At 41.0% G+C, this 64,017-nt stretch overlaps 3 protein-coding genes across 7 annotated transcripts in view; 1 reads left to right on the plus strand and 2 right to left on the minus strand.

Annotated features, from left to right (window-relative positions):
• LOC143287762 (translocation protein SEC62-like) overlaps window positions 1–3,074 on the minus strand; it is a 12,808-nt gene extending 9,734 nt beyond the window's left edge. For 2 of the 3 annotated variants that reach the window (XM_076596038.1, XM_076596037.1), the window contains exons 1-2: window positions 2,944–3,074; window positions 805–910 (exon numbers count right to left, since the gene is read on the minus strand). In XM_076596038.1, the coding sequence (XP_076452153.1) occupies window positions 805–910; window positions 2,944–2,979 (142 nt within the window). In that variant the 5' untranslated portion in view covers window positions 2,980–3,074. Of the gene's footprint in view, window positions 1–804; window positions 911–2,871 lie in introns of all 3 variants that reach the window. The other variant, XM_076596039.1, reaches the window with a different exon arrangement.
• A 7,453-nt stretch (window positions 3,075–10,527) lies between these two features.
• LOC143287763 (putative transporter slc-17.2) lies at window positions 10,528–29,168 on the minus strand. Of its 3 annotated transcripts, XM_076596041.1 has the most exons (13): window positions 29,010–29,168; window positions 28,188–28,513; window positions 26,214–26,453; window positions 24,311–24,398; window positions 23,558–23,653; window positions 23,118–23,248; window positions 22,484–22,636; window positions 20,986–21,118; window positions 19,534–19,678; window positions 18,177–18,267; window positions 17,358–17,456; window positions 14,980–15,101; window positions 10,529–12,972 (listed from the first exon to the last, which is right to left on the minus strand). In XM_076596041.1, exons 1-13 carry the CDS (start codon window positions 29,083–29,085, stop codon window positions 12,729–12,731), a joined length of 1,944 nt encoding a protein of 647 aa, XP_076452156.1. In that variant the 5' UTR covers window positions 29,086–29,168; the 3' UTR covers window positions 10,529–12,728. The 3 variants fall into 3 exon arrangements, 2 of the variants coding, with proteins under 2 accessions (XP_076452157.1, XP_076452156.1); XM_076596042.1 differs by lacking the exon at window positions 23,558–23,653 and having other exon boundaries at window positions 10,528–12,972; XR_013055995.1 differs by lacking the exon at window positions 18,177–18,267 and having other exon boundaries at window positions 12,835–12,972.
• A 10,078-nt stretch (window positions 29,169–39,246) lies between these two features.
• Window positions 39,247–60,464, plus strand: LOC143287424 (putative transporter slc-17.2). The gene is made up of 13 exons (XM_076595411.1): window positions 39,247–39,348; window positions 43,018–43,343; window positions 45,328–45,567; window positions 46,492–46,579; window positions 47,876–47,971; window positions 48,168–48,298; window positions 49,073–49,225; window positions 52,511–52,643; window positions 53,509–53,653; window positions 55,941–56,031; window positions 56,669–56,767; window positions 57,795–57,916; window positions 59,076–60,464. Exons 1-13 carry the CDS (start codon window positions 39,273–39,275, stop codon window positions 59,317–59,319), a joined length of 1,944 nt encoding a protein of 647 aa, XP_076451526.1. The 5' UTR covers window positions 39,247–39,272; the 3' UTR covers window positions 59,320–60,464.
• Window positions 60,465–64,017: the final 3,553 nt, after the last annotated feature.

Raw genomic sequence — 64,017 nt, forward strand, 5'->3', positions numbered from 1 at the left:
GTATTGTTACAATTAACACCACAGTACTATTTTCATACTTTGATATTCTAACCATCATCTATCACCCTTTTCAATGGTTCTTTGGAATATATGAAATCTTTAAATTTCATTGATAAAATAATTTCAAAACATTTGCTTGGTTTATAAACTCTCTCTGAAAATATGTAGAAATTAAAATATCTACAGATCTGTGGGTTAGATAATCTGATTAGGGTGTACCGACACACATGATCAAACCACATATATACACAACATATATTCAACATCATAGTAACTTTTACTGTTACAAGTAACATTATATATGATGTATTATTCATATTATGAAAATTACAACAAAGTGAAATCAAATTAAGTATTTCTGTGCCAAAAAGATTGTGTTCAATAAGTGCCATCTGGAAACTGCACTTAAACATATATATATGACATGAAAGACTAGAAATGTTGCAAAGGCTTCTGATAATAACCTAAACTACACTTAAATGTGTATATGACATGAAAGACTATAATTGTTGCATAGGTTTCTGATAATAACCTATGATGCAACACGATAATCTTTATGATCGAATGTGATATGATACCTTTTCAAAAGAATATGTGATAAGACTACAAAAGAGCAATAGATATAAAACAACACATACGCCCCAGCGATGTAAAGTCGTCAAGCTTTTTTTTTTTTTTTTTTTTTTTTACCTTTACTCATATATAAGACATTTAAAACTTTAACGGTGCAGCTTAATCATAGAATAGTTTAGACTAACATGAACTAATATGAAGCTCAATACTGTTCAAAAAGAAAGCCCTCACCAAAGAAGCACTGGACTTTCATGCCATGCAGCTTGGCTTCCTTTACAGGAACATTAAAGCGGAGAAATTTGGCAACAGCACATTCCTCCTTAGTTGGTTTTCCATCCTGAAAAGTAACAACAACAACAACAATAATAATAATAATAATAATAATAATAACAATGATAATAAATAATGGATACTTATATAGCACACTATCCAGAAATCTGCTCTAGGTACTTTACAAAAACACTTTTGTTTACATAATGCATTACATCAATGTTACATACACACACCAAAATGTGACTAAAAAACTACACACACACACACACTGCATTCATACATTTTAACAAATATATATGCACATAGCAGCTATGGCAAAAGTATGGTAAAACAGAATGAATATGATAAACAAAACAACTAAAGATATGTATCTGCATGTCTGCTAAATTGTAAACTTCATTATGTAAACATACAGTGCATACCTCAATTACTTAACCAATTAACAACAAGCAACTGTTAAAATTACACAGTTTTATTTCATTTATAATCTATAATTATCAAAGCAACTGGATTACACAAAAATTACAAGACTTTTTCTCATTTTCTTTCTTTGCTCTTTTGTTAAAGCACAGCTGAGTATATAATAGGGCCTTATCGGGGCAGAAAGTTTCTCCAAGATAATGCATTATCTTTTCATAAAAAAGACAAGAAAAAAAAAAGAATTACAATTTATATGATCAGCTCAACAGCTAATAAGCATTACTGTGCACCAGTACATCAGAAAAGAGAGGAAAGATGTCTGGTCTCATAAACAGCATTAGCAATGGCAGAAACCATAAGGTTTCAATGATGAATTCATGTTGTGTGTATAAATTTTGTGTGTGCATACAAAACATAAATCATTTTGTGTTTTGTTGAATGCCTGTGCAGGGCTATGTATGGAAAATTTCATTTTAGTGTGTAGAAATATTATTAAATATATTTTAGTAATTCACATAATGAATAAATAATAATGGATTCTACATGTGTCTATGGCACTAACGGAAATATTTTACATGCAAAGGTGCTAAATGAATTACTATATAGTATAATCTTAAATATTATTACATTTTAATGGTGTGGGTGCACTTTCAAACTGACACTGTAATATCTACATCTTAAAAGAGTGGAGTACAGGGAAGAGAGAAGCAACATTGATATAACATTTTTTTTGTAATCTATCATGATTCTAATCTAAGTATCCAAATTATCAAAAGAAAAGAAATGATCAGACATATTCTGATACATGTAGTTGTAAAAAAAATTTAAGAAGGTACATGAATTTGAACATACTGAGGTTTGGTATGATTTGAAAGTGCCATCAAAAATGAAAAATCTGACATTGTGCCACATGTATATAAATACAATAATACCAGTGAGAAAAATAATTTCTGAATCTTGTGAATGTTAATTGTTAAAAATATTGTATTAAATGAAAAACTTTAGTATATATTATTTCCAATTTGTGACATGTAGTTTTTCATCTGTATATATTGGTGCTTATAAATTATAAGCACCAATATAATATTAAGTATTCTTTCTCTACTGGTATAAGTATTATCAAATGTATATCTTGCTTCAAAACAAATTGGTATAACAGCTGTCAGTGCCTTTTTTTTCCCTTCTAAATGTTTATGTGGATCGTGGTTTTCTTCATGCATAAACGTGACTTTATTATTCATCAACTGACTTTTCTTTGCAGAAAGACTAAGAAAACTTTTACATCAACTTAATCTTTTTCTGCAACTTTCAGTTTCATCCACCAGCACATTTCGCCGCAAATAGTAAACTTGTTTGATTTACATGATTTAACTGAAGACTGAAGAAGGAAAATATATTATGCCGACCTCTCTTGACCCTGCTAGCTTTACTTCAACAACTTTTTGTCTCCGTCCCTGTGGAACCAAACCACCTGAAATGTAGCAGCTGTTCAGTGCAGACGACATGCATCGTGACACCACGCAACGGTCACAACTGTGACAGAAGTTGTCATTTTTCTTGCACTCTAAAAACGGTGAATGACAAAGAAATACTTCAATCGCTCACCAACACAGGAGGCATGATTCTGCTCAAATGAGTCTAGTCTGAGGCGGCCAAATTCACGCAAACATTACTTACTTCTTCAACTTCTCTTCTGTTCTTACTATCTGCCATGACAGCTGATGTTTAGCATCGGCCTCGCTGTCGGGAGTTTTATTTAGCTTACGACTTTTTGCCGAAATTTTCACTTTACACTGAATGAAATCTCTCTCTCGTTGGGTTACGCTGCTGGTCAGGCAGCTGCTTGGCAGATGTGGTGTGGCGTACATGGATATGTCCGAACGCAGTGACGCCTCCTTGAGCTACTCATACTGATACTGATACTAAATCTCTCTCTGCCCGCTCTCTCGACACAAAACGATCACTTATCGCTGCTTCACCAGGTTCGTGATGAAAATACTTTTTTTTAAAACAGATCTGAGCAATTCCAGTCCGTCAGTCGTGGGTCTATAACATCACCGACCCTTATCAAGCTATCGAATACTGGTTAAATACTTTCACTGAAATATACAACAAACATGCTCCACTCAAAACAAAGAGAGTAAAACATACCCGGCACGAACTTGAACAACCATGGTATCAGTATCAGTAGCTCAACGGAGGCGTCACTGCGTTCGGCGGACATAATTATACTCTGAACCACATCTGCCAAGCAGATGCCGTAGTGCCTGACCAGCAGCGTAACCCAACGCGCTTAGTCAGGCCTTGAGAAAAAGTGAAATAAAATAAAATAAATAAATAAATAAATGAATTTTAAAAAAAGAAAAGAAAAGAAAAAACAAAACAAAACAAAAACAACAACAACAAAAACACACACACACAAACAAAAAAGTAATAAAAGAAAAGAGTATAAAGAAATAAGTTAAAAAAAGAAAAGAAAATATAAATACATAAAAAAAACTACTACTACTAATAATAATATTTATAACGGGCGCAAAAACTTGATGAAGTCAACTATAAGCGTACGAAAAAAAAAGACAAAAAAAAGACAACAGTGATGATAAATAAGCAAATAAATGTAAAACATGCAGACACACATTCACACACACATGCATAACAGATATGCACCAAACATGCAGTTTCACAGATGTGAAAGCACAATCAAATACACATAAACGTACATGAGCCCCAAGATGAACACACTGACACACACACTGCCCCGTGCACCCCTCTACCCTCCCTCCTCCACATACTCATTTCTAGGCTACGTATCGCAGCTTCCACGGCACACACACACACACACACACTCACACACACACACACACACACACACACACACACACACTGTGACACACACACACACACACACACACACACACACACACTGTGACACACACACATACACACACACATAGGCACTCTTACTTGTACAAGCACACACACATACGCCCATATCCCCCACCCCCCCACACACATATATATGCACACCCGCACGTTCCAATATTCCGTTGCTCCAACAGTGTAGGCATGCATACACACACATACCTCATCCTCTACCGCTCCGCATCCCTGCCCCCCCCCCCCCCCCCCCCGCCCACCCCCACACACACGCACGTGCACAGAACTCTCCTGACACTTGTGTACACTTACACCCTCGCGCACGCACACACGCACACAAACACACACTGAGACCCACACAGACACACAAACACACACATACACACACGCACAGAGACTGCCGCTGATTGGCCGCAAGAGGGGTGGGAAAAGATCTCTGATACCAAGAACGTGGCGTCTAGTGTGTTGCTCAGTCTATTGTATTTGGAAAAGCCCACACAGAGACTCTGTTTCGTTTTGAATAAATTTGCGCAATGTTGGTTTGGAAATGATGCCGATATTTGTTTGATTTGCAAAGCATCGTGCTCTTCCTGTCTTGCTTGACTTACGGCCGCTCCCTCCGAGTCTTTCTACCTTTATTTCTTTGAGGCGATCGATGGTGTGATGGCCTTGTACCTGTTCTCAGTTTTTGATATTCTTTGACTTTTCTGAGGATTTCCGATTTTCCTAGATGTAGGCCGCTCGTTGTTATTGCGTTACCAGCAAGTCTGTCAGCTCGCTCATTTCCCTTATTAACACCTGCATGTCCCGGGCAGTATGACCATGTAAGTTTTTTTAATCTGAAAGTTGCGCATTGCCTTATGCCACTCTGGGCTTCCTATTCCATTTTCAATTTTCTGTATGAGGTTCATTGAGTCGGTGAGAATCATGGCATGTTGGTTTCCAAGCATATGGATAGACGATAGCCACTCGAGGGCATGTGTCACAGCTTCAACTTCCATCGTTAGGCTGGAGGTTGTGACTTTGTAGGCAACATTCTCTTCCCTAATTGTTTTTCCATTTTGTTTCGCAGTGAATCCCCAACCGGACTGGTCTTTGGTGACTGAGCCATCTGTGTATATGATGATGTCCTCTTCTTTACTGTTTTCTTCTGTGAGTAACTTCACTTCCGCATCAGTTTTGCCCTCTGGCCATTCCCGACAATGTCTTCTTAGAGTGGGTGAAATGGCTGTGTTGAATAGATGGTTGAGGTTTTCGGGGTTTTTCTCCCATTCTTTTGTTTCTTTCAGGTCTTGTAGTCGGCATACTAGCTGGATTGTGTCTTCTGCTTGCCCCATCCATGATCTTCCTCGTCCTAGACGGCTGCCATTTGGTTCTATGACTGCATCATGCAGTGGGTTTTGAGGGTTTTCTAATGATCTGAAGTAGGTCTTAACCTGTTCTAACTTGTTTCTGGCCTGCACTGAAGGAAGGTCAAGCAGGTATCGCATGGTTTCCGTGGGCGTGTCTTTTGTGGATAACGGCAAAAGAATTAAACTCGGGAAGCTGTGGTGTGTGCCGTGTGTGTGTGTGTGTGTGTGTGTGTGTGTGAGAGCGAGAGACAGAGAGCGAGAGAGCGAGAGAGAGGGTGCGCTGTTCCGGTACGTGTGAGTAAGTGTACATGCATGTTAGTATGTGCGAACAGAATTCTATGTTAGAAATATTTTAATGCCTATGCAATTCTGTTTTAAGTGCAGCTGATATTTAATGTTAGCGTGCGCGCACGTGCGTGTGTGTGTGTGTGTGTGTGTGTGTGTGTGTGTGTGTGTGTGTGTGTGTGTGTGTGTGTGTGTGTGTTCTTTTTGTATCATTATCTTGACCTATGTTAATTTTCTTTTTTTTTCTTTTTTTAAAACTTTCTCTCTCTGTCCCCATATATCCATCTCCTCTTATTCTCCTCTATTTAGAGTTGTAAATGTCAAATTATCATTCATGTATCCATGACTATAATATACATGCTGTACTGATATAATGATTCCTCCCTTTGTCTGTGTTACTGTTTCCTCTTCGAGGGCTGGATGGGCAAAAACACACATTATTTTGCCAACTCTGTTACCCTCAGAAAATAAAATTTATTCAATTCAGTTTGGTTCTCGAGCACATCACTGCTTATCCATTATTCTCCAAAAAAAGGAAAATTAATTTTCTCGTCTCAGTTTTCTCAACACACGGAATGATAACAATACTAATGATGATAATAATGATAAAAAAGAAAATAGATAGCACTTGTGGCACAAACTAGTTCTATAATGGGCTATAAGCGCCTCACATGAAACAATACATATACGACAGTGCATGATAACGTACCTCTGCACATAAAGAGCAACAATATATATACGTGCATTCATACACCAAGACAATACAACATATTGCAGATTATGAACAATGCACTGTATTTGAATGCATCAGTGGTATAATAAATTATATATGTAGTACTGTATGTAATCAGTCTCATTATTATGGTTATGTACCAGCCGACAGAAAGGTGTTTTTTTTTTTTTTTTTTTTCTCCAATGCACTCTTATGACATAGATCACTTTGAGTATGACTGGAGTTTGTTTTTTGTTTTGTTTGTTTAAATGCATGGGGAGTATATATAAAGGTCACTTTTCCTTCCTTAAACTATATAGATGAAATATGCGGTATAACTGGTTGCAACGCGACTGTACCCACATAATGAACTTACTGACATTAATTTTCTTTGTGTTAAACAGAAAAGGTAGGAACGTGGACAAACAAATTCTGCATCATTCACAACAAAAGCAACTTCGAGACTTACATAAGATTAGTGACCGAATAAAGAATGGCTCAGATTCAGAAATGTGAAATTTGATATTTTGGCAAAGCCTATACATTTTTTTTCCAGGTTAAACAAATTAAGATTGCAAAGACTAGATGATACATTGGACATATTCAGAAACTTTACAAATGTCAAACATGTTCCTAAATGCAAACAGTGAAACAGTGACAAAGGGACAGAAAACCGAAGAGCATGATGATACCACAGCTCGACAATCAACTTCCAGGAAATACGACAACTTTCACTGTAAGCTTCAAATGTTTTATTTCCAAAAGATTGCTGCATCATGTGTGACAAAGCGAAGAAATGGAACTCTGTTTCAAAGGACCAGAGTTGTCAAATGGGGAAAAGTGTGGCAAAATTGCTGAAGACTCGATCAAAGAGGCTGCTACTTTAACCGAGGGAATTTTTGCGATCATCTAAACACATGACAGATCTTGTGGCACGGAAAGCTCGCTACCACAAGATCTTTCGGAAGGTACTTTATTCTGAGGCATGTGGACAGACATGAAAGAAGAGACAAAATATGTACAGAGCAAAATTCAGCCCACATGGACCATTCTATGTGTGCGAGTAAATGGAAAAGACCATTACTTGCGAAGACGAAGTAGAGCGTGTATCAATATTAAGGGACGTATCATGCATGCAAGAGAAACACCCCTAGTTTCACAATCCAGACTACAGGACTGCACATTTTTTGACAAAATAGCTCCAAATAACGGAGTGAGTTACTATACTCATCAGACATACACACAGGCCGAGCCATTAAAAGTGCTTTTGTTGCTTCTGCATGAGAGGATAGCAGACTGGAAGCGGCAGCCACCACTCTCCGCTGTCTCATGCACAGTTACAGAGAAGCTCAAGTGAGTCCTTGGCCACCAGCAAAGGCGTCGTTTTTGACTGAATAACACAAGGCCTGTGATTCTGCTAATGGCTCTGGAGAGTGATCTGACTGGAAAGAATGATGCTCATAAAACGAAATGCACAACCACTGCCTCTGTTTCGCAATACACGTGTTATGCTTTCACAAGCTTAAAGTGGTAAAGCCAAACCAATCGTTCTGGGCATTGCAATCCGCCATCTAAAGGACAGCGCTAAACTTGTCAGCATACACAACTATTTTGAACCACTTTGGCCACCGTATTCTTTGATACAGTTCAGTTATTAGTTATTTTTCATGTTTATTTTATTGTTTTGTTCGTGATCTCCCACTCCCTAAAAGTGGTGAAAGGAAATTAAATCTTTAATCTTGAGAAAAAGTGTGTTTGATAAAGTTATTTCAAAATTCACATCATTTCATGAACCACAACTTCCATAGGTCCTGATGCATGATACAGCTTTTGTAGATGTGTTCCTTCTGATAACTTATACCATGCATCATGGTCAGTAGGATTTTAATGAAAATGTCGGGGAAAAGTCTGTTGAAAAATGGTATCAACTGACTGTTGACTTATATCTATCTATATAAATATATATCTTTTTTTTTTATAAGGCCAGATGTAGTCCATATACCGAGGACAATGTACACTTTTGTAGCTTCTCCATTTGTGGGAATTTTATGCATTAAATTAAACCGAGTGATGCATAATAAGTTCTACTTTCACAAGGGGAAAAGGGAAAAGGATTCAGTGTGTGATCTGATGAGCATTTATTGAAATTATCACATGTGTATAAAACTTTGCTATGGAATGAGGATATTGCAAAAGAATGTGTTCATTAACTCACATACACACTCATACATACATTTTATTTATGAATTTATTTACTTTAATGTTGCATATGTGTTAAAAAAAATGTATGTCACACATGGAACAAGGATATCGGAAAAGAATGTGTAAACACCCACAAACCCACATTTTCTTTAATACATTTTTCTTTGTAAAAAAAAATTGAGAGAGGATCTAGCAAAATAATGTGTTTATTCACCCTTGCGCATACACACACACACGCGCGCGCGCGCGCACACACACACACACACACACATGGATGTTAACAGAATTATACCCAAAGCATGCAAGATTATGCACCAATTTGCTCATCCATCGTGCACACTCATCGAAATCAGTTTGCCCAATAGCATACTGTGACAGGAAAAGTGTTGAAATGTGACGACCATTTAAGTATTTAACCAGTGCAAAAGTATTTACCTCCAAAAACATGACATGTTAAACATCACACTCAGGTGTGGTTAAGTCTGGCAAAAAACATTTTAGATTCTGACATTCGAATATCATATGGTTGCTAGATATATGTTCTCCACATATGCATCTGACATCTTTGCTGAACTTAGTTATAAAAGCGTTCAGTTTTATCCTGTTTGATAATGTATGAATCTGCCTTAATCTTATTGAATTACTGTATGTATTTGACTGATTGATAGTTCCCGGTTGTTGAATGCTCTTTTGAATGTGTTAACATTTCCAATGTTATTTGTTGTTGCAGAAGGTTTGCTGCGTAGTCCAATAGGACATTTGTTATAGTTGTTTGAAGCTGGCGTTTATAACGTTTCCATTTTCCCTAGCGTTGTCTCTCCCTATTCACCCTCCACACATACACACACTTTTACCCCCCCCCCCCTTCCCACAACCCCTACCCCCACGTTTTTTTGTTTGTTTTTTTCCCCCGTCTAATATCACTTCAAGTGGAAAGACGTTAAACTGAAGACGACTCAGGTGTGGAATCTCACGGTAGTAGAGGGGAAGATATTGTTACTTCTGACAACCTGGAAACCTCTTGCTGATTTCTTTTCTAAGTGTTCTCCTGCAGAAGAAGTTCGTATCTCATACATGTTTCAGTGCAGGCCATCTCGATATTCACAAAACAGGAAGTCACTTCTGAGATGGCCACAGCTGGGAGTCTTTCAGAGTCTATAACATACGAAACCCTTGAAATGCACTTTTTAATTGTCTATAATTATGTATTTATTTATGAATAGATTTTTTGGTCTTTACTGTTTGTCAGAGCAAATATGTTTTACAGAACATGCCTGTCTGCGACTGATTCATTGCTGTTGAATGAACAATAAACTATACTTTATGATGACAGCGTATGAGGCGTCATTGATGTTTGTATAACGCTATCCTCTATTATTATTTTGTTCATTTTTATTTCTTACATTGATGAAATTTCCTTCTTCTAATGTCGGTCATTTCACATATATACACAGCAGCAACATCAGTAGAAATAATGTAGGAACACCAATACCCTGTGATAATACACTGGACTTCTTTTTTTATGAGGAAGCTGCTTGATCAGAAACTACATACCTTTTATCATCTTGTTGAAAGAAGATGGGAAGCGATATTTGTTGGCAATATTTCACCACTGAGAGAACTGCCATGTCATCATTTCCATTCATGAAACTGCTCTGATTTCCTTTCTTTCAGTGAAACTTTTTTCTTATTGATAAAAAAAGAACAAAAAAAGAACACAAAACTGAAATGTATAAGAAGGAGAAAACGCAAATAGAGACTTCTTTCACACAAGGATGCAAAATAACACTCGCACGCATAGTTTTCAAGAATCTGATTTATTTCAAACATGGGCACAGTGTATTGATTTTGTATGCACGGTTGTGTGTGTGTGTGTGTGTGTGTGTGTGTGTGTGTGTGTGTGTGTGAACACTTGCGCATGCTGTATTCATGTATGTAGATATATGTGTTATTTCTTTGTGAGAAAACTATCCTCTGACACTGAAAACAACAACAACAACAACAACAAAGTTTTGTGTGATCTGTTTTCCCCAGACAAACAATTTTTGGGACACATTTTGTTGAAAACAGTCCATCTTATACTGTGTACGAGTCATCAGCAGCCTATACTGGCACAGTGGAAAATATATGTGTATTCTTGTATGTACATGCGTGTTTCTGCATGTTGCGAGTGCTCACACGCACGTTTGTGTGGGTGAAGGAGGAGGGGGAAATGCCTTTTTGTACCAACGTATATAACGATATCAACGCATAACAGGATTTATGCCAGCAATCACAGACAGCCACTGGCTGATCAGCCAGCAGCAGCACTTAAACCTTGCACTGTGGCACGGGTTATGCACCCATCAAATATCCGGCGCCACACCCCCTCCCTTGGGCATGTACCTTTCCGCAGGAAGCCTACCCACACCTCCCCTCCTCATGCCTCAGCCGTCAAGCCAGTACAATCCACCCACCCCCTCATCCCTCCCCCACCAGGACAACACATAGTTTATGTACACCCCCTTGGGCCTCAGCAGCCGGATTTTCGCGCAGAGTGTCCCCTCTCAAGCACCTGCCCAGACCGATCACCATACAGATGACACATCCAGAGGGTGACTCCCTCTGTTGCATTCTCCGAAAGTTCTCATTATGGTCCTCGCCCTGCCTTTATCCAGTCTTCCCTGATGACACGCCCTTCATCACGAGCAAGCACACGTCAGGTGCCAACCCTACCAGGAAATCCCCGCCGGTTCAGTCCCATCTGCATGAGGGGGAGGCAAACTCTTCAAAAGAGATAGACGTCCTTTCCACAGGAGAACCCACCACTAGCCCCTTGTCCACACCAGCAAGAGTCCCTCCTAATCACTCTGAAGGAACCCCTGCTGTTCTCTCAGTACCACTGTTCCACACAAGATCACAGGCCCATGTCGGGCAGACACTGCACGGAGGCAGAGGAGATGGTCAGGACTTTGGATTCCACCTGGCTGCCCTAACCATGTCACTCTTGGCACCCTCTTCCATGAGACCAGCCGTCTGGCCCTGACCTTGCAGTCCTTGTGCCCTTCATTAAAGTCAATGAGCAGAATCTGAGATATACAACCTGTTTACAGTCACAGGCTTACATAAACGGCTTCATGGCCAGGAGAGACTCCATCCTCAATAGCTCCCCCGTCCAACTACCCTGTCCGACAAGGCTTCCTTCTGGGCACTACCTCAAACAGAGGGCTCTCTGTTCGGGTATGGTGTCCCGCTCTCTAGCATAAGATGTCGGGCCAACTTGTGCACTCGAGGCACTTGTACCTGAAAGACAACTCACACTGAATTGACGGACGTCAGTCAAGGGGCATTGCTTCAGCCGTGGTTTCCCTGCGGGCCATCCTTTATTCATAAAAACAGAAAAAGTTACTTTCCGCCTGGTCGTGCAGTTCTAGTGGGTCATGGCATAGTATGTGCATATTTTTCTTCTAAAATCGCCTTTGATCTAGCATACTTACTGTCATCCACTGTTACTATCCTCCCATCCTTTCAAGTTATGCTTTCTGTATGCATGACTGATCACGTTTCAAATGCCGTCAAAAGAGGAAAATGCAGAGCCAGACACGCAGAAGGATACTTAGGGAAATCACCAGCTGCTCAGACTCTTTATTTCTCCACATGACCTGGGTGGTAGTTTGCACTGGACAAGAATCAGACCCCTGCCGGAGTCTGCACCAGTGGGTCACGGTAAGTACATTAGGTGGAACGTAATTTTATAGAAAAAAAAATCATTTATCACTCATCTCACTAAATCATCACCAGCTTCTGTAAAAACAATACTTCCATAATTCCGAAAACAATCGTCTCAAACAGTATTGACAGTCTTTCTTAATGAATAATCACCATCCTATTTCCCCGAAAACAAAGGTAAAAAGTCATACACGTAAAATCCCACTTGTATATTCGAGTGAACGTGGGAGTTACAGCTCACCAACAGAGAAGAAGGAGATCACCAGCCTGTGTCACACACTTCCACAATGCCGAAAAAACAGTCTCAAAATGAACAGCACTAACAGTTAGGATTCCGATTTATCATCGAAGGCGGGGTTGGTATGACTTCCATCCGTATTGTCGGGATGACTGGACAAACTGTTGTCTTTGGCTGATTCCTGTGAACCTCTTCCAGATGTCTTTACAACAGGGCTGATTGCGGAAGCTGTGCTGTTCGTTTCTGAAGTGATGACAACATCAACATTTCTGCTTTCCCACTTGGCTTCACTGTAGTTTTCTGGTGGCTTTATGGTGAGAGAGAACTCAAAACTGGAAGAAAAAAACGAAGAAATAAATTATCATCACGATTATGTTAAAAAGAAAAATTCATACTTGATGCAGAAACTCATTACCAAACTTTCGAAGGCAACAAAGAAAAGAAAAAGACATTTCTTGCATGCTTCCCCACGATAGCAGAGAATACCGACAGGAAACCAGAAAGACATGTGAACTGATTGAGACGTGGGTGGCGGTAATCTGTCCAAACACACACACACACACACACACACACACACACACATCTATCTATCTATCTATATATATCTATATCTATATCTATATATATAGGGAGGGTGTGCAGCCCGCTTTCGTCGTGGACTTTTCGTTGCTCGTAGAACGAGAAGTAGGTCATATGACGACACACGCAGCCCTCCACAGGAACCGACTTCTCTGGGTGTGCACTGCTTTTGTTCGAACAACGTTTCGGCAGAGTTTATAAATGGATCAGTTTGAATACGTAATGGCAGCTATATGGCAAGAAACACGTTCAAAGTAAACATAGAAGACTAAAGCAAATAATGGGTGTAATTACAGAATCAAACATATATTGTAAACTTGCAAAAATAGTCACCGAAAATGTTCAAAATCCTTTCTTCAGAACGGCGATTTCAACGACGAAATTTAAACCTTTCGGCGACCTGGACAAAAATGAAATGGAGACGCGCATGCGTACGCGGTTTTCGCTAAAAAATTGCCAGGGAACCCCGACGAAAATGTGACGAAAGCGAGTCTACACCCTCCCTATTATTAACAAAACATTCGCTGAAGCTGGAATGCGCTGGAGGCGCGGGTGAAGTGGGGGGGGGGGGGGGGGGGGGGGGGGGGGGGGGGGGGGAGGCACAGGTATGTGAATATTTGAACCATATAATTATCATTCTTATTCTGGGGGCCAGACTATCTATTAAGACTGCGGAGAACGATTCTGTACAATATATTTTTTTTTACATCACCAAATCGGACCGCATGCAGAGTGTCATTGAAATCTTTCGCTTTATTTTGAAATACGTGCAGCACATGACACTGTGATCTTTTCGGTTGAAGATTAGGAGGGGAAACAGTGGGTGTTGAAGATTAGGAGGGAAACAGTGGGTGTTGAAGATTAGGAGGGGAAACAGTGGGTGCTGAAGATTAGGAGGGGAAACAGTGGGTGTTGAAGATTAGGAGGGGAAACAGTGGGTGTTGAAGAGGGCCTGGCTTTGCCTGAAATGTAGATTTCTTTCCATGTGTTTTCAATGGCACTTTTTTCTTCAACACAGACGACACCCTCACCCCCCCTCCTCTCTCTCTCATTGTTTGTGAAAAATGAATTTTTTTCATGCACAGAAATTAGGAAAAATAGGATTATTGATTCCAACTTCAACAAAATCTGCATTTTACAATAACAAACTTCGAAGTGTAGAACAAAAAAATAATACGCCAAGCCCTGTCAATCAGTTTGAACAATGCATGCCATCGCTATATTACAAAGTTGCTGCAGATCATTATTCATGCACACAGGTCAATAATAGTCCTAGACTTCATGTTTAGTAATTGCTGAATTCTACAAAGAACTTAAAAAAACCCAACCCAACAAGCAATGGAGACATAACAAAACTATTTCACCTGGCATTACTCTCGAGTTTTGATGAGACACATCACTTTGTTTCATCAACATTGGGGCTACTACTTAACATTAATACAATCCGTTCGCGAAAGATACTCAGCAAAAGTTAATTTTCACGAGACAATTCAAACTATAGAGTTCATAACAAACAGACTTGATTAAAAGAATTAGTCATTTAAAATTAATTTTAAAACGTTTTGCATAAACACATAAGTCCATGTCTCACCAAATTACTAATGAACAAAATTGATATGTGAGTACGTGCATATAATTTAGTGAAACAAAAATGTACTGTAATCCATTTTCAGCAAAACCTGAATTTTACGACAAACTCAAATCACTGAATCACAGCACAGAATTAACCACGCATTACTCTCCATGTTTAACCGACATACCGTTTTCGTGTCATCGACGGGGAGCTCGGAAGTCCTTCAGACACGACGGACACCCTTCGTTCCTTCATGTCAATTGATGCAGTGTGCGGGTTACCTTCCTTCTTGACTGGCTTGGCCCAGCTCTGTGAAGAACGAACCAACAAATTTAATTTCTCTCACAAGTGTTAAAACGAGTTCAAACTGCTTTTTTTTAGCTGAAAATGAACGTTCCTCTAATGTGCGAAAATAGCAGATTAAAAAAAGGTGACGATTACTATCAAACTATGAACAAGACCATGACACCATCCGAACAACTGCTTTGAATTCGTTTTTTTCTTTTTAACATATATCAGTGAATGCGAAAATACGTAAAAGTTGTGTATTGCATGTTTGTGATGAGTAGCTGTCTGAAAACATGTGACATATTCATGTCAATCATCTGTAGCGAGATCCTTTCAGCGAAATAAATTATACGAGCTGCAAATGTGACAAGAGAGCAGTGTACAAAATCACAGACACTCACAGGAAGGGTCACAAGCAAGATAACAGGAGTCAAGGATAGGCATGGGAAGGTGCTGATGAAAGAAGAACATCTCAATAGATGGACGGAAAATACACCAAAGAGGCTTTGAGCAGACCAGACCTACAGGGAGAGGCGGTGATAATGATAGAAAACACACGTTTCCACGCAGAAATGAAGTGCGGGCACATTACACAAAAACCGATACAAGAAGTCACCAGACAAACGAAATGAAACTGGGCACTTGGCGAAGATGGACTTAGTGCAAACATGCTGAAGGCAGACCCTGTTGTGAGGGGCCTATTGTTTGTGGAGAAGTTTTCGTACCCTTGATTTGAAGGACGCCAATGAATCGCACGTCTTGATGAACGTAGGAAGAGAGTTCCAAACAGATGGTCCAAAAATGCAAAGCTAGATTTGTGCAAGTCAATGCACACACGAGGCAGAATATAATTATATAAATTGTAACGCTCTGAACAAATTCATTGAGAGACAGAGAGAGAGAGAGACAGAGAGAGAGACAGAGAGAGAGACAGAGAGAGAGACAGAGACAGAGACAGACAGACAGAGACAGAGAGATGAAGATGACTCAAGTTGATGACAAGAATTTCTCACCATGACTTTTTTTTTTTTTTTTTTTTTTGCGAGGACATTGTGAAAAGTAACTTGTAGCTTAGCATTTAACCTTCATTAACAATTCGATTTCCAGTTCTCTCTGTACTCTGTCTCTGTCCAATGAAAATTTCATAACTGTGCTGTATACCCATCGTTATCTACAATACTTTTGATCGGTAATATGTTTATTCCACTCTCCTCCTCTGCCAGTTTCTTTCAATGTATGTCCCCTCTGTCAGTCTCTCTCTATGGAGGAGGAAGAGGAGGAGGAGGAGGAGGAATTTTGTTTATTGTCCCGTCACACATATCGGTGATTGAAGACATTTTGTTAATGTATTTATGAATACATTTGAGTATTATCGGTTAGAAGGGGTGGGAGATGTGAATGAAGGGAGGGTTGGGGGAAACTGGGCAAATGAGGGTGAAATGAGGGTGGAATTTGAAACAAATTTCTAAATACAATTACAGGAAATTACTTAAAAGATTTCGTAAAAGAGAAGTCGTTAAACTGACAATCGAAACAACTGATAATAAATGCAAAAAGTCAAACACATCAACGTTCTCAGTCACTTGTGAAGATACACTTTCGTGCACATAAGGCTTCATCAAGCTACAGTCAAAAATTATATGCTTAAATGTCAGGTTACTAAAGCATATGCACTTGACATTAGAACAATACTTAGTCCGTAATGAAATTGATAATAGTTACTTTTCACCTCTCTCTCAAAATCAATCAGTCAGTCTGTCTCTTTCGTTCTCCCTTTCCCTCTTTACCAGTCCATCATCTTGCCTTCTCCCCATCTCATCTCTCGTTCCTATTCTTTGATGTTTATTCAGGGCTTTATTGTATTGCACACCAATATCTGTACTTACGTTTTGTGCATGCGTATGCAGTTTTGAGAATGTTGCTGTTGTGAAAATTTTGGTTTTTTTTTCAGTTTTCTTTGACAAGAGGGCCGGATGTAAACAAGCAGATAATGCTTATTCAATTAACCTCTTGAAATAAAATTTCGTTCTGTTGTTCTGTCGTTCGTTCGTTCGTTTGTCCTGTATGTCTGTCTGTCTGTCTGTCTGTCCCTCCCTCTCTTTCCTTCTCTCATTCTCTCCCCCTCTCTCTCCCCTTCTCTCCCTCCCTCTCTCTCCCCTATCTCTCTCTCCCTCTCTCTCCCCCATCTCTCTCCATCTCTCTCTCCCTCTCTCTCTCCCATCTCTCTCTCCATCTCTCTCCCTCTTTCTCCCCCCCCCCTCTCTCTAACTTACACACCTGAAGTTTGGAACTTGCCATGAGGAGGAAGCAGGTGGTACCGACAAAGACGATGGCCGCCAGAAGGATGAACACGTTGCGCCATCCCTCCATTGTTCCCTGAAAAAAATAAAAGATAGTGCACAAAGCACCGTAATCTTATGTGTGTGCACGCCCACAAACATACCCACACACACACGCACGCACATAAACACGCATAAACACACACACACACACAGATAATGCACCTGAGGATGGTACTGATTGTGTGTGGTCAATAAGGCAACAAAAAAGACAACATCAACAAAGAGAAAATATAATAAAAAATAAAATGAAACAAAATAACAAGACGAAACAGAAGAAGCGCTGCAGTTTGGGTGACGACTGATGACAGTCAGTATCAAAATGACACGAAGAAACATTACCTGAAGAATCATCATCTAACTTCAAGACGATGGGTGACGTTAATGAAAATAAAGACAATGTCGGTGATTGATTGTATGGCTGCCTACATGGCGGGGGTAAAAACGGTCATACACGTAAAAACCCACTCGTGTACATACGAGCGACGTGGGAGTTGCAGCTCACGAACAAAGAAGAAGAAGAAGAAGAAGGAGAAGAAGATGTCGGTGATGATAATGTGGATGGAGCATGGAGCATGATGAAGTAAAAATATAGTGTACCTTGTGACCTCACATGAGAAATTACATTGTCGCCTCATTCAAAAATAGTGAACAGAAACATTTATCACATTTAACACGAAAACGTCAAATAGAATGCTACATGCAATTTACAAGAATAGAACATAAACAGAAAGAAAAGATAACGAAGTTTACTCACGTCCCGAATCAAATAGGAGGTCAAAAGTGGTCCAGGTATGGTGACAATTGTGGAGACGGTGACCATGAACCCGGTCAGAAATCCCGCATACCTACAGTACGACAGACAGACTCACTGAGGTCAGAAATCCCGCATACCTACAGTACGACAGACAGACTCACTGAGGTCAGAAATCCCGCATACCTACAGTACGACAGACAGACTCACTGAGGTCAGAAATCCCGCATACCTACAGTACGACAGACAGACTCACTGAGGTCAGAAATCCCGCATACCTACAGTACGACAGACAGACTCACTGAGGTCAGAAATCCCGCATACCTACAGTACGAGGGACAGACTCACTGAGGTCAGAAATCCCGCATACCTACAGTACGACAGACAGACTCACTGAGGTCAGAAATCCCGCATACCTACAGTACGAGGGACAGACTCACTGAGGTCAGAAATCCCGCATACCTACAGTACGAGGGACAGACTCACTGAGGTCAGAAATCCCGCATACCTACAGTACGACAGACAGACTCACTGAGGTCAGAAATCCCGCATACCTACAGTACGAGGGACAGACTCACTGAGGTCAGAAATCCCGCATACCTACAGTACGAGGGACAGACTCACTGAGGTCAGAAATCCCGCATACCTACAGTACGAGGGACAGACTCACTGAGGTCAGAAATCCCGCATACCTACAGTACGACAGACAGACTCACTGAGGTCAGAAATCCCGCATACCTACAGTACGAGGGACAGACTCACTGAGGTCAGAAATCCCGCATACCTACAGTACGACAGACAGACTCACTGAGGTCAGAAATCCCGCATACCTACAGTACGAGGGACAGACTCACTGAGGTCAGAAATCCCGCATACCTACAGTACGACAGACAGACTCACTGAGGTCAGAAATCCCGCATACCTACAGTACGACAGACAGACTCACTGAGGTCAGAAATCCCGCATACCTACAGTACGACAGACAGACTCACTGAGGTCAGAAATCCCGCATACCTACAGTACGACAGACAGACTCACTGGAACTGTCACAGTGTTCACATGTAAAAGTTTGCATGGCCTGTGTCCAGACTTTACATCTGACGTTTTTCGTTTTTTGTTGTTTGTTTGGTTGATTGGTTGGTTGGTTGTTTTTTTTTTTATATTTGCGTGATATTACAAGCAATGTGGTTTTATGTCTTTCCACATCAGTCTTTCAGTCTGTCCCTGTCACGTGCACATTTACACAACTTATGCACGTACACACACACACACACACACACACACACACACACATCCACATCCTACACAATCACCATCACTGCAAACAGAAAAATAAGAAAAAAACCCAACAACAACTGACCGTGGTGCCATGTCGAGAGGCACGATGACACCTGAGGCAGATGTACAGCTCTGCAGCACCAGCACCACACAGATGAGGATAGAGGCGGACACCTGGTCCCTCACGAACGCCAAGACTAGTAGACCTACCCCGCTCAGATAGTAACCTGACAGGCAGGCAGAGGAGAAAACACACACACACACACACACACACACACACACACACACACACACACACCAGCTCAGCACAAAAAAGATAAAAAAAAGGGATGTTCTCATTCATAAACGCACTGAGTCAGTTTCGTCAAGAAGGGACTATTGACTTAGAGAAAGCCTGTGATTCCATTGAGAGAAAATTACCGTGTCCAATACTTATCAGAAATGACAAAGGTAAACTATTTCGATGCATTTGTAGAATGTTTGTAAAGGTCAGGGCTAATGTTCGCTCCAGTGCATCGCAGACAGATTATATTATCTGTACTCATGGAGTAAACCATGGTGATCTCACCAGTCCAAACTTTTCTTTTCTTTCTTTATAAATGACTCAGCCTTACAAGTAGTCAGAAACTTAAGTCATGATGCAATGTTTACGCATCGATATTTGGAATTGCTTTTATCACTTCTAGCAGACGATGTTGCTTCAGTATTTGAAACAGTAGTTGGGTTGCAAACACAACAGTCTGCACCTTACATACATCGTTCGGTTTTCATCTTTAAACACGAGTAAAAGCAATATCGTTGTATTTAGAAAAGGTAGATACGTAGCAGCCAGAGAACGTTGGATTTGTGGTGGAGTCGCTATTCTCATAGCAAGCACTTTAACAAATTATTTCTTTACCGGACTGAGTATTATTCCAGAGCGTCAGAATCTCAACAGCAGAAAAAAGCTCAGTTGTGTCAATTGAAAAACAAAACAAAACCCTATTCACGTTGAAACGCTACTCTCTCTCTCTCTCTCTAATATTGTTTGACACACAGACACACCCAGAATGCTGCTGAGTTATGGGGTCCAGGCAACGCGGCGATTACTGAGAAAAGATGCATCTTTTTGCGCTTAAAAAAAAAAAAAAAATCTAAGGCAAAATGCTGTTATATATGGGGAAGGCCCAAGCGCGTTGGGTTATGCTGCTGGGCAGGCATCTGCTTAGCATATGTGGTGTAGTGTGTATGAATTTGTCCGAACGCTGTGACGCCTCCTTGTGTAACTGAACTGAACTGTTTTAAACTGTTTAACACCTCAACATATACCATTAAAGTATTATGAATATCCAAGACTTTTTGGATTACATGTCTGTTTCTGGTGTCTGACTAAGCTAATCGTATGTATATATATATATATATATACAGAGAGAGAGAGAGAGAGAGAGATTGAGAGATTATTATGTGCGTGGGGGGGGGGAGGGGTTGGGGGTGGGGGGGTGGGGGGGGCGGGGGGCGTGAAGGGGTGGGGTGTGTGTGGGTGTGTATATCACACCTGAGCACTGGACAATTTTACGGCAGGCAGTGGTGTGCAGACGAGTCCTACTCAACAGCAGGTTGGAGATCTGACCCCAGCTCAACACTCCCACAAACCTCAGCACGTAGCTCACGGAGGAAATGAGGCCCACCTGGAGACACACACACACACACACACACACACACACACACACACACACACATACACACTGTTTCGTCATGCTAAAGACCGCACCAGTCATCCAATGTATGTATGATAGATATTCGTGTCCGTCAATGAGCATCAGAACAGCTGAAGAGGCAACTGCGTTCCCGACTGTCTGGGCTTGACTTTGGCTTTCGCCGAGAGTGTCTTGCCCAAGTTACACCCCACTCGCTCGGCCAAAATAACTTCGGACAGTTGGTGCTGGGATGGTCCCCGAATGCCAGCTTGCCCTCAAGGCTGCAGCACTAAGAGCTTGTGCCTCCCAGTTTAAATTATAGTCCTTCATAAAAGACAAAGGTGTCAAGGAATTCTCACTGCAGTTGAAAAACCATTGATCATTCAGGAGTCTCGCTTTGCTGTTGTTCCAACTGAGTTCATGTCAATCTGTGATATAACCGGAGCAATGAACCTCAGTCACCATACAGGCAACATAATGTCTTGATCAAGATTCCAGCACGCTGAAGTGGGTTCAATGGTATCACAGACTGCAGACACAAGCGTTGTTGTTGTTGCAAATATATAAATTGTTCATAGAAACTTTAACTGTTTACTGATCTTAGATGCTCTTAGATATACTAGTATAGTTTTATTTGTTCTCTTTCGAAGTGAATGTCTCTTAATTGAGTTCATATTTTATGTTTGTATATAAACAGACTTGATCTTACTTGACAAGAGGAAAATTCTTAAACGAGTATTAATTAAAGGCCGTCTAATATTCATTAGATGCCGTCGATTCCTCTGGTCTGGAGGCAGGTTTTCGCCTACATCTTATTTTATCTTGTGCTTCTACATTTTTTATCTATAGAATGTTGCTGCTGTGGTATAGTTTATGTATGCGGGTTCTCAGTGTTACCGATCTCTCGTTGTCAGCATATAGACTTCAACTTCAGAGAGACAACACAATTTAGTATCTCTAATGAGACAAATTACATTCTTGTGGTTGCTGTGTAAATGTATGATAAATATACCATAAACGGTGAACATTTACGCCTGTCACATAATTCATGCAAGCACCAAACACAAACGACATGCAATACTAACAACGCTATGCTCCATGAGCCCTGAACACACGCACACACACATACACACACACGCGCGCGCGCACTCGCTCATTTTCAAATTTTTGCATGCGCAGACACACACAAAATTATTAAGTTCATGGCACTGGCAGGTCTGCAATCTGTTGACCTGGGTGTTCAAAAAAAAAAAAAAAAAAAAAAATCTTCCACCCTTATCCCTCAGGACCTTTATATTCGATCGATCTCTCGCCTGTTGGGTCTGTCTGTGGCGGATGCATTATGCGCTGACTGACCTGTTCCACAGTGAAGCCCAAGGCACCGTTGAGATACATGGGAGTGTAGGAAGCCAGGATGATGATAGTGAAAGTATGCACCATCACAACGATCAAACAACCCCACACCGGCACGCTCGTCAGAATCTGTCTGTAGGGAGGACTGGTACGTTTCTGGCACGAAAAGAAGAGAAAAAAAAGAATATAAAAGAGATCAAATGTGAATTGTCTGAAGTGAAAAAAAGAAAAACAAAGAAAGTCAAATGTGAAATGTCTGAAGTGAAAAATCACATGAAGATGTGGGAGAGAGAGAGAGATTGGAGTGTGGTGAGAGAGAGACAGACACACAGAAAGGAAGAAACACTCTTGTATTCTCCAGGCCTCTGGCCACATGCACTATGCAAACACAAGCAAAAGATAATACACACTGTGATTACAAAATTATAAACTGCTAAATGTTTTAACATAGTACTAAGGTACTATCCAAATACATTTACACACACACACGCACACACACACATCACGTAACATAAATCAGACGAAACTTCTCAATCTACATCAGCAGCAACTGCTACCACTACTGCTGCTGCTGCTGTTGCTACTACTACTACTACAACTACTATAAACTATACCTATTCAGTGCACATGTTCTTACCTGATTCTTGTCCATGGCATGTCTTGTATTTATAATGTACTGCTTTTCGTCCTCCGATATAAAAGGGTGGTCCTCGGGTTTGACACTACCGGTAAATGCCCATAAAATACACCAAATGAGAGTCAGGCCACCTGTTGTGAAAAAAAGACACGATATATTTTTTTCTTCATTACATCAACTTTTCTCTTTTTAGGAAATAAATAATACAAACCACATAAATTCTACAATTTCATCTTTTTAATTCACATACGCAGAAAACTTTTTAAAAAAATCACACAGGCATGCATCCTTTCTAACCCCTGAGAGAATCGTGCAAATATCAAGCGTTTATTATCATTATGGTGAGGCAGAGAAGTTATTAGACTGATTTACATGGACAGAAAATATCAACAATCCATGTGTCCCCTTCCACCCCCCCCCCCTCCACTCCCTCAACTTACCTTGCACATAGAAGATAAAGGGCCATCCATTGTCAAGAGGAATGGAGCAAAGGTACCCGGATGTAAGGGACACCACTATACTAGCTGTGTTCGACCCTGCAATATCACAGTTATTAAAATGTCATGAATCGCTTTGACAGATTAATGTATCGTGCATCACTGTGACAGGTTAACGTGTTGTGCATCACTGTGATAGACTGATACATTGATGCGTTGTAGATAACTGAGATAAAGTCATAGATTAACTAACGTGTTGTGATGCATAACTAACGTGTTGTGCATCACTGTGACACATTAACGTGTCGTGCATAATTTTCTCTTGCTGTGATTAGCTGTTACATATTTGAAAAGAAAAAAAAGGAAAAAAAATGCTAGCGGGCATGCAGGCTTCAATTTATTGTAATAAGTATGTCTCTCTGTCTGTCTCTCTCTCACACACACAACCCTGATAAAAATACTGAAAATTATAAGACCAATGAAAGAAAGAAACTGAAAAACAAACAAATAAATACTATGTCAACAGATACCTTAAGTAGAACTATGTAGATACAATTTTTAACTGTGACAAAAGTCAAATTCCATATAAAAACCATTAAGACACACACACACACACACACACACACACACACACACACACACACACATATATATATATATATATATATACATATACATATATGTAGACACACACACACTCAGATATATATATATATATATATATTACAGCAACAACAACAATAACTACGAACCCACCTGCATAGGCAAATGAAAGGAGGGTGACTTTCTCACTGCTGGGTGCCCACCAAGAAAATATCTCGTTTACCAAAGGGAACTTGATGCCCTGAAAACACACGTACCCAGTAAAAAAAAAAAGCACATAAGAAAACAAAACAAGGTGAAGTGAGTGCCTCAAAGTAAGACCTTTTCAAAAAAACAAATCAACAACCTTGTCTTCGCAGGGGGTCATGCACGCTTATTTATTTCATTTTATTTTTTTCTAATTGAAAAATTCTAACAAGTCATTCCAGTTTATGCATTATAGAAAGACAAGATGACAACTAGAGATAAAAACAAAGAAAAATCAACTTAGTAAAGATAACATTAAGTAAACAGACATTATGATTCAACGGTTACCTGACGTAAGTCGATTACTTATAATTAATATGGAGAGTTGTCGTTCTTTTAACGGATGTAACTTCCAGAAGAAAAAGTTACTAAATTTTGTTAAATTCATTAAAGAAGGTTTTAATGGGTTTCGTTAGGAGCCAGTTTCACTCTGGATTCTTTGCCACTTATGCCTTAACTGTACTTGTTGAACAGGAATTAGAACAATGACTTGTGTTTATCTTGACACTGCATCCCGTACATATCCATTTGTAATTGCATGATCATATTTTTTAATATGTCTTTTTCTCTCCTGTATATATCAGACCAATCCCAGTATTACTGGCAAATGGGTGCTAAAATAACAAGCAAATTATTGTGTATTTTATTTTGTTACACCATGTCATTGTTATCGCTATGCTCCAACTAACCCCCCAGTTCCTAGTTCAGGCTCAACTAATCAGATACAGAGCCGTATTGTAAATCTAAGTTGTGGTTTGTGCATTTGTCTATTTCTGTTGCATTGTACCAGACTGATGATTACATTTGGACTTTTATTTCATTTTATTTCCCCCATTTGTATTATTCCCCCGTTTGTTTGTTCTTTTTAAATTATCTTCGCTCTTCCCCTGTGGGCCGCCATCCTGTTATTGTCATGCTTCCTTGTTTCTCTAGGACTCAAAAGAGTTAATGGGAATAAACAAACTCTGAACTGTGAACTCTGGAGAAGGCGTTGTTGTTCTGTTGTCTGTTGAGCGAGGAAGACTTCCTGGTTTTTATCAAGTTGGCTTTGGACTCCTAAGGAGTCCGATGCTGTAAACTAAGCTTTATGTGTGAGGAATAAGTTGTGTCGATTCACCCCTTAGTTCCTCAATGGCGTTTATGTGACGAAAGTATTAGGATTAGGTTAAGTCATCCAACGTTAACATTTCATCTGAACTAAAATAAAAAGAGCCAATGTAATAGAAGACAGAAATAACTATTGTTGTTATTATTCGAGGAAGAATTCTTGTATAAGTAAATCATGTGTTATATCCTTACTGTTTATGAACAGACTTTAAATACCAGTTATAGGTTCTACGAACATTTGCGGTCTTCGATCACATGTGTTGATTATAATAGCCTTTAATCACCGATTGGTGGTTTTGCGAACATTCTGTTGCGGTCGTCAATTATTTGTGTTCATTTTAATAGACTTTGAACATCGGTTCTACAGAAACAGCTGGAACCTGTGTGACATTCTTTCGAGTGCCTTCATCAGTGTTGTTGACTAAACAGTGGCATTTTATAATTTATTTAATCTTGTGTGTGAATATTGCTGAGGTGTTCATCATATTAGAGGAGTGGTTAAATATTGATGTAAATTAGTTAAAAGTTACAGGGCTGGGGGGTCGGGGGTGGGGTAAATAGAAATGACAAAATGTAATCATATTGGGTGACCCAACTCGCTAGTTTTCTCCTGTTCCACGTCCTGTGTGCTTGGGAGTGAGAGATCACACGCACTTTCGCTGACATTCTCGCACAGTTCGTGGACAAAGACACATCCACTCACCCCGACAAACCCAATGACCAGTCTCAGAGCCATCAGCACGAAGGGCGACAGTCTGGCTGCCAAGGGGTTCAGCATCGTCACACAGGCTGCACACAGCATGCTGCAGAACAGCAGCAACTTGCCCCCCACCTTCCGACTGAGCAAGTCCACCATCAGAGGCATCACGAAGGCTAGCATGGACGATGAAGACAGCAGCAGACCCTGTGTGGAGCTGTCCCAGTCGAACTCTCCATCGCCGGTCTGCCAAACAGACAACGACGACGATGCGATGATGATGTTGTTGTTGATGATGATGACGATGAAAAAAAAGTAAAAATTATAAGGATCGTTTATTTTGTTTCGTTCATTCATTTATGATATGTTCATCTAAGATGATGATATATTATTAGACTGAAAATCAATTATATTATTACTATAATTATTATTTGTATTATTTTTTTTTCTGTCACTGATGATTTTTATTATCATTAATTAGAAATCATCATGTGTGAAAATCAATGGCAGGGGAAGAAATATCCAACTGAAAATGGGGTGGTTAAGGTGGAGGGGTGGGGGGTTGGGGGGGGGGGGGCGCGGGGGGGAGGGGATTGAGGAAGGAAAAGAGAGAGAGAGAACAGAATGTGGAAAAGATAGAGTACAAAATGTAAAATGGAGAGGGTGAGTGCCAGTGATTGGAGAAAGAAAAACATAATATTGGAAGAGTGTGAGATGGGGGATGTGGGAAGCGGGATTAGGACAGAAAATTAATCAATAATCAAATATTACAAACAATACTTCTATAGATTATTATTTGAGAAGAGGATGATGTGGCGACCTACAATAAATATCCAGCTGGACTATTTAACACACAACTAGCTAACTTTAATAAAGAACATTTTAAAATATATAACTTTTCCAAAACAAACAAAACAACAACAACAACAACAAAAAAAAGGAAACACAACAAAACAAAACAAAAAAAACGCAGAACCCCCCCCCCCCCCCCCCCCCCCCCCCGAAAACAACAACAAAAAACCCAACAACATTTGAAACTGGTAATACGTGTTTAGTAATTTCTGGAGGCAAAAAAGGTTTCATTTCTAAACAGCGGGTTAAAACGTGCTCTACCGTTAAACGACCCTTGCAAATGCATTCAATATTTTCACAATATTTTGTATATAGGGCATTTAGTAATAACCTACATGCCATGCTCTTGACAGCTCTGCCAGTTCTTTTAGTATTTAATAAAGAAATAAATGTTAACTTCTAAAGACAGAAAGGAATTTTGCATATTTCTTTCAAAAATATTACACATTTCAGATGATGATAAGCGATGAGGAAGTTCAATTGCATTTGAAGCGTTTTTAGCTCCACGTTTTGCAAGATGATGTGCACGTTCATTAGAAAAAACCCACAGTGTGAGGGAATCCAACACATTTCAATATTAGTTCCTCTCATTTGAACACTGAATAAAAAATGATGTAAAAATTAATGTTTGTACAATTTGATTTGATAGACTGCAAAATAAAACATTAATCAAGTTTAGGGGCAAATCAATTAGATATGGTAATGCCATAAGAAAGAAATTACCTTGTGCGTGCTCGCGCACCCGCCCATACACACACACACACACACACACACACACACACACACACACCATCACCACCACCACCACCACCAACAGCAACAACAACAACTATACACCATACCATCCCGCACAACACAACACCTCACCACACCCATGTTGGGAAAACGTGAGAGGAACAAATGAAGAGCTTTACTCACACACTACAAAAATTAATACTTTTTTCTACATTTGTGTCAAATAAACTTCATGTTTCGTGATAATAACATAATATTCTAGTCTATTCCAGTATGATCTAGTCCATAATTATTATTTTATTCACCTTTTTAAATCCAGTATCACCGATGGTGAATTAACTTAAAAGCAAACTATTATGATCAAATCAAATCAATATTCTATTCAACACTCACATCAACGTAGTTTGTCCCATTCGTCCCCATGCTGTCCGCCTCTTCCAGAAAAGAACTATTTCCGGTGTCATTCCCTCCAAGAACGCCTGCTGATAGCTCCCCACCAAGAAGAGAAGTGGCATTGCCCATCAGGGAGGAGTTTGTGCCAGCAGACGACTTGAGCATGCACACCAAGGCGAAGGGCATGTTCTGTACCAGCATGAGGATGAGCACCAGGGAGAGGTGCATGTGAAGAGCCATCGCCATCCGCCATGAGAAGATCTTCGGGAAGGATGGTGAGTGCGTTTTGGAGTGTGCGGACTGCGTTGAGATTTGTCTGGATACATCTGTTGGAACATATCACACGCATAACAGGCACACGCAAACGCGGCGCACGAGCGAGTTCCACACACACACACACACACACACACACACACACACACACACACACACACACACACACGCAAGCACGTGCACAGGCAAACACGTACCAGTTGATTAAGTAGTTGATCATCTACTTTATATTGCTACTGAAATGAAACATCTCTTTTGCTCGAAAAACAAAAACAACTAATATCCTCTTTCTTTTGCGTGAAAAAGCATGTGATAAAGTGTGGCATCCACGGTTACTCTATAAAATCAGATTGATCAGTTCATCGGGTTACATCAAAGACAAACAAAACACATCAGAAGCATGACTAAATAGATCCACATTTGATAATCGCTTAATGCAGTGTACAGTGTAATACTTCCTGAGTATCATTCTCAGTGAATTGAAATCATTGTGACAACACACACACACACACACACACACACACACAGGTGGAACAGAGCCATAATTACCTGGACGAAGACCATTTGCTGTTGAGCCATTTACATGAACGACAGAGGCGGAATCTTTCTGCTTTGATGAAGTCATTGTGACTGACTGACAGTTCTGATACTCGTCCTCAAACCGTCCTTTCAATTTATATAGACTCGCGGGGTGCGGATTGCCACACCATAGCATAATATTGATTCACACTGGGCCTGCCTGCCTGCTGTTCTACACGAAGTTTGTGGAACGTTCTTCCCCCCACACCTCCTACCCTTCTCCCGCCACCCTTCCAAACTCTCCACTCGCATTATCCACAACGCCTTCCCCCCCCTCCCCCTCCCCCAGACACACATACACCCACCTCCCATTCATCCAGACCCCGTCTTGGACCTCATTTCTCCCATCAGCTCTTTCTCCTGGCCTCTTAAAATCTTCACACGTCTTTCGTCCATGCAAAGAAGGACAAGAAGTCAAAAGAACAAAAGAGGAGTGAGTCGTCTTTTTGAACTGACACTAATCAGGACGTGAGATTTCGTAGTGCTGGCAACTTTAGTGAACACCCTGACCCTCACGTTCCATCTTCCCATGTACCCCTGGACCTCTTTTTCTTTTCCTGACAAACACGCATGAAAGAAAGAAAGGGAAGGGCTTGTTGTTGGTGGTGGGTGATGATCATGGTAGGGACTGAGGTCGTGGAGATGGTTAAGATGTACTATTACAACTACTACTACTACGACTACAACTCAGCAGCAGTGAAACTGACCTCGAACTGACTTTTCATTGCTCCTGGTGTGTTACCGTTAAAGGTGTGCTGCATTCGGTACTTATGTACCGTTAACTTTGCACCGTCTTAGTACTTAAGTACCATTGTGTACCGCCCGCCTTCACCTCTTTCCCGCCTCAGTTAGCGAGGATTTTACTTACATTCTATTACTTTCGGAATAATTTATCAGGTATGTCATACCTATGCATTGTAACTAGTGTCCTCCAAACTGAACTCTTTATCTCTCTGTCTCTCTCTCTCTCTAATATAAACAGAGAGAGAGATAGAGAGAGAGAGAGAGCGCGCGCGCACAACACACACACGCGTATATATATATATATATATATATATATATACGCACACACACACACACACACACACACACACACACACACACACACACACACACACACATATATATATATATATATATATATATAGAGAGAGAGAGAGAGAGAGAGAGTTAGTCTATCACTTAGTCAGTCAGTAAGTCATTCAATCAGTTAATTAGTAAATCAGTTTCTAAGATAGTTAGGACGATAGATACAGACTTACGAAGTCAGATGATCATTTGCTAGGCAGCTTGTTTGACTCGTTAGTCGGTGGAACAATGCTGAATCTTTGTCTGACCGGGGTTTAAATTCATATGATCCCTGTGATGTGTCGATTATTCTTCTTTTATCATGCATGATAGTCGTGTCTGACAATGACCATCGGAAGACAACTGCTGTTCCGACTATCTGGGCTAGAAATTGATTGTAGTGGAGAGAGTCTTGCCCAAGTCACACCCCCACTCTCTCGGCCAAGAGGGTTTTAGGACAGTCGGCGTTGGGATGGTTCACAAAGGCCATCTAGCCCCCAAAGCAGCAGCACTAAGAGCCAGTACAATCTTGCCTCCTAGTTTGAGAGTCATGGTCCTTCACAAACGAATAAGCAGTAAATGACTTCCCACTGCAATGAAAAAACCATTGATCATACAGCTCTCAACTTTCTGTTGGTTTTTATCATACCATGATGTTCATAGCCCTGATGACAGCAAAGCGGCCGTCTTTGGGCTGAAAGCCCGCCACTTCTAAAAGCCATCCAAACAGAAACCAAAACGATGTCAAAAGGTCTGCTGGAACAAAGTTTAAAAGACCAAATCAATCAAGTCTCGTTCTGTCCATGCACAGTTTAAATCAAGTTAAAACGTTTCTTTCTTTTCTTTCGAGCACTGAAAAAAACAAGAGCCCAGAGGAACATCCCTGAACAGCGTCTTTGAACGGGCTGTAAAATGTTTGTGCCTTCTGTTTCAGTTTCAATTTCAGTTTCGCAAGGAGGCGTCACTGCTTTCGGACAAATCCATATATGCTACACCACATCTGTCAGGCAGACGCCTGACCAGCAGCATAACCCAACGCGCTTCGTCAGGCCTTGAGTGCATGCATGTACATTTGTGTGCCAATCAGAGTGGATTTCTTCTACAAAATTTTGCCAGGGGACAACACTCTCATTGCTGTGGGTTCTTTTTCAGTGCACCAAGTCCGTGCTGCACACGGGACATCGGTTTATCGTCTCACCCGAATGACCATAGGCGCTCAGTTTGATTTTCCAGTCAAACTTGGGAGGAAGGGCGAGACCAAGATTCGAACCCCGATCCTCATGGACTGTATTCGCAGATGAACGTCTTAACAATTCTGCCACCTTCCTCTTTAGTTTGTGCTTGATGTCATGCAGATTCCGTAAGTCGATCTGCAAATGTTTGATCTGAGAAGCTGGTTGCGAGGCACCCGCCATGGAGTTTCTTCACATTTCAAGGCGTACGACTGTGTCGAATAAGAATTATATAAGATTCTTCTTCCTCTTCTTCATTTCATGTAATTCATGGAACCATGTCGCCATCGTACAATCATATGTGTCTGCGAAATGATGGGATCGGTACAGCGTATGATGTTTATACAAAAAAGAAGACCAAAAACTGCTTCTCCCATTTTACAGGTACAGTGTTAGTCTTCATTGTCGTTGATCAGTCATCTTGTCGTATGCAAAACATGTCTGATATGTCACGTAAGTGTTTGATGAACACTGTTCAAACGTTTTGATAACATGTCTATCTATCTGTCTTTCTGTCCCTGTTTCTGCTTTTCTGTGCGTCTGTCTATGTGTCTGTCTTTATGTCACTGTTTCTGCCTTTCTGTGCTTCTGTCTGTCTCTCTTTGAAAGTCTATCTGTCTGTCTCTCTGCCCCCATCTCTCTCTCTCTGCTTCTCTCTCCCCCTCCCTGCCTTCCTCTCTCCCTCCATGTTAAAAAAAAAAGAAAAGAAAAAGAAAAGAAAAGAAAAGCAACCAGCACCTACGGCACTCCAGCTGAAATCCAAAAATACATCACTGGAATGCTTTCATGAGGTTCTGCAGCTGTGGTATGAAAACAAAGGTTTACTGTTCATCTGTGCTTATAATACAGCTTTCATGGATGAGTTTACTTTGACCCAGAGAATCCCGGACAGATATTTGCGATTCATTTGTACCCACAAAACGTAACAAAGCCAGTGTAAGAATTTGTTGTATTCCGAGAGGACAAAGGTTTGCTTATGTTGTTCTCAAAAACGTTGACGATGTGAGTGAAAGAGCACGAAGCCTTGGCTGCCACAGTCTTCTGGCCTCCTGTTAGAGTGCATGAAATTCAGAGGACATTAGATATTCATGAGTGCAACGGTCAGTTACCCCCACAGTCTTCTGGCCTCCTGTTACAGTACAAGAAATTCAGAGGACATTAGATATTCGTGAGTGCAATGGTCAGTTACCCCCACAGTCTTCTGGCCTCCTGTTAGAGTGCAAGAAATTCAGAGGACATTAGATATTCATGAGTGCAACGGTCAGTTACCCCCACAGTCTTCTGGCCTCCTGTTACAGTACAAGAAATTCAGAGGACATTAGATATTCGTGAGTGCAATGGTCAGTTACCCCCACAGTCTTCTGGCCTCCTGTTACAGTACAAGAAATTCAGAGGACATTAGATATTCGTGAGTGCAATGGTCAGTTACCCCCACAGTCTTCTGGCCTCCTGTCAGAGTGCAAGAAATTCAGAGGACATTAGATATTCGTGAGTGCAATGGTCAGTTACCCCCACAGTCTTCTGGCCTCCTGTTAGAGTGCAAGAAATTCAGAGGACATTAGATATTCATGAGTGCAACGGTCAGTTACCCCCACAGTCTTCTGGCCTCCTGTTACAGTACAAGAAATTCAGAGGACATTAGATATTCGTGAGTGCAATGGTCAGTTACCCCCACAGTCTTCTGGCCTCCTGTTACAGTACAAGAAATTCAGAGGACATTAGATATTCGTGAGTGCAATGGTCAGTTACCCCCACAGTCTTCTGGCCTCCTGTTAGAGTGCAAGAAATTCAGAGGACATTAGATATTCGTGAGTGCAATGGTCAGTTACCCCCACAGTCTTCTGGCCTCCTGTTAGAGTGCAAGAAATTCAGAGGACATTAGATATTCGTGAGTGCAATGGTCAGTTACCCCCACAGTCTTCTGGCCTCCTGTTACAGTACAAGAAATTCAGAGGACATTAGATATTCGTGAGTGCAATGGTCAGTTACCTCAAGACGTCTGTTTTGCCTCTGATTAAAAACAAATCATGCTGCTTCATCCATATTACAGGTATTGTTGTTGGATCTTGTCTTTGGTGCTGGCGAGGCCAATTTCATTCATCATGCCGCATGCAAAACATGCCTGCTATATCTCAGAAAACGGAGTATGGCTGCCTACATGGCGGGGTATAAACGGTCATACACGTAGAAGCCCACTCGTGTTCATACGAGTGAACGTGAGAGTTGCAGCTCACGAACGAAGAAGAAGAAGAATGCTTGATATGCACTTTACTGTTTGATAAACAATGTTCTACTTTTTATATAACACGTGTATTGGTCTACTTTTCTCTCTTTATCTCTGTATGGCTGTCTGTCTCTGCCTCTCTGCTTCTCTCTGTTTCTCTCTGTCACTTTCTCTGTCTCTCTGTCTCTGTTTCTATCTATCTGTCTGTCTGCCTGTCTGTGTCTCTCCTTCTTATTTGACGAAATCAGCAACAACCACCAATGACGCTCCAGCTAAAATCCCAAGACACAGTACTGGAACACTTTCTTGAGGCTCTGCACCTGTGGTAGGAAGACTAGTTGTACTGTTCGTCGTGTCACTATAATGTAGCAACATCAATGGAAGAGCCTACTTTGACTCATAGAGGACAGAGGTTTGCGGTTCATTATGTCCTCAAAATAGAACAATGTCAGTGTAAGAATTTGATGAACTCAAAGAGGACAGAGGTTTGCGTTTCATTATGTCCTCAAAATAGAACAATGTCAGTGTAAGAATTTGATGAACTCAAAGAAGACAGAGGTTTGTGGTTCATTATGTCCTCAAAATAGAACAATGTCAGTGTAAGAATTTGATGGACTAAGAGAGGACAGAGGTTTGCTTGTCTCGTTCTCAAAACATTAACAATGTGAGTGGAAGAGCACGAAACAACGACTCACCTACATAAACTTCTCACTCTCCAGTCACAGTTCAAGAAATTCAGAGGTCGTTCGAAATCCGTAAGTGTAACGGTCGTTTACCTCACAACGTCCTGGTCTTGCATCTGGAGAGGGGATGATGTGTTAATTTCTTCACGCAAAACGTCGGATCCATCTCATCCCTTACATCTCACCCATCGTCACCCAAATAGGACGCTTCCATCTCAGCCAGTGGCAATATAAGACCGTCACCAGAGATCTTGGAGTGTCTCAGCTAGCTTCCTCGTGTATCGCCATTCTCCTTCATTCAGTTCGTTTTCAATCGGTCTTGCGCCATGTGTTCCTTAGGTCTTTATTGCAAGGTTTTGTCCACCTGGTGTCCAGTGAAGGGCCACTCTTGGAAGTGCACTGGGTGGCAGTCTAAAGACGGTGACTTATCCAGTGCCACTTTCTTTGTTAGATCTTTTTATTTTTCTAACATCTTATTTATTTATTTATTTATTTATTTATTCATTGTTCAATGTCCAGAAGAATCAATACAGCCAGGAATCACACATCGCCAAAGATTTATAACAACGATAGTAACAATGACAAAGTGCATCTATGTCTGAAACACTAAACACATGTCGTTTAATTAGCCAGCTAGCCTTCCAGGGTCGTAAAAAAATAAAATAGAATAATAATTAAAAAAAAACAAACCCACGAAATAAGGACAGAAGGTATGGCCATGCTCTATATTTTTCTTTGATAGGTATATTGAATCTACAGGCATGTAGCCTCACACACATAAAATGTTCCGACTTGTAAAAAAACAAGACAAAACAAAAAACCTAGTCAAAAAACAACAACAACAACAAAAATATCCAACAAATGCATTTAACAAGACAGACAACCGTCAAACAAATAGCAACAAGAAGAAAAAAAGGGAAAAAAACCCCAACAACAATAACAAAAAAACAAAAACAAAAACAACAACCCCCCCAAAAAAAACAACAACAACAAAAAAACCAACAACAAACAAACAAAAAACAAAAACAAACAAACAAAAAAAAAACCCCAAACAAACACACAATTAAAAATGAAATGTCCCGGTCTTTATTGTCGGTTGGGTTGGATTACGCGCGTTGGGTTATGCTGCTGGTCAGGCATCTGCTTGGCAGATGTGGTGTAGCGTATATGGATTTGACCGAACGCAGTGACGCCTCCTTGAGCTACTGATACTGATACTGATATTGTCAGTTAAGACTGGCGGAACGGCAAGGCTGACTTCTTTGCACTGAAAGAAGTGCCGGAACGAAGAAGCCTTGATTGATTCAATTTGTTTACTCGCTGTTTCATACTCCCCGAGGGTTCTTAAGAGGTTTCGTCAAGCTCATAATTCGTCCTGCCTTTGCATGAGCAGGTAAAGTCTTTCTTTTGACGTGTCTGATGAAATTAATGTCAGTGATGAAGAAATTTGCTGTTTCACTGGTTGAAGACTGTACAGATTTTGTTCTCCGTACATGTCGTTCTGCTTTTGTCTATTTGTCTGTCTCCTTAATCCCTTTGCCAACTGCCAGCTCCACTCTGGTCGACGGTACAGAAGTATAAGGACGAAAACCGATCGCTTCGCCACTAGCTTTTTCCCCAAAGCAGTCAATGCTCTGTCTCTCGAACAAATCCAGTGTGATAAATAGTGCAACCAACAACCATCTACCGAAAGATCTAGCCATCAGCCCCATCCACATGTAATATGCAGCTTTTGTTCAAACGTGTGTGTGTGTGTGTGTGTGTGTGTGTGTGTGTGTGTGTGTGTGTGCGCGCGCGCGCGCGCGCGCGCGTGCGTGCATGTGTGTGTGTGTGTGTGTGTGTGTGTGTGTGTGTGTGTGTGCGCGCGCGTGCGTGCATGTGTGTGTGTGTGTGTGTGTGTGTGTGTGTAGTGCGTTCATGTGTGAGTATGCACAAGTTTTTATATTGATATGCACTTGTATGTATCCTAATTTCTACTGTATCTGTGTTTATGTATGATTTTCGATTTATGTTCGTATCTTGTTATGTACTACCCCCCCCCACCCCCAATATTCCTTGTGACCCCGGTACACTTGGTAATGAAGACATATTCTATTCTATTCTATCTAGGATTCTCTGAATTATTACATCCTAAAACCACCCCAAAATAAGTCTTCAGGTGTATTGCTATACAATTAGTAATTTTAACTATTCAGCTTTATCACTTTATGATTACACAGAACTTGTCACACGCAATTAAGCCGTTGTACGTATTCAAAATGTGTTCACATTGTACCCTGGCCTTACTGAAGAGTAAAAAGAAGAAAACCAACATCTTTGTCTCTGCCATGATCACCTGTCTCTCTCTCTCTCTAATGATGTGCATAGTCATGCTTGAGATTCGTTTTGCCATTACATAAATCAGTGAAACCTCGTTTCTGATGAAATCACAGCCACAAAGAAATAATCTTCGTCATCTGGTCTCTGTTCTGTACCCCTTTCTTGCTCATCCCCCCCCCCCCCTCGGACCTCCCTCTATCTCTTTCGACAAAGCCTTTAAGCGGCATACCATAATGCCAAGCTGAAATAACTGTTTCATAGTGCTTTTCAATCAGTACAGTACTATTTAAATGAGCTGCTCTGCAAATTTCGTGTGAACTGATCATATTTTGTGTATCCCCTTCAAAACGGGCCATGATCTGTACTGAATAAACTGTTCGGCTTCAGCTTCGACCCCCCCTCTCTCTCCTTGTGTGTGTGTGTGTGTGTGTGTGTGTGTGTGTGTGTGTGTGTGTGTGTGTGTATGTGTGTGTGTGTGTGTGTGTGTGTGTGTGTGTGTGTGTGTGTGTGTGTGTGTGTGTGTGTGTGTGTGCCTCCACTCCCGTTTCTCTCTCCCTGTCTCATTGTCCTCATAACCCTTTCTCTTTCTCACACTCTCGCACACTGTCTGTCTTTTTAAGCCGCACCACTTACACCCTCCCTTCGCTCTCCTGCAGTGGCAACGGTGGTTCTTTTCTTGGAAATATTTACACTACATCATACTTAACCCAAGATGGGACCTACAAAGAAAAAGCAAATTACGTGTAGGCCTAAATTTGGTTGTTGTTTTTTACTTCTTGATAAGCAACCAATCCCTCTTTGTAACTCTCTCTGTGCTCCCCTCTGCCTCCCTTCTCACTACCACCCCACCCCACACCCCCCTTTCTCTCTGTTGATATGCATTGTCACTCTCAGAATTCGTCATGCTATTGCATGACCCGGTGAAATATTTTGAACGTGTCTTGTGAAATCTCTGTCACAGACATTTGTGGCTGTCTATAATTTGTGCTCAGTATTGCTTATTTTTTCTGTTTTTATTTATAAAATTCCGTTTCCTGCATCTGTCTGTTTCTGTATATGTGCTCTCTGTCTCTCTGTCTCTCTCTCTCTCTCTCTCTCTCTCTCTCTCTCTCTCCCTGTATTTGTCTCAGTTTCTCTGCCTCTCTCTTTTCTCGCCTCTCTGTCTCTTTCTCAGTGAGAAGACTGCAAAACAAACTGCATGTTTTGAAACAAGTAGCCGATGAACTGCAATTAACTGTCAGCTTAGACAAACCAATATTACCAGCAGAAATGTGGAGGTTAGAAGATAACATTGAAATGGAAAGGATATGTATATTCGATATCAAACGTTTCCTGGTCATTCCAGTACACTCTTCAAGGCCTGACAAAGCGCGTTGGGTTACGCTGCTGGTCAGGCATCTGCTTGGCAGATGTGGTGTAGCGTATATGGATTTGACCGAACGCAGTGACGCCTCCTTGAGCTACTGATACTTCAAATAGCATGACATAAAATATAGTAAAACTGCAAGATGGTCAGGGTGAAGGTAGGAAGGCCGTGGTATGGGGGCCAGGGGGCGGGAGTGGGGGGGAGGGCAGACAGTCGTTCTTAGGTGTCATGGGTGGTACCAAGATAATGGTATTTAAGTTGTTCACATAGAAGTGTACCTCAGTATCAGGAGCAGTGGAAAGTTTATTTGTTGCTGGGTAGTAGTAGTAGTAGTAGTAGTAGCAGTAGTAGTAGAAGAAGTAGTAGTAGAAGTAGTAATAGTAGTAGTAGTAGTAGGCCAACAGCAAAGTGAGAGCTGTGTTATCAATGGTTTCTCCAGTCAATGGGAAATCATTTACAGCTTAGTCTTTTGTGAAGGACTATGACTCTCAAACTAGGAGGCAAAATTGCACTGGCTCTTAGTGCTGCAGCCTTGTGGGCTAGTTGGCCTTTGGGAACCATCCCAGCGCCGACTGCCCTCAAACCCTCTTGGCCGAGAGAGTGGGGATGTAACTTGGGCAAGACTCTCTCCACTATAATCAAATTCTAGCCCAGATAGTCGGAACAGCAGTTGCCTCCTCTGCTGTTCTGATGGTCATAGTCGGACACGACTGACTATCATATATATATAAGTAGGAGGAGGAGGAAGAGGAGAAAATAGTCATCTCATCCCGACCACCAATCCTTTCCATTTCTTTCATTCATACATGTTGGTAAGAAAAGAGTTCAGGAGATGGGAACGAGGCAGAGAATGGGGTGTGGTCGGGTGGGGATGTGTTCTCTAAAACTTCCTGTCCTGTCCCACAAAACCTCACGTCCTGATTAATGTCAGTACGTTAAAACGCATAGTTCCTCTTCCGTTCCCGTTCCTGTCCCCCCACCCCACCCCCTTGTCTTTGCATGGACAACAGATACATGAAGACCAAAACTTCTTCGAGAGGACAGGAGAAAGAGTACAGAAGAGAAATGAGATCCAAAGAAGGGGAAAGGGCGGAGCAGAGGGAAAAGGTGGGAGCGGAGAATTGGGGACGGGTTTATTCGGGGTCGGGGAGTGAGGAGGTAGCAGAGCTCCACAAACTGCGCATGTAACACCAGACAGGCCCAGCGTGACTTGAGTGCTCTGCTTTGATTTGACCATGCAATGATTTGGCAATCTGCACACCGCCTTGAATTATATAAAATGCGAAGACGCTCCGAGAACTAGGAACAGAATACGTGAATCGTCTTCGGCAGTCACTTACAATGACTTCATCAAAGCAGAAAGATTCAGCCTCCGTGGTTCAGGTCAACGGCTCAACAGGAAATGATCTTCGCCCAGGTCTGTCTGTCCATCCTGTCTTGTATGTGGTAACAGTGAGTGCAGTACACTGAAAATGATACTCAAAACGTTTCTGAGTGAAAGGGGCCGGGGGTGGGGGTGGGGTGGGGGAGGGAAGTATCATGTACTTTGCATCATTAGTGGAGTGATGGCCTAGAGGTAACGCGAATGCCTAGGAAGCGAGAGAATCTGAGCGCACTGATTCGAATCACGGCTCAGACGCCGATATTTTCTCCCCCTCCACTAGACCCTGAGTGGTGGTCTGGACGCTAGTCATTCGGATGAGACGATAAACCGAGGTCCCGTGTGCAACATGCACTTAGCGCACGTAAAAGAACCCACGTCAACAAAAGGGTTGTTCCTGGCAAAAAAGTATGTAGAAAAATCCACTTCGATAGGAAAAACAAATAAAACTACACGCAAGAAAAAATACAAAAAAATGGGTGGCGCTGTAGTGTAGCAACGAGCTCTCCCTGGGGAGAGCAGCCCGAATTTCACACAGAGAAATCTGTTGTGATAAAAAAGAAATACAAAGTATGTATATATGAAATATGTTTCTGTTAAGTCTTGTTTTTATGTTTCTTTCCTTTTTTTTCAGAGCATTTTTGCTGGCAGATACCTTTTCTGTTTTTCTTAATTAATATCAAAATGCATGAACGGATGAAAGAAAATCCACAGGAATCTCAGTAACAGAGAGAATGCACGCACTGAAAACGAACTCGTTGTTTTAGAATATAGGACCGCCTGTCATTCCGGTTATGATTCATTCATGAAGGAAAATTCCCATGAAGGTACAATCTTCGCGAGCTACGATAGTACGCAGTCATACGGTTTTAAAATCAGGAAGACCGCTTCGACAGAAATGATGATAACGATGGATAGAATATTCGATTTTCTTTACATGAGCACTTGCAAATGTTCAGTGATTAGAAAAAAAACCCGCTACTTTATTTAACAATAATATTAATAATAATGATGATGATACTGATGAATGATGATGAATCAAAATTGTTGATTTATTGAGTATTTATCTTATCAGGAAAAAGTTAATCCAAGAAAAGCCCCCCCCCCCCCCCCCCAACTCCCCCACCAAAAAAACTACAACACACACACACACACACACACAAAAAAAACAAACACAAAAAAACCCAACAGCAACGAAAAACCAAAACAACCCTCCATCCACACACCCTTCAAAACAAACAACAACAACAACAACGACAACAACAACAACCAGATCCGGTGTTTCTAAAAATCAATAGAAACGAAGTGATGATAGCGACAGTAAAAAAAGCAAATTTGTGGCACAGAATATATAGCGTTCCTATGTAAACAAAAGGTTGCATGAAAAATATGCAGAACAAAGGTGTACGCATTATCTAATTCACAAAAGCAATAGAAATAAAGAGAAAAAAGTAATGCATGTTGATTTGAAAAAAACAAAACAAAAACAAAAAAAACAACAACAACAAAAAACAAACAAACAAACAAACAAAAAACAACAACAACAACAACAAACAAACAAAAAATGGCGTAGAAAAAATTCCCAAAGTGTGCTTTATTTAGTTCCCTCAGCCACGAATAAAACAAAATGTGTGTAAATCCTCCATCCCTCAAAGATGGTTATCTAGCCATGAGTGTATGTGAAGAAGAACATAAAAATAATTCTTTAATTGTGTGCTGTTCCGTGATAATTTTTTTCTGTGTTAGCTCTACCTATTCCTCAAATAGAACCTTGAAACATTTTCTCGGTGTAAACCTGGGTAACATGTATGAATCTGACATGATACATACAAAATGTTATCAAGGGAGCATTTACTTTCAGTGTCAGTTCTCAAGGAGGCGTCACTGCGTTCGAACAAATCCATATATGCTACACCACATCTTTTAGGCAGATGCCCGACCAGCAGCATAACCCGACGCGCTTAGTCAGGCCTCGAGTGCATGTTAATATATTTGTGTGCCTATCAGGGTGGATTTTTGTCTGTAGGATTTTGCCAGAGGACAACAATCCCGTTGCCATGGGGTTTTTTTTCAGTGCGCCAAACGCGTGCTGCACACTGGGAGCATTTAATGAACTGTTTTTGACACCGTCAGCTTTGTTAAACGATATTTAAGAACACTAGACTATGATTGCCAAGCACATGTTGCCAGACATCAAGCAAACTGAGAGTAATATGCTCTAGAGACTGTCTGACACGCAACTGAGCAAAAATAGAACAATGCATGTGACAGCAAAATTAGGGTTTCATCGCCCAACACACACTCTCGTTAGACATGCCTTCATGACAAATTTGGCTTGGATTTACTTCTTCAGTTTTTCGTCCATGCTTGGGCTGTACCTTTATCCACGGAGACGTTTAATGGTATAATTCAAAAGATGGTTTGGTATATAAGGATGTAAATATTCATGAAACATGCGTTCCGTGGAGCCTATTTTCCCCCATGTCGTTTTAGATTATTTATACATCTTTTTGATTCTATCATGGGTATCAAAATACTTTGGTAAATGCTGCAGTAACATCACAGACAATCTGAGGACTGGCACTGAGTTCGCAGTCCTTCAAATGTTACACCCACCGAACTCTTTTGCCCTCCGCTCCCACCCACCCCGTCCTCTAATCTTCTTATCCATGTGGATGAAATACTGTTCAAATTTCACCGCAGGGTATGTGTGTCGCAAGGCTGTTCTCTTGACACGCCGCCAACCAGTCATCCCCACCACCAGCTTTCACAATCCCCGTTTGATTCAATTCCGTTTTCCCCTTCATCATCTGCCCCCCCCCCCCCCTCCACTCAGCCCCTACCCGACTATTAATCTACGTAACTGTCGCATTAGAAATCTTAATCGAAATGCTCAAGGTTACATCAAAATATGATCAGACCAGACACCCTCCACATACAAGTTTCAGTTCCAGTTTCTCAAGGAGGCGTCACTGCGTTCAGTCAAATCAATTTACGCTTCACCACATCTGCCAGGGAGACACCGGACAGCAGCATAACCAAACGGTTGATCAGGCCTTCAGTGCATGCATATATATTTGTGTACCTATCAAAGTGGATTTCTTCCACAAAATGTTGCCAACACTTACGTTGCCATGGGTTCCTTTTCAGTATGCCAAGTGCCTGCTGTGCACGGTACCTCGGTTTATCGTTTCATCTGAATGACTAGACGCTCAGTTTGATTTTCAAGTCTAAATTGGGAGAGAGACTGACAGCGGGAATCGAACCCAGGCCCTCACAGACACGCTGTTAACTTCTTGTCTCTCTTTCCTATTCTGTCACCTTTCTCCTACGCTCACAGACAACAGGGAAGAACTCTCTTCAACGCCCAGGATCAACTGAGCATTGTCCCTCATCATGGAAGTCCATGGCGAACGTTGAAGACGTCAGTGACACCGTGGATACTCGATTGAGCATTGTCCCGAACTTGGAGCCTGGCACTGCCCACTCGTTTTAACCTGGGGCCTGTGAGACATCCTTTTTTCTCTTAGAGGAGTTTTAAACATTTGTAAACTGTCTGAAGTGACCTGTTGTCTTGAGGCGTGTCATTATTGGTGCTGAATGGTCTCTCTCTCTCTCTCTCTCTCTCTCTCTCTCTCTCTCTATATATATATATATACATTCCGTGTATCCCGCAAAGTGATCAAAAACGTTTGCATTGAACAGATGTATCCAGACAAATCTCAACGCAGTCCGCACACTCCAAGACGCACTCACCATCCTTCCCGAAGATCTTCTCATGGCGGATGGCGATGGCTCTTCACATGCACCTCTCCCTGGTGCTCATCCTCATGCTGGTACAGAACATGCCCTTCGCCTTGGTGTGCATGCTCAAGTCGTCTGCTGGCACAAACTCCTCCCTGATGGGCAATGCCACTTCTCTTCTTGGTGGGGAGCTATCAGCAGGCGTTCTTGGAGGGAATGACACCGGAAATAGTTCTTTTCTGGAAGAGGCGGACAGCATGGGGACGAATGGGACAAACTACGTTGATGTGAGTGTTGAATAGAATATTGATTTGATTTGATATGCATGATTTGGTTTTAAGTCTGTTCACCACCAGTGAAAACAGTTTTCCAGTACGAGCTCTCTTTTCTGACTGCCGCTCTGTGTGTCTGTATAAGTGACCTCTCTGTCTCTCTGACAGTCTGTGTATCTGTCTCTATCTCTCTCTCTTTCTCTTTGTCTCCCACCCTGTCTTTCTCTGTGTCGATCTGTTTGTCTGTATGTCTGTCTGGCTCTCTCTTTCACATATCACACACACACACACACACACACACACACACACACACACACACACACACACACACACACACACACACTCTCTCTCTCTCTCTCTCTCTCTATCTCTCATTCTTTCTCTCTATTTCTATCTCCCTCTCTCTGACTCACTCTCTGTCTCTGTCTGTTTGTCTCTCTACTTCTATCTTCCCGTCTATATTCTTCTCCCTAGTCTCTTTTTCAATACATATCGATGATAATATAGTCTGTTTCTCGTCAGTTATTTTGCCACTCTTTAAAAAAGAAAATGCACATTATCCCGATGATAATATGGGAATTTGTTTAGTTTCATTATCATTAACGGGTCACAAGTGTGGATAGAACAAACTAACATTACTGTTGAGCATTGAACAGTTTTAAAGAGAATATTCTACTATTGACATGTTCACACTACTAGCTCTGTGAAAGGTTTTTCAAATCCTTTAATCGTTAACTTTTTATAGCAATAACAGTCTTTGCGAAAGCGTTTGATTCCATTAATAGGAATCTTCTTTTAGCCTGTTTTGTTTAAAAAAGTATTCAAGGTAACTTGCACAAATGTATTATAAGTGTGTATGATAATATTAAACCAAGCGTTCGATGTAGGGCAATAATAACCGATTATGTTAACTATAAAGCTGGAGTAAGCCAAGGAAACCCTTGTAGACCTGTATTATTTTATGTCTTAAAAGATGACCTGGCATTAGAGGTGTACAGATGGAAGGCATGGAACATCTTTTTATCTATGATTCATTTGAATTGTTCATTCTTCTTTTGGCTCTTGATGTGGTATTGTTTTCTGAAACAATACTCGGATTGCAAACTCAGTGCAACAATTTACATTGGGCATCACCATTATTTGAAATTAGCGTTAACATGTACAAATGTAAAACAATTGTATTCTGAAAGGGTGGCTTGAAAAGGTGTAATTGAAAGGGTTTACAATTGTATTGTTATGACTGTGTTGAATGCTTACAAATATTTGGCAATTTGTTTTCTTTCTGCTCGTGTCAATTTTATTCTTGCTTGTAAAAATCCTGCCAGTAGAACCGAAATGCTGTGTTGTGCTTTATGCAAGCATTTTATGCTCCTTATGACAATTTGTTTGAATTGTTTATCAAACTGTTTATTTGATTCACAATTGCAACCAAATGTACAGTATGGTTCTCAATTATAGGCCGAAGACCTAGCTGTTGCTCACTGAGAATCTGTTCAGTTATTTGCAATTAAACAATATTTATGAACAGATAGGCGCGAACACCAAATGGGTTTGTACACAGTAAAACCAATCAAAATCCAGTATATATTAACCTTTTAATCATTGTGTTTGCTACCCGTTAAGAATGTTACAAATGGGTGATGTTATACTGTCGTACAAAATTTGCCAAAATATATACGAATTGGATAGTATGGGTAAAAATAACTGGGCATCAAATGCACAAATTGGTTTGTTTAAACATGGTTTGGGGTATGTGTGGCTAATTGAATAGCTAGCGCACTGGCTGTGTATCTGTCTATCTATATATATGTATACATGTCTATTTATCTACCTGTCTATTATCATCATCATAATCACTATTATTGATATCATTGTCACCACTATTATCATTAGTAGTAGTAGTAGTAGTAGCAGCAGCAGCAGCAGCACTGTAGTAATAGTAGGGTTAATGTTACTATTACCATTACCATTACTGTCATTATCATCGTTTGTCTGGCAGACCAGAGACACCCAGTTTGATTGGGACAGCTCCACTCAGGGTCTGCTGCTTTCTTCAACGGGCATTCTGGCCTTCGTGATGCCTCTGATGGTGGACTTGCTCAGTCGGAAGGTGGGGGGCAAGTTGCTGCTGTTCTGCAGCATGCTGTGTGCAGCCTGTGTGACGATGCTGAGCCCCTTGGCAGCCAGACTGTCACCCTACGTGCTGATGGCTCTGAGGATGGTCATTGGGTTGGTCGGGGTGAGAGAATGAGTTTTCTTTCTTTTTTCTTTTATCTTTTTCGTTTCGTTTCGTTTCGTTTCCTTTTGTTATTTTGTTTTCTGTAGGTCATATGTTAGTCATGTTCACGCGAAAAGTTCACATTTTGGTCACGTTCACTTGTACAGATCACTTTTTGGTCAAGCTTGCGTATGGTCATACCTTGGTTGTGCTCGCATGAAAAAAGTTGCATTCTGGTCATGTTCAAGCGCAAAGTTGATTATGTTCACTTGCAGAGATCACTCGTTGGTCATGTTCACGTTATAAGGTCAGACTTTGGTCATGCTTAAGTGGAAAGGTTACACGTTGGTCATATTCACGTGCAAAGGCTGTACCTATAGAGATAACTTTTTTGGTCAAGCTCACGTTGTAAGGTCACAGTGCTTTGGTCATGCTCAAGTGAAAATGTTACTACACTTTGGTCATGTTCACGCACAAAGGTCACACGCTGATTATGTTCACGTGTAGATATCATTCGTTGGTCATGTTCACGTTATAAGGTCAGACTTGGGTCATGCTCAAGTGGAAAGGTCACACTTTGGCCATATACCACGTGCAAAGGTCACGTGCTGATCATGTTCATGTGCAAGGATTACACTTTGGTCACGCTAACGTGAAGAACTCACACTCCGGTGAGGTTCAACGTGTGTTCGCACAATAATGCTTCAGTTAATGTTTACATTGGCGTTTTTTAAACTGAGAAAATTTGATTGGTGGTAGCCTTCCCATTGTAGTATAGTCAACCTAGCGAAAGAACCTCCAAGAAATATGATTATGTATAATCTTCGTGATGACAAATTTGTCAGATTTTTTTTTTTTTTTTTACTGGAAAGGTATCATTTTAACAGGCGCTTCGTATGTTACATTGTTCTGAAGTGCTTGTTTTCTGGGCATGTTTGTTTTCAGGGCATCAAGTTCCCTTTGGTAAACGAGATATTTTCTTGGTGGGCACCCAGAAGTGAGAAAGTCACCCTTGTTTCCTTTGCTTACTCAGGTGAGTGTGAACCCCTTGACTGAATAAACGTATTACATACGTGCTTAGTGACGTCACTGATGACGTCATCAGAAACAAGGAAATAGCTCCCGAAGGCTGAAAATTCACATATTTTATCTAGAGTGGTATATCTCCAGACCATTTTCTGTTTTAGGCTTATTGTTTTGGATAATGTCTTATGACCTGAAACACCACTTTCTACTGGCTTCCCCCTGTCACTGAAGGGGTAAGATATTCGTTTATGTGGGATTTGATTTGGTTTTGTCCATATATATATATATATATATATATATATATTCAAAATATATCTATAATGTTTGCATATTTAATCTTATTTTTCAAACATATGTATTCCTTAATTGGTTTGATTATGTTCCAGTTTTTTGTGTGGTTGGTCATACATTGTGCGTGTAGGAAGGAAGGATTTTTTTGTTTAATGTCCCGTCACACATATCGGTGATTGAAGACATTTTGTAAAAGTATTTATGAATACATCTGAGTATTATCTGTTAGAAGGGGTGGGAGATGTGGATGAATGGAGGGTTGGTGGAAACTGGGCAAATGAGGGTAAAAATGTGGGTGAAATTTGAAAGAAAAACAAAACAAAGAAGCAAACAAAAAAACCCCTCTAAATACAGTTACAGGAAATTACTTAAAGGACTTCGTAAAAGAGAAGTCGTTAAACTGACAAGCGAAACAACTGATAATGAATGCAAAAAGTCAAAAACATCAACGTTCTCAGTCACTTGTGAAGACACACTTTCGTGTACAAAAGGCTTATGTGCGTGTATGTGTGTGTGTATGTGTGTGTGTGTGTGTGTGTGTGTGTGTGTGTGTGTGTGTGTGCGCGCGCGCGCTCTCAAAGAAAGAGACATCGAATAGTTATGCATGATACGTTAATCTGTCACAGTGATGCACAACACGTCGATTTCTCACAGTCAATCACAACACATTAATCAGGCACAGTAATGCACAATAAGTTAATCTGTTAATCTATCACAATGATGCACAACACGTTAATCTGTCACAGTAATGCACAACACTTTAATCTGTCATGGTAACCCACAACACGTTAATCCACCATCTAACAATCTGTCACAATGATGCACGACATATTAATTTGTCACAGTGAAGCACAACACCTCAGTCTAGTTACCTGTCACAGTGATACACCAAACCTTAAATTGTGACAGTAATATACAACATGCTAAACTATTACAGCGATGCACAAGTTGATTTGTCACAGTGGTGCACAACATGTTATTAATCTACCACAATATGGCTGCCATATTGCAGGAATGAACACAGCCAGCATACTGGTCTCCCTTTCATCCGGGTACCTCTGCTCCATTCCTGTTGACGACGGCTGGCCCTTCATGTTCTATGTGTATGGTAAGTTGGCTCTTTGTTCTCAGTATCCTTCTGTGTGTGTACTTTGTAAGTTGTGTGTGAGATGGGGGTAGGGGTGGGGGCGGAAAGAACAAAGGGGACAAATGATTTGTTGATTTGGAAAAGTGGTGTGTGTGTGTGTGTGTGTGTGTGTGTGTGTGTGTGTGTTCATCATCATTGTTTTTTCTTTTAACAACAGGTGGCCTGGCTGTTACCTGGGGTATTTTATGGCTATTTACCGGCAGTGTCAAACCCGAGGACCATCCTTTTATATCGGAGGACGAAAAACAGTACATTATAAGTACTAGACATGCCATGGACAAAAATCAGGTGACAAGCGTGTCAAGAATACTGAGCAAGTACTGTGTGTGTGTTTGTCATCGTTGTCCTTGAGGAAAACAGTCGAATGTATGCATTCATTGTGCAAATGCACGATCTTTTAGTTCCAGAGAAATTGTGTGTGTGTGTGTGTGTGTGTGTGTGTGTGTGTGTGTGTGTGTGTGCACGTGCAAACGTACATTGTGTGTGTGTGTGTGCACGCGCGCACGCGCGTACGTGCAGACATTCATGTGTGTGTGTGTGTATTTTGTATGTGTGTATGTGTGTGTGTGTGTGTGTGTGTATGTGTGTGTGTGTGTGTGTGTGTGTGTGTGTGAGAGAGAGAGAGAGAGAGAGAGAGAGAGAGAGTCTACAGATACTTGCATATCTAGACCGTCTTTAATTTTCATTAATTCAATGCAAGATGCCGAAAGCCTGGATAAGGAAACAGTGTTCTTGTTTCTTTTTCTCGTCCTCTCTCTCTCTCTCTCTCTCTCTCTCTCTCTCTCTCTCTCTCCATTCTCTTTGTCTCTGTCTGTCTGTCTGTCTGTCTGTCTGTCTGTCTGTCTGTCTCTCTCTCTCCATTCTCTTTGTCTCTGTCTGTCTGTCTGTCTTTCTCTCTCTCTCTCTCGACTCTCAGCACCATTAATTCACTCGAAAGCATCTTGGATTTCAATGATTTATACTTTGCAATTTGAGTAGGTATATCTTTTACTGTTAATGAACGTGCTGTATAAACCTCGGTTTTTTTTTTGTTTTTTTTTACCTTTTCTTTGCCCTTACCAGAAACGTTCCAGTCCCCCCTACAGACAGATTTTGACAAGCGTGCCTGTGTGGGGATGTTTGATTGCCACATTGGCACAATCTTTTTGTGTCAAAATCTTGAGTTCCTACATGCCCATGTTTTTCAACACGGTCTTGGGCTTCACTGTGGAGCAGGTGAGGTCGTGCATTAACTTACTTTATACGTTATGGACAGGTAACAAAAGCAGAGTGGTTAAAGCATTAGACTTTCAATTAAAGGGTACCGTGTACGGATTATTATCACGTCACCTCGTGGATTAAGGATGGGGATGTGTGTGTGTGTGTGTATATATATATATATATATATATATATATGTGTGTGTGTGTGTTTTATCTTCAGTTTAACGTCTATTCACTATAAGTGTTTTTAGACGGAAAGGAGTAAAGAAGTGGATAAAGGAAAGGGAATGCATGTGAATATTAGTGTAAAAAAAAAAAAAAAAAAAAAAAAAAAAAAAAAATTCATGTTATGTAACAGAGGAAAAGTATATTATAAGAAAAAGGTCTAAAGAGATTGTGGTGTGTATTGAATGAGGTGTCATGGGAAGGAGAATATGTATATGCATATCAACAAGTATTAACCTATAACAATGTAAATATAAATAACAACATTAATTATAACACATCAAAGGAGGATACCAACTGGACTGGAGTTTAAAATTTCCGAAAACATTCTAAGCAATGAATAATCATTCAAAATCTTTTCAGTGGCTAATGAAATATTGGAAGAAAAGTCATCAACTACATCTTTAGGAATTAACGGTCTTATGCTCGGACAATGAATGAGTAGATGACTTACAGTTATTTGCTTACCGCATATACATTTTATATTTTTAGAAAATTTTGTACGAAAGGCATTTAAACGAATTCTATACATTAGACTTGTAATTTGTCTTGAATGTGCTGTTGGTGTCAAATTTAGAAAATGTTTGGGATTAGCTGCATTCTTTGTGTTTACACAACATTGGTAATATTGATTATTTGAATCTATAAGTAATTTCTTAAATCGATTTCTAGAGACATTTTCTATACAACTAATGTATTCATGTAGATCTAACTGGATGTCAAGTTGTATTGCGCCTTCGAAATTACGTGCTGCTCTTCTAGCTGCTTGGTCTACCCACTCATTTGAAGATATTCCACAGTGCGAAGGTACCCAACAGAAAGTTAATTTAATGCCCTGTTTTGTCAGTTGGTGAATAATATGTTTTATTTCCATTGTCATCTCTATTCGCTTCTTTGAATTTGGAGATTCTATAGCTTTTAATACTGACTTCGAGTCTACACATAATAGAATTTCACTGACAGTTTTCGGAATTTCTGAAATATAATTTAAGGCCATAAGTATGGCTATAAGTTCAGCTGTGAAAATGGAATATTGTCTACCAATATAGTATAATTTTTCTAATCTAAATGAAGGAATTACAAAAGCCGCTCCTGAATTACCATCTTCTAGAACAGATCCGTCTGTGTATATTTTTAGATAATTAGAATATTGATTTTCTATATGGGAGAGCACTTCAGGTTTTAACAAAAATGGTGACTGGTTCTTGGATAAATCTGTATAATCCATGTCAAAGGTAGCTTTACACTGCTCCCATTCAGGGACTGGTGAAAAAGTAGGTATTTTTGCAATTTGCTTGTCTCTTGATTCCGTAGCACTAATGATATCTGATGCAAATGTATTGATGGATGTCATAGACTGTATCGTCTTAGCTCGTTTAGCAAAATCTTTTTGTGAACTTAAATTAACTTCTTCTTTTGAAAAGGTTTCATATGCTAAAGATTTGATAACGAATTTCGCGGCTGAAGCTTTCCTTTGTTCATCAAGAGATAAAACACCTGCTTCTCTGTAGGTCCCTAAATTTGATGTAAGAATGGGCACACCTAGAGCAAGTTTATAAGCCTTACAATCGATGCTTTGCAGCTTCTTTAACAAATGCAGTGGAGCACTGAAAAATACCTCTTGAGCGTATGTCAAGCGTGAACGTACGAGAGAGGTTGCGAGAGATATCAACGCTTTGGTATCTTGCCCCCAGTGCTGTTTACAAATTATTTTAAGGAAATTTAGACCTTTTCTTGCTTTGTTTAGTATATAGTCAATATGATAATTCCACGAAAGCTTTGAAGAAATATAAACTCCCAAAAATTTAACATATTGTGTATATCTGATTATAGAACCATTTATTGTAAACACAGGGAGCTTTTCTGGGTCTGATCCTGTGTGTGTGTGTGTGTGCTCTCCATCTCACCGATCAGTAGATGTGAAGGCCTTTTCTGCTGAGATCAAAATTACTGCTGGAACATACGATTATGATAAATTTATCATGCACAACACACACACACATGTTGTCATGCACAACACACACACACACACACACACACACACACACACACACACACACAGAGGATAGCAGTTCAAGACTCGTTTTTAGATTACATTAGTATGGAATTCTTCTTCTTATTATTATTTTTTATTTATTTATCCTTTTTTTTTGCTGCCCCATCATCTGCACCGTTTCAGTGGCATTACTCCCATCCCGCTCATTTAGATTCTCCAATACACGGCCACACCCGGGTTCGTCTGTCACAGTTCCAGCGTCGGCAGTCCGCAGGGAATCATCGATGTTAGGTCGCCAGGAGGCCACACACCAGAGGAGACCCTGCACTGCTGCTGAGTCACTTCGGTGGTGTTCAGTGGTGCCTGTTCTGATTCAACGTACTTAGGACACTACCTACTAAGCCCCCTACTAACGACAGTAATGGCTTAGTTGCGGAGCCAGACTGAATCTACCGACACTGACGACATTGACATAACTCAACCCAAGCACAGAAGTGGAGGGGTATCGAAACTGAGGTCACCATGAGAGCAGGGCATGAAAGGCCACAGACTTTGAGATTGTTTTTTTGTTGTTTTTTTTGTGTGTTTGTGTTTTTGTTTATATTGATGATGGTGAAGGAGGATGACGATGACGATGTTGCTGTGGAGGTCTCTTTTGGTTCGGGACTGCATGACAAAGCTGTACTCTACGCTTCCTGTCATTATGATATCCCGGCTTTAACCAGGCCCGAGAGATACACACACTTGCAGTGTTGGTCAGGTAATTAGAGCAACACACCCAAAGACACATCCTTGAAGTGGGTGACACTCGACTGTGTGGTCCCCATTTAAGCCCACAGCACACTCAACTCTGGGTAGGAGCCGGCCACGGGCGGAAAAACTCACCCCCGCTGGGATTCGAACCCGCGTCCTCCCAGCCGTCAGTCCGCGATGCTAATAGTATGGAATTTTTAGCAGTATGTATCCAAAATTGAGTCTTATTCTTTAATTTCATAGCAGCCGTACCCGGTAAATCTTGAAGTCAAACACGTGTGTGTGTGTGTGTGTGTGTGTGTGTGTGTGTGTGTGTGTGTGTCCAGGTGGGCCTAATCTCTTCCGTGACCTTCGTGGTGAGGCTTGTAGGAGTGCTGTGCTGGGGTCAGATCTCCAACCTTCTGTTGAGTAGGACTCGTCTGCACACTACCGCCTGCCGCAAAATTGTACAGTGCTCAGGTGAGACAGACTCTCTCTCTCTCTCTCTCTCTCTCTCTCTCTCTATATATATATATATATATATATATACACATATATAATATTTTTTCTTATTCACAAAACATAGCACTTTTATTTGGTATATCCACACCATGAACAATATCAGTTATGTTATCATTTTAGTTACAACAGAAACGTTTTTATGGTCCTCAGCATGGAGGCTATATTGATGTATAGTATACACCTGTCGAGAGCAACAAGACTCTTGATAAGTAATGGGCCATCAATCGTTATATTATGGGAAATATTTAAATGAATTTTGAATATAAGGTTTTTAAGTGTGACTCAAAGCAAATAATGGCCACTGTGTTTTACACTCAGTGTGAAGATCTTAAACAGCCTATATGCGTGCGCGTTGTTGCTTCTCTGTAAAAGCGAAGCAGTGTCTTGTAATGCATGCATCGATGTTCACGATATTTAAGTTCCCCCATGTGGTCTTTTGTTGATAAACACTGAAGCATAATCTCTTTCATGCATATTCATTATCAGCACGCACAATGATTTGCGCAAAGACTTACTGCATAATGTCCACGAGCGACTTTCGAAATCAAGAGACCTACTTGCAAACACACACACACACACACACACACACACACACACACACACACACATGAAATGATGAAAGTAAGTTTTAGGGACTCAAATCATACACGTCTGATATCATTATCACGAGAATCTTGCGAAATATGTGACTTCGGTCATATAAGGAGAAACTTTTTCATAGTTTTTTTTCTGAAGATGATAGCATGTGTGTGTGTGTGTGTGTGTGTGTGTGTGTGTGTGTGTGTGTGTGTGTGTGTGTGTTCTCCTCTGCCTGCCTGTTAAGGCTTCTACCTGAGCGGGGCAGGTCTACTAGTCTTGGCGTTCGTGAGGGACCAGGTGACCGGTACGCTCCTGGTGTGTGTGGTGTACTTGCTGCAGAGCTGTGCATCTGCCTCTGCCCTCATCGTGCCTCTCGACATGGCGCCACGGTCAGTGGTTGGTTGGTTTGTTGGGTTTTTTTCCCCTCCTTGGTATGGCGTTGATATAACAGATGACTGCCTTACATGTAGGTTCTGCATTGTCCGTATATTCTGTGTAGCATGCTCAAGGTTAAAAGGCTACGCCACAGTCTTGAATAAAAGCTAATTTGTGTTCTGTATTGACCGTAAATTCTGTGTAGTATATTCAGGATTAAAAAGGCTATGCCAGTCTTGAATGAAAGCTAATTTCTTTTCTGTATTGTCCGTATATTCTGTGTAGCATATTCAGGATTTATAAAAGGGCTATGCCATTCTTGATTAACAGCTAATTTGGGTTCTGTATTGTCCGTGTATTCTGTGTAGTACATTCAGGGTTAAAAGGCCATGCCAGTCTTGAATGAAAGCTAATTTGTGTTCTGTATAGTCCGTGTATTCTGTGTAGTGTATTCAAGAATAAATGGCCGTGCCAGTCTTTTTTCTTTCTGTTGTTTTTTAGAGTGACAAATCGGTTACGGTATTCGGTACCGCCATTTAAATCACGCTATTTTGATATATTTCTGGCATTTAAGATATTATTTAAAGTTCGTGGTAAAGGAGTCGTTGCCATCGCCTCAAGCACACTGTAATATTTAGCTGTTTTTTCTAGATCTGCGGAGATCCATGTTCAACAGGCTTAGTTACACTCACCGGGAAAATACGACGCGGTCCATTTTATGTTCATTCTAGTCAATTCAGTATCCACTTTAAATATCCACATGCAGTAAACACGTCAGTGATGCAGTTAGTGTCACTGTATGTGTTCTGTCCAGAATTTGTATTTCTTTTCTTTTAATTGCGAATAAGAAAAAAACAAGATCTGCACCGATCATCCTAAACAATGCTGATCGAAACTCAGTGAAATGGTCGATTCAATTTTTCTTTGATGTTCATTCTAGTTGATTTAGGTGTCCTCATTAAAATATTCATATGCAGTAAACACGTCAACGGTAAAGTTCGTGCTACCGTATGTGTTGTGTCCAGAATTTGTAGTTTTGTTCTTTTAATTCCGAGCAAGAAAAACAAGGTCATGCCCTCTTCTTACCAAGCATACCCTACGTTCCAGCAACTGGAAAGTGGTAATATTGTGTTTTCGGATTACGGAACGAACCTCAACAAAATAAACACACACACACACACACACACACACACACAAATACCAGTTTATAACATACTCACTTTGTTTACACAAGTGAGTCAAAAATAGTTACATGAATAAACAAAACTTTAAAAAGTACAATTTCATAGACTTTCTCCATTTCATTTGTTGTTGTTGTTGTTGTTTTTCTTTTTTGTGTGTGGGACAGTGGATATGTGGGGTAGGGCTGTGTGTGTGTGTGTGTGTGTGTGTGTGTGTGTGTGTGTGTGTGTGTGTGTGTGTGTGTGTGTGTGTGTGTGTGTTGATGAGTGGGTGGGTGGTTTGAGAGCAAAAGACCTGACCAAACAGAAACAAAGCAAAGTGAGCACCATCCAGGGCAAAGGCAGCATCTGTCTGGAAAAAACAAAAACAAAAACAAAAAAAACAACAACAAAAAAACAAAAAAACGAAAAGAAATGCGTCGGAAAAAGGTGGACTGAGTACCTCTCTGAACTCTTCCACAGAGCAAAGGGGAGCACAGTGCACTAACAGCAACAGTGCAAGTTTCATCAAACTGGGATGACTTCCCAATATTCGGGGTAGAGATTGTATAGTAGCAGTGCTTGAAGAAGATCAAATTTGATATGCACGTTACAGATCCCATAATTCTTCTCAGAGTTTGGTTGGTCATGGAAACATGAACATTCCCAGCATGCACACATCTGAAAACGGAATATGGGTATACCGTATACCTACCTGGCTGGGTAGGAACGGTCATGCACACTAACAGACCTGCTGGTGCATGCAGAAGATCATAATTAATACGCACGTTAAAGATCTCATAATTCTTTGATGAGACTTGCACTGTTGCTCTTAGTGCACTATGATGTCCTTTGTTCTGTTGTAGAATTCGCTGGGTTATGGAAACGTGAACATACCCAGCATGCACACATCTGAAAACGGAATATTATGGGTACCTATATGGCTAGATAGAAACAGTCATGCACGTAGTGCACGTCACCAGTGATCAGTGGGTTATGAAAACACGAGCACACCCAGCATGCACACCCCCGAAATCGGAGCGTGACTGACTGTATAACAGGCAGAGAGAAAGACAGGGTCGTGGAAGCGATGTGAACAATATTATAAGCATGTTGTAAAGTGTGTCTTGTTGTATTGCAGGTATGCAGGGTTTCTCACCGGGTTCATCATCACCGTCAGCACAGTTATCACCATACCCGCGCCACTGATCACCTCATACATGATCCACAACGTGAGGTTTTGTCTTCGTTATCGTCGTCATCGTCAACACCATTATCGTTCTGTGTTTGTGATTTCTCCTTGTGATCATGCCCCAACCACATGGTCGCCATCGACATCAAGGTCGTCCTCTTTTTATCATCGTCATTGTCCCAGTCATCAACATCAACATCAACATCGTCATCGTCATCGTCATCGTCATAGCCAGTGCTGCCATCATCATACTTCTGTCCGCTGCCGTCTTCAAGATAGTTGTGATGTTTCTTCTCTTTCTTTCGTTTCCTTTTTCACTCTCTTCCCGATCATCTCTCATCGTGTCATTTTCATACTGATTATCATTGTCTCCAAAGACGCTGCTGTTATCATTCTTCTTCTTCTTATTATTATTATTGTTAGTAGTAGTAGTAGTAGTAGTAGTATGATTATCATTATTCTTGCTTTTAGTACATTTCGATTATTCATATTTTCATTATCATTTTATTGTTGTTTTTGTTACTTTAAAGACTATTTGATAATCATAATTGTTATGATTCCATCATATTCTAGTCGATTGGTAGTGTGTGTGTGTGTGTGTGTGTGTGTGTGTGTGTGTGTGTGTGTGTGTGTGTAAAATAACGGTGTTTGCGCACTACGATTGTTTGTTTTTTCAGGGAACGCTGGAGGGATGGCGCAACGTGTTCATCTTTCTGGCGGTCATCGTTTTTGTCGGTGCCACCTGCTTCCTCCTCATGGGCAGTTCCAAACTTCAGGTGTGTAAGCTTCACAGAGAAAGAGACTGAGAGGGGGGTGGGGTTGGGGGTGGAGAGAGAGAGAGAGAGGGGGGGGGGGGAAGATGGGCTCTGAGAGACGGAGACAGGGACAGAAACAGCAATAGAGAGAGAAAGACGGTCAGACAGACTGACTGACAGAGACAGAGAGAAACACACCCACAGAGAGAGAGAGAGAGAGAGAGAGAGAGAGAGAGAGAGAGAACTCAGGACTCAGAAAACGGTTTATTTTAGACCTTCTGTAACATGACTGTGTCGAAGTCCGTCATGCATACTTCGTGACAAAAACACGCTCACACACGCTCACTCATTTATCACACACACGCACGCACGTACGCGCACACACACGCACACACACACACACACACACACACATACACACACACACACACACACACACACACACACACACACACACACACACACACACACACACACACACACACACACACACACACACACGTGTGTGCCACAGTAAAGCTCTGACAAGACAATGATTATTCATTTTATATCGTTTTACTCTCTCTCTCCCCCCCTCTCTCTCTCTCTTCCCCCTCCCCTCTATCCCACTCTCTCTCTTTCTCTCTCTGTGTCTCTCTCCCCATCTCGCTCTCCTCCTCTTTCTCCCTCTCTCTGTTTTATTTCATTTTTATTCTGTCTGTCTTTCTGTCTGTCTGTCTATCTGTTTGTCTCTCTCCCTGTCTATCTATCTATCTTCATTTCTATGTAGAAACTGTATCTTCCTGGACCGCTTCTTCCTCTGGGTTTGGTCTGTTCACAGTCTGTTTAAGTGACCCCCCCCCCATGCCCCCCTAATCGTGTTGGTCTTCTTCCTTCATCAGCACCTTCCCATTCCTGTACTGGACTGCTGTCATCTTGTGCTGAACCTTCCTGTCAGTGTCCATGTCATTTTGTACAGTCAGCTGCGTGAAAATGAAAACAAAAGAAGCGATATGCATTCATCTTAGCACTTGGACAGAATAAACAGCTGTTGCTTCGTTCTCCGCAGAGCTGGGCCAAGCCAGTCAAGAAGAAAGGTAACCCGCACACTGCATCATTTGACATGAAGGAACGAAGGGTGTCCGTCGTGTCTGAAGGACTTCCGGGCTCCCCGTCGATGACACGAAAACGGTATGTCGGTTAAACATACAGAGTAATGCGTGGTTAATTCTGTGCTGTAATTCAGTGATTCAAATTTGTCGTAAAATTCAGCTCTTGTTGAAAACGGAGTACAGTACATTTTCGTTTTCATCAAAGTTATGCATTTTTCTTATCAATTTTGTTCATTAGTAATTTGGTGAAACGGAGAGGGCAGATGCGATTACGCTAAACTGAAAACAGTTAAGTTTGGTTCATTAAGCCTCTGTGTTAAGCTTCAGGATGTAGGTTTCTTGTAAAATTCTGCTTTAACTAAATACCTTTTTGGACCAAATTGTCCACCAGTAATGTTAAAGAGTAATTTGGTGAAACAGTAATGACGTGTCTTATCTGAACTCGAGAATAATGCCCGGATAAACCATTTTGTTTAGTTCTTTTTTAAATGTCGCGCGCGCGCGCGCGCGCGCGTGTGTGTGTATGTGTGTGTGTGTGCAATTCAACATTTACTAAATATGGGATTAAGTACTACTCTTGATTTAGTTGTGTGCATATACGCTTACACTGTTCATTAACTATAATTTTATTGTAAAAGCTATGCCTGGTTAATCCTTTTTATTATGATTCTGTACTTTGATCTTTTTTCAAGTGTGGGACCCCCACCTTCCCACACATTACTTCATTCCTCCTTCTGCTCCTCTGTCCGAAAGAAATCAGTGAGATGTCCTAAATGTATCTGAAATTAATTGGAATTTACAGCGACACCTCACATACAATCCAATCAGCTGATGTTAAATATGAAAAAAAGCAGTCTTAGTAGATGGTCAGGACCCCAGAATAAAGAGTCGTTTACATAGTTCATTAGACCTCCCCCCTCCCCATCAATCCAATCATAGCTTCAACGAACATTTGCTAATGTTCGGATAGTTTAACCCACCCACCACCCCACCCCCTGCCCCCTGACCCCGCCTCTCCGATCAGTCAGTAGATCTTTCTGGTTCTCTGTCTCTGTTTGTGCCATCCTGTTTGGAGCAGAAAAAAAGAAGACAAATTTTGCGGGTTTTTTTCTTCTTCTTCTTTTCTTTGTTGCTTTTGAATATTTGATAATCGAGTTTCTGTTGCGAGGACGAACAGTTGTTTATCTTTTTAAAACATCATCTTAATCACCTCTTATTTCTTCCTCCTTTTATTTCAGCTTTGACTTCTCTCTCGATATCCAGCCAGTGCTAAACTTCAGTGAAGCCAAATGGGAAAGCAGAAATGTTGATGTTGTCATCACTTCAGAAACGAACAGCACAGCTTCCACGATCAGCCCTGTTGTAAAGACATCTGGAAGAGGTTCACAGGAATCAGCCAAAGACAACAGTTTGTCCAGTCATCCCGACCATACGGATGGAAGTCATACCAACCCCGCCTTCGATGATAAATTGGAATTGTAACTGTTAGTGCTGTTCATTTTGAGACTGTTGTTTTCAGCATCGTGGAAGTGACGGGCGCAATAGCTAAGTGGTTTAGGCGTTGGACTTTCAATCTGAGGGTCCCGGGTTCGAATCACGGTAACGGCGTCTGGTGGTCAACATATGTACAGACCTGCTAGTGCCTGAACCCCCTTCGTGTGTATATGCACGCAGAAGATCAAATACGCATGTTAAAAAATCCTGTAACCCATGTCAGCGTTCGGTGGGTTGTGGAGACAAGAAAATACCCAGCACGCATAAAAAATGCCAGTCAAAGTTATGACCGCTGAGCATTAATGGAAGAAGAAGCAGAAGTGTATGGCACGGGCTGGTAATCGTCTTCCTCATTCGTGACCTCTGACTCCCACGTTCACTCGAATACACGAGTGGGCTTTTACGTGTATGATTGTTTTAATCTCCGCTTCCGGGGGGATAAGGCGGGTGATGATTCATTAAGAATGAGTGATTGAAATAGTGTTTATTCATTGGTATACATCTTATTTATTGGCCTTTTGTGTGTTGTTGTTGGTAGTGTTGTTGTTGATTGTTGTTGTTGTGTGTGTGTGAGTGAGATAGCTAAGTGTGTGTTTGCGAAAAAATGTAATATACAATCATTTGCATTTTTAAATAACTCACCAATTATCCCATCTGGGCCAGCCGCTTTCTTGTTTTGTTTTTTTATCTTTCCAAACGCAAACAGCACTTCTCCTTTAGAAATTGGTCGATTAAAATAACAGTCAGTGTCTTCTTCTTCTTCTTCTGAGAGAGAGAGAGTTGTGTGTTTCCGAGTGCAAGTGTGTGTGTGTGTGTGTGTGTGTGTGTGTGTGTGTGTGTGTGTTTGAATTCTCCCAGCTGTCCAACTCTGGAAGCGACACGGAGAGAAACCTTTTAAATAGAAATTATCTTTACAACTCGTCCAATTCTGTTATCTTAAATCTCTTTTTTTTAACATGGAAAGAATCATATAATCTGTTTGATGGTACTGGGAGCTATTAAAAGATGAAATGTTACGTAACGATCGAATTATGTCTAATAACTGGATCAGTAGATTGCTGTATAAGATAGAATATGTTGATCACAATGCTTATTTATATACCTTCCTTATTTCACCGACAGTTCTAAGAATTAAAAACAACATTGCAATCCATTTCTTGTCTTTTCATTTGTTTGCGTGTGGCGTTGTTCGATGTGTGCACATGTGTGTGTGTGTGTGTGTGTGTGTGTGTGTGTGTGTGTGTGTGCGCGTGTTTCTTTGTTCTCCAGTCTTTATTTCCTTCTTTGTCTCCATCTGTCTGACATATACACACGCGGACACACGCACACACACACACGCGCGCGCGCGCTCACACACACACACACACGTACACGCACACATATACGCACACACACACAAACACACGCACACGCACGCACACACACACACAAAGAGAGCGGGGTTTCGTTATCATTGTCCGTGAAAACATTGACAGGTGAAAATAAAGCACCAGAGAAATCCAAAGAAATACGGAGACAGTATGGTGAAATTGCTTCCATTCAAAATCACACAAACACACACACAGACACAGACACACACACACGCGCGTGCGCGCACGCGCGCGCTTACACATATACACGCACGCACACACACACTCACTCACTCACACACACACACATACACACACACACAGGGATAGAGAGAGGCCTACACACACGTTCTCTCTCTCTCTGTCTCTCTCTCTCTCGTCTACATAATTATGTCAGTGGGTATGCGTGTTTTGTTTGCCCCAGTCTCTCTGCCTCTCTCTGTCTCTGTCTTTGTCTCTGTATCTGTCTCTCTCGTCTACACATTGCAGTGGGTATGTGTATTTTGTTTGTATGTTTGTTGGTTTTGTCCCCCCCCCCCCCCCAACAAAAGACAAGAAACCGAAAGACAAACAGACACGCTTGCGTGCACGAGTCGTTACAGTCAAGTGGTAGACTGCATGCTGTGGATAGAACTGTCGTCATTCACGACTATGATTGATGGATCTTGACAGACATACAGACAGCATAAAAGATTGCATTCAGGCCTTTGTGTGTGTGTGTGTGTGTGTGTGTGTGTGCGGGGGAGGGGGGTGTCTGTGTGTGTGTGTGTGTGCGGGGTAGGGGGGTGTCTGTGTGTTTGTCTGTGTGTGTGTGTGTGTGTGTGTGTGTGTGTGTGCGCGCGCGTGTGTGTATGCGTATGTATGTGTGTGTGTGTATCGGCGTGTGTGTGTGTGTCTGTGTTTGGGTACGTCTGTGTGCATATGTTGGTGAGTGTATGTCTGTTAGTGCGCGCGCGTCCGTGTGTGTGTGTGTGTGTGTGTGTTTGTGTGTGCGCAGTATAAGTGACGGAAAGTTAAGCAGATGAGGCAGAGAGAGAGAGAGAGAGAGAGAGAGAGAGAGAGAGAGAGTCTCACATATATTCACAGAGACATACAGAGAGACAGACAGACAAACGTGCAGACCAACACGGGACCTTCTGCACCTAAGAGTGATGTCACTCTTTACTGCGCCCCTTAGTGTCTTAAAAAATCTGTATATAAACGGTAAAAATAAAATAAAATAAAAGACATATGTAGCCAAGCGCTCAGCTGGCTTCAGATACTGTTTCATCTACAAGCTTTATAGCAGACGCCTTTTCCGCAACTAACCTGCTGGTCTTCAATGACTCGGGCATCATGCGTGACGCCATTCCAAATTGTAAAAGCAGAGCCCCTTTTAAACAACTGCTCCTAAACATCTATTAAATTAACTTTCTGTATGTTTGTTGCAGTATTATATTTGTTGTGCTTACACACACACTTTAATCAGTTAGAAGCATACTTAATTTCAGTTAAATCGTTCGTCAGTGTAAAGATTTCAACTGATGCTAAGCGTAAGTCATTTTGTCTTTCCCCACATACATAATACTACAGTCTACAGTTCTGTATGTGACTGCTGTTGGAAACTAAAACCACACCATTTTAGTGTTTAGATGAGAATAGATCGGGCATTTAGAAATTACAAAGCTGATTTTCATTGTCGACATTTAATGACATTCACTGCACATCAAGCATCGCTTGACGGCTTTGACTGAGGTGAAAACTGTGTTTCTGACACACTGTATTTAATCAAATATCTCTTTTGTCGGATTAGTAATCTACAAGTTTTATATACTGGAAGAATTGTCGCAATTCCATCTTTAAACCTATACCATTTGTGTTTGCCTATGCTAAACTGATTGAACGCAGTCTGTAATTTTCAGCAACAAGCTCACTAAAACTGACCCTTTTCAGGTGACTTGAATTAAGATGATATATTAATATCAAATAATCAACACTTCATTTTATACTCATTAGAAAGTAGGTGTTGAGCTATTTCTTTTTGCGACCAATCTGACGTAAATGGGTTCAGGAACAATTTAGAAATCTATCACAGAACACCTTGTAACAAACACAATTCTAATCAAATTTAGCCAGATTTGAGCAACTCGGACGTCATTTGCTTCGCAGCACACGCGGACGTCATTGCAGTTCGCTTAACTTGCATAAATAGCCACAGCAGGTGATGACTGGTCACTTTTCCACCTGGCCAGTCACTGGCCAGAGCTTGCTCTCTCTCTCTCTCTTGCTGTGTCACACACAGAGTGTGTGTTGTGTGTGTTGTCTCAATGGCCAGCATCATCACCATATCACATCACAGTAAGTAATGTGTGTAAAATGTGCTGATGATTTGTAAATAGTATTCTTCGACACAGTACTTGTGTTCATATGAGTATGTTCATATTGCTTTGTTAAGTTATTGCTTTGACATGTAGTCACAGCTCCACTATGACCGATCTAAATAAGTGCCATGTCGTCATATGCTTGTAGCAGTGTTCATTTCATTCTTTTCAACGTCACAGTCAGTGACGTCTCTGGACACTGATAGTTTGTTGAGAATGTTCTAGTGAATGACGCGTTCTTTCTCAATTGCTGTCACTGAGAAGGTTAGGTTACTTATCTTGGTGGAGGAGATTTAAATATTGAGCACAAGCTTAGCTATGTTGATATTTGGGCTTTGATGCAACGGGTTACTTGTGAAAGTCTTCTTCTTCTTCCTCGTTCGCCTCCCATTAGATGAGCAGCCCGGTATCCTCGATGAAGGCTGCCGTCCGTCGCAGTTCCTCCAGGGTGCCGTACAGTTTGGCTTCCACTGCTGTCGGTGTTGGCCAGTACTTCCTCCTGGATGCTGCATGCGTCCTACAGTCTTGAAGGATGTGGTCGGTTGTCATTGGTCCCTCACAACAAAGGCACTCTCCACTCTGTCCAATGCCAAATTTGGAGCAGGCGGTTGTGTCCAGACCTCAGGCGGAAGATCTTGACCTGTTCCCGTCGTTCCAGCAAATTGTATCTGTCTTCTGGGTTATATTTGAGGTGCTGGAGGCCCCACTTTATTCCTTGCTGTGCCTTGATGATTGTCTTGATTTCATTGTATGACACCAGTTTGTTGGCCTGCTCCTTCTGTGCACCGTCTTTTGCCAGAATGTCCGCTTTTTCGTTGCCTCTGATGAAACAGTGTGCTGGTACCCATTGTATCACCACTTTCTCCACTCTGGCACTCAGGGCAACAAGGGCTGAAGTGAGATGGTTGCAGCGGGAGTTCTTGAGGGCTTGGAGCACAGAGAGAGCGTCTGAGAACACTACCGCCTGCCCTGTTGTT

The sequence above is a fragment of the Babylonia areolata genome, chromosome 11 (assembly GCF_041734735.1).
Source record: "Babylonia areolata isolate BAREFJ2019XMU chromosome 11, ASM4173473v1, whole genome shotgun sequence".
Taxonomy (NCBI): Eukaryota; Metazoa; Mollusca; class Gastropoda; order Neogastropoda; family Buccinidae; genus Babylonia; species Babylonia areolata.

Coding starts and splice junctions, on each gene's coding strand:
- LOC143287763 (XM_076596041.1), bottom strand. CDS start 29,085: ATGACTTCATCAAAGCAGAAAGATTCCGCCTCTGTCGTTCATGTAAAT. Junction 22,637..23,117: donor ATGCCATGGACAAGAATCAG/GTAAGAACATGT, acceptor TTTTCGTGCCAG/AAACGTACCAGTCCTCCCTA. Junction 15,102..17,357: donor TGGCAAGTTCCAAACTTCAG/GTGTGTAAGTTA, acceptor CGTTCTTCACAG/AGCTGGGCCAAGCCAGTCAA.
- LOC143287424 (XM_076595411.1), top strand. CDS start 39,273: ATGACTTCATCAAAGCAGAAAGATTCAGCCTCCGTGGTTCAGGTCAAC. Junction 47,972..48,167: donor CTTCATGTTCTATGTGTATG/GTAAGTTGGCTC, acceptor TTTTAACAACAG/GTGGCCTGGCTGTTACCTGG. Junction 53,654..55,940: donor CCTCTCGACATGGCGCCACG/GTCAGTGGTTGG, acceptor GTTGTATTGCAG/GTATGCAGGGTTTCTCACCG.